The 72,089-nt window shown below is 36.8% G+C and overlaps 1 protein-coding gene and 1 long non-coding RNA gene across 3 annotated transcripts; both read left to right on the top strand.

Moving 5' to 3' along the window:
• The first annotated feature begins 38,518 nt into the window (after positions 1 to 38,518).
• On the top strand, positions 38,519 to 40,918 carry LOC120082030 (putative pectinesterase/pectinesterase inhibitor 45). Its single transcript, XM_039037243.1, has 3 exons — positions 38,519 to 39,605; positions 39,803 to 39,963; positions 40,079 to 40,918. The coding sequence occupies exons 1-3, from the start codon at positions 38,662 to 38,664 to the stop codon at positions 40,765 to 40,767; spliced, it is 1,794 nt and encodes a 597-aa protein (XP_038893171.1). The 5' UTR covers positions 38,519 to 38,661; the 3' UTR covers positions 40,768 to 40,918.
• A 2,557-nt stretch (positions 40,919 to 43,475) lies between these two features.
• LOC120080912 lies at positions 43,476 to 45,416 on the top strand. 2 transcript variants are annotated; one of them, XR_005482679.1, is made up of 4 exons: positions 43,476 to 43,959; positions 44,048 to 44,314; positions 45,007 to 45,130; positions 45,210 to 45,416. It is a non-coding gene; the product is annotated as an uncharacterized LOC120080912 (long non-coding RNA). The 2 variants fall into 2 exon arrangements; XR_005482678.1 differs by having other exon boundaries at positions 44,048 to 45,130.
• The last annotated feature ends 26,673 nt before the right edge of the window (positions 45,417 to 72,089 follow it).

Below are 72,089 nucleotides of genomic sequence, written 5' to 3'. Positions count from 1 at the left end.
CTTTGTCCATCTACTACAGGTTATTACTTAAGGCATGATCCACTTGTATGTCTCCACATACATGCTTAAGTTACATAAAATAACCTTGGATCTTAGTTTATTGGATTGAGTAAATGCTTATAAAATAACACTTATTTTATTAATAACAATATGTTTACAAACTACGAGACTATTAGGAGATTTAGAATATCAATCCAAACAAAAGGATCGATATAAGTGTTAATGTCGAACCCTTAAGCATTGGAATATTGTTTGAAAGGCATGCCTATCTGTAGACAAGCCAAAAGAAGAATAATTTTTCCGAGTAAATGAAAATTAAGTGTTTGTATTGAGAAATACCACATTTTCTAGAAAAATATATGAGATCACCATGTATTATTTGTTTCCATAAAAGCTTACATATATCAATAAAGAGTTATTGATTAAAAACTGACACTATAAACAAATTGGACAGGTCAAAAACATTTGACTTAAAGAGTTGATAGTACCTTGATGTAGTGGGAGGAATGTATGACTTCCTAGCCATTATTGAGAAACAAGAGTTGTGAAAATAAGATGCATTCCCTACATAGTTTAATAAAGAAGTCCATTTGTATACTAACGGGTTTACAACCGATTCTCTCGGCTAAAGTGTTTGAGAATCATCTAGTGAGACTAGAACTACAAGGTATATAACCTAGGGCAAGTGGGAGAAAACCCATGGGTATGTGATACCTAAAGATAAACCATGGGCATGTGATGCCCTACTTTATTGTATTTCTCTATAAAACTCAAAAACTCAACATTATGTGTTACCACTGGAGTTTTAGTCCAAGTGGGAGTTTGTTGGGTTTTATGTCCTAAAACTCGTGGTTTGTAAACATTAAAACTTATTCTGAAAACTCAATAAGTTGTTATTGAATATATGAATTGCTTATTTCATTTTAGAAATAAATCCAATAAACTAAAAGATCCATGACTATTACATGAGTACTTGAACTTTATGTGGAGACATAAAAGTGGACCAGGTTCGAGTAAATAGTCAAAATAGTCTATAGTATATGAATAAGGTTGGGTGCCTTATTTTGGTAACACTATTGGATGCGACCCACTTTGTAGTTATTAGAAGGAGTTGTAAAGTGCTACAAACGAAGTGATCCTAATTTGTACATGTAATGACATGAGGAGTGGGGGTGTCCTGTGCAATGAGTTTGTACAAGATCGAACCACGAAATAAGTCACTCTTACTTTATAATGTTGTTTACTGTTTAAGATTGACTATTTCAAAGCGATGACCTAGGTAACTTGAACTTAATCCTGAGCTAACAATGAATTCCTGTTTATTCGAGATTATCCTTAGATTTGCATAGGTGAGAGTTGGCTCAACAGTGCCGGCTCAATAAACCTTCCATTTCAGGGATAAGACCGGGTAGATAGCTAGGGACATAGGGTGCAAGATGGAATTCACTTCTACCCGCTTTTAGGGATAGTAGAGAGGTTGTTCCCTTAAGTGTTAACTCCGGGTCTTGAACAAGGGGCCCCACCCTCTCATTGGCCCGAGAGGGACTCAGTTTGATGATCGGATCACAAACCAATTGTTCATTAGAGGATATGTTGGACTTAAGGAACAAGAGGTAATCTCAAGGGTAAAACAATCATTTGACCCAACTGTTATTATGAACAACCTGTGAAGGGTTAACTTACTAATATGGTTATATCGAGTGGATACAATATATATATATAGTGATGGGAGTGCAACTCTGGGCTTTAGTGGAGTGACCTAGTAGTTAACGAATGGGGGTTAATCCGGTGTAAAGAGATTAGCCAATTAATCTCGAATCGTTGAAGCCCATGATCTGTAGGTCCACGAGGTCCCCTTACTAGCTCACAAATGGATTGGCCTTAGAGTGGTGTGATAAGTTGATTTGAAACATTCAAATTAGAATTAAGAGAACTAGTAATTATATGTGATATAATACGCGTTTAATTTTGGAATTAAATGAAATTGGAGAATTAATTAATATTTATATATGATTTAAATAAAATCATGAATAGGGATTCATGATGGTGGAATTAGTGTTAAATTAATTTAATATTTGATATTTAATTAATTTAATTAATTATTAATGATTAATTTTATTAGAAAAAATAATTTTGAATTAATTTTTGTAAAATTAATAATATTTATGTTTTGATTTTGAACTAAAACACTAAAATTGAGATTTATTCTGAAAAATTGTTTTTAAAATTAAAGAGAAAATGTTGAATTATCTCAAAGTGGGGTTTTCCCACTTTGAGTCATCTTTCCATTTAAATCCTCCCTTGATCATCAAAATTAGAGGTGTTGAATAATTATGCAATTGATTTGCATGATATTCATGGATAAATACACAATTTATCAACCAAATTCAGGCATGCAAACTCAGAAATTAGGCTGAGATTTGAAGTTGGAAGAAGTGTTCTTCCAAGTGAAAAACCAGAAAACCACTGACCACCTCTTGATTGTGTTGGGTTTTATATCCTAAAAACTCGCAGTTATAAAATGATAAACATCTCCTATTATCAATATACTAGTTATTGATATCATAAATTGTATGAAAGTCAAAATCCAATAAACTAAGACCCATGACTATTGTATAAGTACTTGAACTTTATGTGGAGACATAAGAGTGGATCGGGTTCGAGTAAATAGTCAAAATGATCTATGGTACATGAATGAGGTTGGGTACCTTATTCTGGTAACACCATTGGATGCGGCCTACTCTGTAGTTATTACAAAGAGTTGTAAAGTGCTACATACGATGTGATCCTATGCAATGAGTTTTCATAAGACCAGGACCAAGAAATAAGTCTGTCTCTTATACACATCTAGATGTGTATAAGAGACAGCACTATTGGATGCGGCCTACTCTGTAGTTATTACAAAGAGTTGTAAAGTGCTACATACGATGTGATCCTATGCAATGAGTTTTCATAAGACCAGGACCAAGAAATAAGTCACTCTTACTTTATAACGCTATTTATTGTTAAGACTGACTATTTCACCTAGATGACCTAGGTAACTCGATCTTAATCCTGAGCTAACTATGAACTCTTGTTTATTCAGGATTGCCCTTAGATTTGCATAGTTGAGGGTTGGTTCTGAAGGATCTTATATCTAAGAGTTCCATGAGCATGTTCGGATCGCTCCGATCTCACCGTGACCGAAATACAACAATATACATTCAACATACAGTTATGCAAACAAATCTTAATTAACGGCATGCTTTGAACAAGAAAATAACAAGGGAAAGAGTTCCATACCAGTTGAAGACGTTCTTCACACTTCGGAACTCCAATGCAGCGGAAACCTCCATGCGATCTACCAATACCCAGCAGCAGTGTCGACAATAGCAGCACGAACAATGCAGGAACACGAATGCCGCGGGGACGACACCACCACTAAAGAGCCCCGGGTATTCTCGGAGTAAAAACCCAAAGGGTGGTCTTTGGTGAATTTGGTAGAGGAAGGAGGAAACATGAATCGTGTAGGCAATAAGCAAGTGGGAGGGAAAAAGAAGCTATCGCATAGCAAACTGCTTATCTTTTAGGAGAAGCTACACGATTATGTAGGATTTACTGATCGATCATTTAAGAAAATGTATATGATCATTTAGCAAAATTGGCACACACTACGATCGTTTAGAGAAGCTATACGATCGTGTAGGCGATAGTGTGCGATCGTTTAGGTGCGAGGTAGAAGCTCGTTTAGGCAGAGAGTGCTATCGTATAGGCTCTCGATTCTTTAAGCGATCGTTTAGGATTCTACCAGCGCGCTCTCTCGAATTCTTTGGGCAATTGATTGAACGATTCAAAAATGAAAATATTTTTCATTTTAATTCATTGGTTACAATAACCGACGTTGCCCCACTAACCCATGTCCAAACGTGAATTTTGGATTAATTATCATATAATTAACCAACTAATTAATTAATAAATATAATCATATTATATTTTTATCCTATAGTTTGAAATCACATAATACTATTAGTAGTTTCTCCTCTACTTGTATATAAATCATATTTATATTTAATTTCTTCCAAAATAATGTATCTCATACATTTAGCCAATTATATCATATATAATTAACCAGTCCAATTATATATATATAATCGAACTTCCTCTTGTGAATTTAAACATTTCAAATTAACCTAAACATAGTTCTCGACTTTATCCAAGCTACCCAGAGGACCTAATGGACCTGTGGCTCGAAGCTCCAACAGTCCGGAATAGCTAACTAAACTCTTTAGCCACGAGATCCACCATTTCGTTAACTATCAGACATTCTACTAAAGACCAACAGTTGAACTCTTCCTTACCACAGATATATTTCTGTGTCCATCGGATATATAACCACTCATGAGTACGATGACCTTCACAGAATGCTCGTAAGTATAGCTAGGCCAATTACCATTTTGCCCCTGTAGTTACATCTCACTCCTTAAGTACCACTGATTCCTCTAATGAACAATACAACATAGTCCAACTATGTGTGGAACACCTCTCGGCCAAGAGAAGATGTGTGGCACCACATCATTCAAGCCCCAAAATCAGCCCTTAAGGAGATATCTATCTACTTACCCCTGTCTCGGGGAAGGAGTGAATTCCATCTTGTGTGTAGCTGAGTTCCCAGCTCTCAAATCAGATTGAATCCCCAAAATGGTAGGTTTGAATCGGTGACCTGGCCACTCGCACCCATACAAATCAAAGGACTGCCCTCAATGGCAGGAGTCCCAACTCACTCAGGATTTGAGTCATGTTACCTATGGTCATTCTAGTAAGTGAAGTCTCTGTCATGAACGATGTTATATAACGAGGCGTTAACACTTCGTGGTTAGGTTCTTATACAAACTCTTTATATAGGATGCCCCCGGCTTCGTATGTCTCTAACACGACGATGATCAGGATCAGACCATCTGTGACAAGTTCCAACCACTTGTGACCATTCACAAAGCAGGCCGCATCCGTAGCATTACCAAGATAAGGTTTCCCTCCTATATCCATATACTACAGACCATTTTGGTTATCACTCAAGACATGATCCACTTGTATGTCACCACATACATGCTTGAGTCACATATAGAAAACTAGGGATTTTATGTTTATTGGTTTGTGGTAAAGCAAATAAAACAAGCAACTGAGCAAAAAAGCAAGATGTGAAGTAAATATCATATATTAACAACACAAGCATTCGTACAAACTGTTTACAAACTACAAGACACGAGACTTTAGGGTATCAACCCCAACAATCTCCCACTTATCCTAAAGTGAAGTGGGGTGTACAAAAAAACTTGTACAAAACAATAAACTAGGGCATAAAAGCCCAGTACCAGAAATCTCCCACTCTCCTTAGTCCAGCCACGAACGATTCTATAGATCCATGCTCCGTAGGTGACTCTCAAACACTGTAGCTGGGAGAGTCTTCGTAAACGGGTCAGCAACATTAAAATGGCCTGGGTTAGACTGATCTGTCTCATCTCCTCAACCTCTTGAGGCGTCTTAGGACACATGTCCTTAGACAAAGGGACTCCATGCCTAAACAGCAGTAGGCCCCTCCTGGAGTCCTGCGTCGAGTACTTGAGCAACAACTTGTCAATGTACGATGCCTGAGAGAATGCTAGCACTTTGTTCTTATGATCCCGAAAGATCTATATACCTAGAACAAATTGAGCCTCTCCCAAATCTTTTATTTGGAATTGGGTCGCTAGCCAATTCTTAACTGCAGTCAGTAGACCTACATCATTCCCAATGTGTAGGATAACGTCTACTTACAACACTAAGAAGACTACTGAAGCGTTGATCCATTTACAACCTATAGGGCGAACCCCATCAGGTTGATCTATAAGATCCTATACTGAGTTGAAGTACATTGATTCCATCTTGAGATCCATTGCCTTGACCCATTCATCTCGGTCAACATCCTCCATTTCCTTCTTATAAGACAATGGATCCTCAACATCACCATCTGCTACCATAGCAAGGATTTCCGTGAAACCAAGATAGCGAACGGGTGGGTTCGCAACCCTCCCACTACGTCGAGGTTCCCTCAACTCTTGAGGTGAAACTGTTGGATCGACAACAGTACGCAGCGGAAGAAATTAGGATCCATAAGCATTCTAATTCATTAATTTTGGTTGAAAAGAAACATGCTAAAAACAGAGTATAATGGGTTTCATGAACATACCTTGCCCGAACCAATGAAATCTCCATTTCTAGCTGCAAAATCCTCTGAATCCTTGTGTAGACCACCACAAGATCTTCCCTACTATCCTCTTGGTGCTCTAGATTGAGTTGTGGGACTCAAAATAAGCTGGAATCTAAGAAAATATGGAGAAAGCTCACTGAACAGAACCCATTGAAGAACACCTTCTTCATCCGAATTTTTCAGCAAAAATTCAGTCGGTTCAACATCCTTTTCTTCTCTCCAGTCTCTTCAATATATTGTAGACTATCATGCAAAGGGATGTGCTACATGGGATGCAGCTCATGCTTGGAGTAAACCAAAGGAGAAAGTGGGTTCCTTGTAAGCTACTTTGAAGATGACTTGAAAAAACCCATTTTTTCAAGTTTGTTTGATTTTTCAATTTCCAAAATCTATTTTGATTTTAAAATCATATTTTATTTCTAAAATCAAAATTTATTAATTTTAAAAATTAATTTCATAAATGCATTTTCTAATAAAATTAATAAATAATTATTTAAACAATTTAAATAATTCTAATTAATTTAATATCCAATATTAAATTAATTTTCACACAAATTCATCTTCATATATTTAAATCATATTTAAATATATTTTCTCCAATTCTGTTTGATTCTACTTTGAACGTTTCAAATTAACTTATCACGCTATTCTAGAGCTAATCCATTTTCGAGCTAGTAGGGGGACCTCATACAGATTATGGGCTCCAACGATCCAAGATTAATCGGCTAAACTCATTAGACCGATCTAACCTCTATTCGTTAACTAATGGGTCACTCCACTAAAGCCCATAGTTGAACTCCCCTCACTGTAGATATATTATGTCCACTCAATATAACCATGATTAGTAAGTTATTCCTTCACAGGTTGTTTGCAATAAAGACTGAGTCAAATCTCTGTTTTACCCCCGAAATTATCTTTTGTTCCTTAAGTCCCCATTGATCCCTTAATGAACAATTGTTTTGTGATCCAATCACAAAATCGAGTTCCTCTCATACCAAATGAGAGGGTGGGATCCCTTGTTCAAGCCCTAGAATCAGCACTTAAGGGAATAACCTCTCTACTATCCCTAAAGTGGATAGGAGTGAATTCCCTCTTGCACCCTATGTCTCCAGCTATCTATCCAGTCTTACCCCTGAAATGGCAGTCATATTGAGCCAGCGCTATTGAGCCAACCCTCACCTATGCAAATATAAGGGCAATCCCGAATAAACAGGAGTTCATAGTTAGCTCAAGATTAAGGTCAAGTTACGTAGGTCATCGCTTTAAAATAGTAAGTCTTAAACAGTAAACAACATTATAAAGTAAGAGTGACTCATTTCGTGGTCCGATCTTGTACAAACTATTTTACACAAGGACACCCCCACTCCTCATGTCCAACATGAATGAATTAGGATCACTTCATTTGTAGCACTTTACAACTCCTTGTAACAACTACAGTGCAAGCCGTATCCAATAGTGTTACCAGAATAAGGTACCCAACTTTATCCATATACTATAGATAATTTTGACTATTTACTCGAACCTAATCCACCTTGATGTCTCCACATAAAGTTCAAGTACTCATCCAATAGTCAAGAGACTTTAAGGTTTATTGGATTTCTATTCAAGCAATAGATCTATTCAATAACACCTTTATTGAATTATCAGAATAAGTTCCATTGTTTACATACCACGAGTTTTAGGACATAAAATCCAATAGGAACCGACCTACTGGATGAACTTTCATCAACAACTCTTCTTGATGTAGCAGGTTCTTCAACAACTCTTGTTGAAGTTTCAGTAGTTTCATTGGAAAGCTCACGCAACACGACTTTGCTTCGTGGACTGTGCTCCCTTATATGATCTTCCTCTAGGAAAGTAGCATTTGTTGAAACAAACACCCTATTTTTTCGTCGGATCATAAAAATAACCCCCTCTGTACCTTTGGGGTAGCCTACAAAGAGACATAACCTCGACCGTGGTTCCAACTTCTTGGGATTAGCCTCAAGCACATGTGCAGGGCAACCCCAAATGCGGAAGTGACGTAAACTAGCTTTACGCCCATTCCACAACTTCAGAGGTATTTTGGCAACACTCTTTGAGGGAACACAGTTGAGTATATATCCAAAGTCTCCACTGCAAAACCCCAAAACGAGTTTGGTAAGGAAGTGTAACTCATCATCGAGCGAACCATGTCTAACAAGGTCCTATTTCTCCTCTCCGCTACACCATTCTGCTGAGGTGTACCCAACACTAGGAGTTGGGAAACGATTCCATGTTCTATCAAATAGTCCTGGAATGCCGAGTCCAAAAACTCTCCACTTTGATCCGATCGAAGTGTTTTAATCCGTCTATCCAATGCATTTTCAACTTCAGCCTTGAACTCTTTGAACTTTTCAAAGGATTCAGACTTTTGTTGCATAAGATAAATATACCCGTACCTCGAGTAATCATTAGTAAAATTGATAAAATACTCATAGCCACCTCGAGCTCGCACATTCATAGGACCACAAAGGTCAGAATGTACTAACTCAAGAGGCTCCTTGGCTCCATAACCTTTTCCAGTAAAAGGTCGTTTAGTCATCTTATGCTCAAGGCAAGATTTGCACACTGGTAATGAATTTTCTTCTAAGTCACTTAGAAGTCCATTCTTCACCAATCTCTCAATCCTATTGAGATTAATATGTCCTAAATGAAGATTCCAAAGTTGGGCATTTTCTTTTGGAGAAATTCGTCGACGTTTTGATTAAGTTACGACAGTTTTGAACATTTCGGTATTATAGAGGGAATTAATGTCTAATGGTCTTAACAGATATAAATTCGATTCCAGATTTGCTATGCAAATAAAAATACCATCTTTATGAATAAATGCTTTATCCACATTAAACGAGATAGTATATTTACATTGCAATAAACACTTTACAGAAATGAGGTTCCTCTTTAGGCTGGGAATAATATATACATCATTTAAAATAAGAAACCTATTCTGTAAAGCTAACTGGAGTCCTCCCACTGCCATAGATGAGACGACATGCCCGGTGCCTACTCACATCGTCATCTCACCAGCCTCCAGCTGTCGCCAAGATCTAATCCCATGAAAAGAAGAACAAACATGGTTAGTGGCACCTAAATCAATTATCCAGGCAGGATTACCATTCTCCACTAAACAAGTTTCAAGAACAAGTAAATCACATTTACCTTTATCGACCTTGGCCTTAGCCTTGATTGCTTTCTTCTCTTTCAGATACCTAGGACAGTTCCTCTTCCAATGTCCATCTTGGTTGCAATGGAAACACTTTCCCTTAGCAACCTATGGATGCCTCCTTTGGGCGACAGGCGGTGGGTTAGCAGGTGCCTTCCCTTTTCCCATACCACCCTTCTTCTTCTTCCCCTTTGCAGAGTTATAAGTAGAAGGTGCAGACTTCGTTCCTGAGGTCGAACCTCTATGGAATGTCCTGGAGGATGAAGCAATCTTTACTACAGACCATTTTGGTTATCACTCAAGACATGATCCACTTGTATGTCACCACATACATGCTTGAGTCACATACAGATAACTAGGGATTTTATGTTTATTGGTTTGTGATAAAGCAAATAAAACAAGCAACTGAGCAAAAAAGCAAGATGTGAAGTAAATATCATATATTAACAACACAAGCATTCATATAAACTGTTTACAAACTACAGGACACGAGACTTTAGGGCATCAACCCCAACAGGTTCAACAGCGTCACTCAATAAGACTCCCATTTCAGGGGTAAGACCGGATAGATAGCGGGGGACATAAGATGCAAGACGGAGTTCACGCCTACCCCATTTAGGGATAGGAGAAAGGTTGTTCTCCTTTTGTACTGAATCCAGGTCTTGAACAAGGGGCCTCACCCTCTCACTGGGTTGAGAGAGTTTGGTTTGGTGATTGGATCACAAACCAGTTATTCATTAGAGGATCAGTAGGGACTTGAGGAATAAGACGTAATCTCGGGGGTAAAACAGATATTTGACCCAGTCGTTATTACGAACAACCTGTGAAGGGTCGACTTGCTGATTATGGTTAAATCATGTGGACATAATATATCTATAGTGAGGGGAGTGCAACTATGGGCTTTAGTGGAATGACCCATTAGTTAACGAATGAGGATTAATTTGGTCTAATGAGTTTAACCAATTAATCTCGGATCGTTGGAGCCCGTGATCTGTAGGTCCGCAAGGTCTCCCTACTAGCTCATAACGGACTAGCTCTAGAATAGAATGATAAGTTAATTTGAAACGTTCAAATTGGAATTAAGGGAATTAGTAATTATATGTGATATAATTATGTTTAATTTTAGAATTAAACGAAATAGGAGAATTTATATATTTAAATATGATTTAAATATATAAAGATAGATATGTGTTAAAATTAATTTAATATTTGATATTAAATTAATTAAGTTTTATTTAATAATTAATTTATGAGATTAATTAAATTTTCATTTTTAAAATCAAAATAGATTTTTTAAAATCAAATTTTTGATTTTGAGATAAAATTGAAAAAGGAAAAGAAAACAAAAACACAAAATGGAAAAATGTATTTTTCCATTATCCATCACACTAGCTCACACATATTGCAATGTCTTGCCTTTGTCTTCTCCAAGAGTGAGCTGCAACTCATGTAGCTCTTCTCTTTGCATGTTGATCTGAAATATAATGAAGAGATTGGAGTGAAAATCGAGCAGGCAATCAAAAGAGTTTTGAGAGAAAATTCGGTTTGAAGAATGGTTCTTCAACAAGGTTGCTACAGTGAGCTTTTCTCCTTTATCCCTTGATTTAAGCTTGGTTTGAGTCCCACAACTCAATCTAGAGCACCAAGAGAATAGTGGAGAAGATCTTGAGGTGGTCTACAACAAGATATGGAGAAGATTGCAATTGGAGAAGGAGCTTTGAAGAAGTTCTACAAGAGGTATGTCTTGAAACCCATTTTTCTGTAGAAGCATGCTTTATATTATGCCAAAATTAATGAATTTGAGTGCTTAGATGATTCTTATGCTTCTACTGTTATTGATACAATCCTACAATTGATATCAGAGCATCAAATAAGCATTCCATTCGGTTTAATTTTTGTTTGGTGGGTGTTTTGTATGAGAAATATGAAACTGATGCACTGATATGGTTTTCTGAGTTTTAGCTATTTAAGTCTCTTTAATTTCTCATTTAAATTTTTAATTGGCTCTTGCTTTATTAGCTTTAATGTGTTCCCAAGAGTTTGTAATTTATTTGGAGTCGTTAGAGTTGAAATTAAGCTGTAAATTGAAGAAACAAACGAAGAGGTCGAGTGGTAGTTTCGGAAAATCAGCCTCTGTTCTTATCGTCGCTGAGGTTCCATTTGCTAAACAATCCTCTAGCTCAAGACACTACATGATGTGAAGAAAAGTTAGATGATGTATAGCAATGGGAACTGGTCGTTGTGATGTTGAACGCTAGACGATCATGTACCTGCGAGAGCTAAACGATGCGTTCAATTTGCTATGCGATAACATCAAGTGATTGTTTAGTTTTGGCGTTGGAACTAAGCAAATCGCTTACCTACGATGCTGAACGACACGATGATGTTCTATACGATGGAGCTAAGTGATCGTTTAGCTACGACGAATACTGAACAATGACATGTAGCGCTAGACGATGGTGTTAAGTGATCGTTTGGTTCTATACGATAGAACTACGGCGAATACTGAACAATGACATGCAGCGCTAGACGATGGTGTTAAGCGATCGTTTGGTTCTATACGATAGAACTAAGCGATAGTTATGAAGTATTATACGATAATCCTGAGTGATCGCTTACTACGATCGTTTATCTTTGATTGGGTGCTAAATGATGCGTTGAATTGCTATGCGATAGCACTACGCGATCGTTTACCTCTATACAACAGCTAATCGATGCGTTGAGTTTCTATGCGATAGCACTACGTGATCGCATACCTTTGTGCGGCAGCTGGGCGATGCGTTGAATGCTATGCGATGACATTTGACAATCGTTTACCTTTTTGCACGCTAAACGATTAGGCATTTACTAAAAGATCTGGCAAAATGCAAGACGATGGTCTTCATTGCTAAACGATGAGACTTAGCGAAATGTTGAACATGTGCAAGGGATGTCGGTTTGACCAGTTCTCTTATGGTCTAGTCCGATTCAACTTCGAATAGTTCTTGGCTAGTCCGGTTCAGACTTGACTGGTTCGGTTCAGATGGTTCGTGTCCGATTCAAGCTACTTGAGTTCATTTTGGAGTGGTTCGAGCGGTTCGGAAGCTGTTTTGTAATAGTTAGACTTCTGTTTGCTTGTTTTTTTTTTGCCAAAACTAAAACCATATCAGTCTGTATTTAATTATTTATGCATTTGATGTATGTTATAATTAAATAAATCTTGTATGTGCATATAGTATGCCATTTAGATTTAAAATCCCACCATAGGAAGCATGTAACATGCATTGAAAGTATGTTATAATTGTTATAATATATAGTATGATGTTAGGGTTTCTTGTATTAATATAAATAAAAATTTGAAATTGGGGGGGCCCCCCTTATGTTATGTTATGCCATGAATAGCATGTCTAAAGTTTTATTAAGTTTGTTTTATTAAAATTGGGATTAGACATTTAAATCAATAAACACAGTTGCATTTTGCTCATCGTAGGGTTGCACTGTTTTAATGTTAAAACTTATAAAACCTGGAGTTATCAAACTCAACGGTATATATATCCTGTCTAAGTTGCGCGGTACTTAAGTTGATGGGTTATGGAAACACCTCTACCTGGGGATTATGCTGAATAATTGAGAATGGTAACCGATTTATGATATGATGAGGTAATTAAAATGGTTTATCACCTAGACATCGTAGGTTAAAATCTAATTATAAGAGTTATACTTGGATAAACCACATAGACTTAGGGTTGTTTTATTAGCCGAAAAGAACCTAAGTATAAATCTACCCAACATAGAACACTTCAGTGGCAGTTGAATAACTTCTATATGATAGAGTTATTAGAAAACTTCAATGGGAGATTAATAACATATACGATATGTTATTTTTAGCTCTCACGTCTCTAAGAGTTCACAATCCATATTTAAGCGGTACTTCGTGTCACCCTGGAAGTGACCTCCATTTGGAAAGTATTTTTTAGCTTAAATCTAGATTTTGGTGAATAAGAGGAAGTTGTTCAAATATAATTCTATTATACGATATATAGATTTCAACTGCCACGTCTCCATATAGTTTACACCGTGAGATTCATATGACACTTCGTGTCATCCTGGAAGTGGCCTCCATTCGGAAAGTGTTTCGTATGAGTCAATATCAAGGTAAATGGAGGAAGTAGTTCATAGTAAGTGAGTGAAATATATGTGTCAATATATCCTACAGTCTCCTCCATTAGTCTAAACCATGAGATTCCTATGTTGCGTCTGTTGGTTTGCTTTAAGCGGCCCTTTGCTAGTCGTTTAGCGACGGCTATCCCCTCTGAGGGTTGTAACATAGGATTCAGAACAACATAGGCTTCACTAAAATGAATAGGGTTCTATAGTTCCATTTTGGATATTGTCTTCTATTTCGGAGGCAAATTCATATCGTCCTATAGGATCTGAAATTGGCAAGTCACACTTACAAGAATTACTAAGTTGTTAGTAAAGATCTTGACCGAAAATGATAACTAAACGACTATAGGGATAAGAGTTATTCCTGGGATAGTGTTTGGTCAAAGTTGTTTGTTTTAGCGAAGGAGTATATGACTGCCCCTCGGTAGCACATATTCTGACTCACTAAAATATCGTTGCAAATCAATAATGGTTATGGGTACATTATTACTTTTTGCTAAAACTTGACTTTGGATTTAGTTACAATTTGCTAATTAGAATTTGTTTGAATTTTATCAGCATGTTGAATTCTAGTATACTCACTTCCAATGTACATAACAGTAAAATCAAATTAACAAACAAATTACTAGCGGTTGATTATACCAAAAGAGTTTTAATAGAGGATTGTCCTCTATCTTCTAACTCATCTGAAATTATGAATTATGCAGATGAGAATGCTGAATTCGAACAACAAGATAAATATGATTTACTTGTTATCGAAGCATGTTTAGTGGAAAACGATAAAATCTGGATAATTGATTCAGTTTTCGCTAATCATGTATGTACTATCTCATAGGAAACAAGTTCCTGGAGACAACTGACAGAAGGTGAAACATAAGGTAGGGACCGAGGAGATTGTTTCGGCCAAAGCAGTGGGAGATATGAAGTTATTTATAGGAGATAAGTACATTTATTTGAAAATGTATATTATATTCCTTCTATGAAAAGGGATCTAATTTCTGTCTCCTATTTGCTTGGACAAAATTATAAAGTTTATTTCGAAAATGGTGAAGTGTTCATCAATATGGGAAATAAACAGATTTTCTCTGCAAAATTAGAAAATAACTTGTACATGTTAAAACCAACTGAGGTCAAAGTTGTTTTGAACATAGAGATGTTTAAAACTGTTGGGACTCATAAGAAAAGGAAGATTTCTCCAAATGCCTATCTTTGGCACTTTAGACTCGGTCACATAAATCTCAACAGGATTGAGAGATTGGTTACGAACGGTCTTTTAAACAAGTTGGAAGAAAGTTCATTATCACCATGTGAGTCCTATCTTGAGGGCAAAATGACAAAAAGATGAAAAGGTCTTAGAGCCAAAGAACCCCTAGAGTTGATTCATTTAGACCTTTGTGAGCCTCTAAATATTAGAGCAAGAGGAGGGTATGAATATTTCATTACTTTTATAGATGATTATTCTAGATATGGGCATATTTACCTAATGCACCAGAAGTCTAAAACTTCTGAAAAGTTCAAAGAGTATAAGGCTGAGGTTGAGAACCAATTAGGTAAAAAGATTAAAACACTTCGATCGGATCGAGGTGGTGAGTATATGGATAGAATTCCAGAACTATTTGATAGAACATGGAATTCAGTCTCAACTCATAGCCCCTGGCACACCTCAGTAGAACGGTGTGCTAGAGAGGAGAAACAGAACCTTGTTGGACATGGTTTGTTCCATGATAAGCTACGGTCAGTTACCAAATTCTTTTTGGGGACATGCAGTTGGGACTATAGTGTATATTTTGAACATGGTTCCCTCAAAATGTGTTTCTGAAACACCTTATGAGCTCTGGAGAGGACGTAAAGGAAATTTATATCACTTCAGAATTTGGGGTTGTTCAGCACATGTGTTGGTGCAAAATCCTAAAAAGCTAGAACACCATTCAAAAGTATGCCTATTTGTAGGCTACCTAAAAGAAACTAAAGGTGGTCTCTTTTATGATCCTCAGGAAGATAAAGTATTTGTATCGACAAATGCAACCTTCCTGAAAGAAGATTATATAAAGAACCATCAACCTCGCAGTAAGCTAGTAATAGAAGAAATGTCCAAAGAAACGACAAATGTATCAACAAGATTTGTTGATCGAGCAGGTCATTCAACAAGAGTTGTTGATAGAGCAGGTCCATCAACAAGAGTTGTTGATGAAACTGATATTTCACATCCTTCTCAAGAGTTGAGAATGCCTCATCGTAGTGGGAGGGTTGTGCAACAGCCTGACCGGTACATGGGTTTAATTGAAACTCAAGTCATTATACTAGATGATGGTTTAAAGGATCCATTGTCTTTTAATCAAGCAATGAACAATGTGGACAAAGACCAATGGATTAAAGCCATGGACCTTGAAATGGAATCTATGTATTTCAATTTTTTCTGGGATCTTGTAGATCAACTGGAAGGGGTAAAACCCATCAGTTGCAAATGGATCTACAAGAGAAAACGAGACCAAGTTGGTAAGGTACAAACCTACAAAGCTAGACTTGTGGCAAAAGGATTTACCCAAAGAGAGGGGTTAGATTTTGAAGAAACCTTCTCTCCAGTTGCCATGATAAAGTCTTTTAGAATACTCTTTTCCATAGCCACATTTTATGATTATGAAATATGGTAAATGGATGTCAAGACGGCTTTTCTGAATGGCTATCTTGAAGAGAGTATCTATATGTCTCAACCAGAAGGGTTTATACAGCAGGGTCAAGAGTAAAAGGTTTGCAAGCTTAATCGATCCATTTATGGATTAAAACACGCTTCTAGATCCTGGAATATGAGACTTGACGCTACGATCAAATCTTATGGCTTTGAACAAAATATTGACGAACCCTGTGTATACAAGAAGATCGTCAACAAAACTGTCGCTTTTCTGGTATTCTATGTTGATGATATTCTACTCATTGGGAATGAGGTAGAATATCTAGCTGACGTTAAGAGATGGCTGGCTTCACAATTCCAAGTGAAAGATTTGGGAGAAGCACAATATGTTCTTGGAATCCAAATAGGTCGGAATCGCAAGAGCAGAACATTGGCATTATCTCAAGCATCTTATATAGACAAGATGTTGTCTAGGTATAAAATGCAAAATTCCAAGAAAGGATCTTTACCTTTCAGGCATGGAATTCACTTGTCTAAGGAGCAGAGTCCTAAGACACCTCAAGAAGTTGAGGAGATGAATCGAATTCCATATGCATTCCCAATTGGGAGTTTGATGTATGCAATGTTGTGTACTCGTCTCGATATATGCTATGCCGTAGAAATTGTTAGCAGATTTCAGTCCAATCCTGGTCATGAACATTGGACTATTGTTAAAAACATTCTCAAGTATCTGTAGAGAATGAGAGATTAGATGCTCGTATATGGTCCTAAGGATCTGATCCTTGTTGGATACACTGATTCTGACTTTCAAACCGATATTGATTAGAGGAAATCAACTTCGGGGTCAGTATTCACTTTTAACAGAGGAGCATTAAACAGAGTTGTATTGCGGACTCCACAATGGAAGTCGAGTATGTTGCTGTAAGAGAATCAACAAAAGAAACATAGCTGATCCATTTACGAATTCCCTCTTGACTAAAGTGTTCGAGGGTCACCTAGTAGGACTAGGTTTATGAGTTTTGTATCACTAGGGCAAGTGGGAGAATTGATGAGTACTGCGATGCCCTAGTTTATTGTATTTGTACATTTTATTCTCTCCATGTAAACTCAACATTGTATATATTTGTATATATTAATCCACTGGAGTTTTAGTCCAAGTGGGAGTATTGTTGGGTTTTATGTCCTAAAAACTCGCAGATTGTAAAATGATAAACATTTTCTATTATCAATATACTTGTTATTGATCTTATAAATTGTATGAAAGTCTAAATCCAATAAATTAAGACCCATGACTATAGTATGAGTACTTGAACATTATGTGGAGACATAAGAATGTATCGAGTAAATAGTCAAAATGATCTATGGTACATGAATGAGGTTGGGTACCTTATTCTGGTAACACCATTGGATGTGGCCTACTCTGTAGTTGTTACAAAGAGTTGTAAAGTGCTACATACGATGTGATCCTAATTCGTACATGTTATGACATGAGGAGTAGGGGCGTCCTATGCAATGAGTTTGCATAAGATCAAAACCAAGAAATAAGTCACTTTTACTTTATAACGCTGTTTACTGTTTAAGACTGACTATTTCACCTAAATAACCTAGGTAACTCGATCTTAATCCTGAGCTAACTATGAACTTCTGTTTATTCGAGATTGCCCTTAGATTTACATAGTTGAAGGTTGGCTCAACAGCGTCAGCTCAATAAGACTCCCATTTCAGGGGTAAGACCGAATAGATAGCTGGGGACATAGGGTGCAAGATTGAGTTTACGCCTACCCGATTTAGGGATAGGAGAAAGGTTGTTCTCTCAAGTACTGAATCTAGGTCTTGAACAAGGGGCCCCACCCTCTCACTGGCCTAAGAGAGTTTGGTTTGGTGATTGGATCACAAACCAGTTGTTCATTAGAGGATCAGTAGAGACTTGAGGAATAAGATGTAATCTCGGGAGTAAAACAGATATTTGACCCAGCCGTTATTACGAACAACCTGTGAAGGGTCGACTTACTGATTATGGTTAAATCATGTGGACATAATATATCTACAGTGAGGGGAGTGCAACTATGGGCTTTAGTTGAATGACCCATTAGTTAACGAATGGGGATTAATTTGGTCTAATGAGTTTATCCAATTAATCTCGGATCGTTGGAGCCCATGATCTGTAGGTCCGCAAGATCCCCCTACTAGCTCATAACGGACTAGCTCTAGAATAGCGTGATAAGTTAATTTGAAACATTCAAATTGGAATTAAGGGAATTAGTAATTATATGTGATATAATTATGTTTAATTTTAGAATTAAACGAAATAGGAGAATTTATATATTTAAATATGATTTAAATATATAAAAATGGATATGTGTTAAAATTAATTTAATATTTGATATTAAATTAATTAAGTTTTTTTTAATAATTATTTATGAGATTAATTAAATTTTCAGTTTTAAAATCAAAATAGATTTTTTAAAATCAAATTTTTGATTTTGAGATAAAATTGAAAAAGGAAAAGAAAACAAAAACACAAAATGGAAAAATGTATTTTTCCATTATCCATCACCTAACTAGCTCACACATATTGTAATGTCTTGCCTTTGTCTTCTCCAAGCATGAGCTGCAACTCATATAGCTCTTCTTTTTGCATGTTGATCTGCAATATAATGAAGAGATTGGAGTGAAAATCGGGCAGGCAATCAAAAGAGTTTTGAGAGAAAATTCGATTTGAAGAATGGTTCTTCAACAAGGTTGCTGCAGTGAGCTTTTCTCTTTCATCCCTTTATTCAAGCTTGTTTTGAGTCCCACAATTCAATCTAGAGCACCAAGAGAATAGTGGGGAAGATCTTGAGGTAGTCTACAACAAGATATGGAGAAGATTGCAGCTGGAGAAGGAGCTTTGAAGAAGTTCTACAAGAGGTATGTCTTGAAACCCATTTTTCTGCAGAAGCATGCTTAATATTATGCCAAAATTAGTGAATTTGAGTGCTTAGATGATCCTTGTGCTTCTGCTACTATTGATACAATCCTACAAATTGTTCCCTGAATTCAAGCTTATTTTGAGTCCTACAACTCAATCCAAGGCACTTAGAGGATAGTAGGGAAGGCCTTGTGGTGGTTCACAAGTTGAATTGAAGAAGATTGCAGCTGAGATTCAAGACAAGTGTTTCTTCAAAGGTATGTCTTGAAATCCTCTTCATAGTTTATGGAGCATGCTTAATTCAAAGCCAAAATTAATGAATTAGAATGCTTAATGATCCGTTTTTCTTCCTTTGCATGTTTTCTAACTCTCACATGTTATACTTGGATGAACCACATAGACTTAAGGTTGTTTATTAGTCGAAATAAACCTGATTATATATATACCCGAATAATTAATAGGACACTTCAGTGGGAGTTTAATAACTTATATGATATGTTGTTAGAACACTTCAGTGGGAATTTAATAACGTATATGATATGTTGTTATAACGTTTCACTGGGAGATTAATAACATATACGATATGTAGTTTTTAGCTCTCGCATCCCTAAGAGTTCACATCGAGATTCATGCTTTGCTTGGAGTCAATTATACCTCGACTACTCCATTTGGAAAGTGCTTGCATGAATCAAGATCTAGGTAAATAGGGGAAATGTTAGGTTGTATGTCCTAAAAACTCGTAGTTTGTAAAGTTAAACATTTTCTATTATAATAAAGGTGTTATTCAACATTTATTCGATAAAGTTGTTATTGAATTTGTAAATTGAAATTGTAAAGACTAAATCCAGTAAACTAAGATCCATAGCTATTATATGAATACTTGAATCTTATGTGGATACATAAGATGGATCGAGTTCGAGTAAATAGCCAAATGGTCTATAGTATACGAATAAGGTTGGGTACCTCATTCTAATAAAACTATTGGATGCAGCTCACTCTGTAGTTGTTACAATTTGTTGTAAGGTGCTACCAACGAAGTGATCCTGATGAAGGAACTCTAATGAGAGAACCTTGAGTGCAAGCAGATCGACCAAATTTCATAATTTATAGAATTAAAAGTTTTACATTAACCAAGCAATAAGATATGCATTTAAATCTAAATTACAGCATGCATTAAAAGAAAGGGTTTCAAGAAACATCACCTTTGAAGACTTTTCTTCGTGTTTTTCCCTCGAAGGGATCATGAACAACTTGAAGACCTTCTTCAAGATAAATCTCGAACCAAAACCAGACACTACCATAATGGATACCTTGGTATTCTCAGGATGAGAACCCAGGAGTGGTGGACTCTGACTATTTTGGTTAAGAAGGAAAAGTTTAATGTGGAGGAAGAAGATTGAGAACTTTCACAAAACTCAAGACAAAAAATAGAACTCTTCTGTATTTTTTCTTTCTCACTCAATTGTTCAACCAACAGTAATAGCCAAAGATGAAGAATTTTATTTTTCTTTTATTCTTCTTGCCATAAAAAATAACCACCACTCACTAATGTGGGTGGAGAGAAAAGATGAGGAAGGGGGTTGTAACTCCCTTCCTTATTATCAAAATAATAATAATAATATAAATATAAATATAATAACTAACTTTTCATGATATATATATTAAATTATATGTTATATCAAATATAACATATAACCTATAGTTTTAATATTGTATCACGTACAATATAAACTATAGTTTCTTTTCTCTATTATATGACATTTAATATAAATCATATTTATATTAAATTTAACAACTATGAATCCAATTCATGGAAACTATATTTGAATCTTATTCAAATATTTATTTATTTCCATGAAGCTATAATATATCAAATACATTATGACAATTATATCACATATAATTGAAACAACTTTATTATATCATATATAATTAAATCCCTATATTAATTTGAACAATTCAAATTAATCCAAAAATCGATTCTCCACTAAATCCTATTGAGCTACCAAGGGGACCTCATGGACTTGTAGCTTAAAGCTCTAACGGTACATGAATAATTAATTAAGCTCTTTAATTATATTATTCACCATCCGTTAATTGTTGGGCACTCTACTAAAGATCGACAGCTGCACTCTTTGCACTACAGATATATTTATGTGTCCATTGGATATAACCAATCTATAGTACGATGACCTTTCACAAACTGCTCGTAAGTACAGCTAAGAAAAATTACTGTTTTGCCCCTATAGTTACATCTAACTCCTTAAGCATCACTGATCCCTCTAATAAATAATAGATCATAGTCCAACTATGACTAAACCCCTCTCGGACTAGGAGAGGGTGTGGTGCCATATTGTTCAAGACCTGGAATCAACTCTTGAGGGAGCAATTTATCTACTTACCTTTTCCTTGGGGAAGGAGTAGATTACATCTTGTGTAGATGTGTTCCCAGCTCCCCAATCAGACGAATCCCCAAAATGGTAGGCTTGTTGAGTTGGCGATCTGGCTCTTCTCACCTATACAAATCAAAGGACCGCCCTCATAGGAAGGAGTTCACAACTCAATCAGGATTCAGTTCATGTTACCTATGGTCATTCTGGTGAAATATAAGTCTCTATTATGAACGGTGTTTATAATGAGACTAAACATTTCGTGGTCCGGTCTTATACAAACTCCTTTATATAGAATGTCCCCGCTCGCATGTCAATACATGAATGATTAGGATCAGATTATTTGTAGTACTTTACAACATTTGTAACACCTACAAAGTGGGCCATACTTGTGTCACCAGGATAAGGTCCCCAGCCTTATTCATCTACTACAGACCATTCAGGTTATCACTTAAACATAATCCACCTGTATGTCTCTACATACATGTTTAAGTTACAAAGATAACCTTGGATGTTAGTTTATTGGTTTGTGGTTAATGCAATAGTTTATTGGTTTATGGTTAATGCAACTAAAATATCAAATATTTTATTAAATACATAAAAAGTTTGTTTAACAATGTTTACAAACTATAGGACCCAATGAGATTTATGGCATCAACCCCAAAAATCTCCCACTTGACTTAAAGCTAGTGGGGTGTACAATATAATCAAAATACAAGGTACCCAAATAATAAACTAGGGCATAACACGCCTAGTACAATATCTCCGACTTGCCCTAGTCTAGATATGGTCTATCCCATAGATACATACTCTACAAGTGACCTCAAACACTGTAGCCGTGAGGAGCTTTATAAATGGATCAACAATGTTGTGCTCTAAAGCTATCTGTGTGACAATCACGTCCCCTTGATGCACATTCTCTCGGATGAGATGATACTTCCGCTCTGTATGCTTATCGTGCTTTTGACTCCTAGACTCTCGGGAATTAGCCACAACACCACTATTATCACAATAAAGTGTGATGGGCTTTGACATGTCTGGAACAACTTCCAAATCAGTAAAACAATTCCTAAGCAAAACGGCTTCCTTAGCAGCTTGACAAGTCGCTACGTACTCAGCCTCCATGATGGAGTCAGCAATGCACCCTTGCTTGCTGCTTCGTCATACTACTACTTCTCCGTTAAGAGTGAACAATGACCCTAATGTGAATTTTCTAGAATCCTTATCAGTCTGAAAATAAGAGTTCATGTATCTCGTAATTAGAACCATACACAAGAATGTAGTCCCTCGTTATCGGTAGATACTTGAGGATGTTTTTAACGGCTGTCCAGTGATCTAATCCTAGATTAGATTGATATCTACTGACTATCCCCACTACATAGCAGATGTCGGGTCTAGTACATAACATCGCATACATCAAGGTGCCCACAACAGATGCATAGAGGATTCGTCTCATCTCCTTAACCTCTTGAGGTGTCTTAGGACACTATTCCTTAGACAATGTAACTCCATGCTTGAAAGGAAATAAGCCCCACTTGGAGTTCTGCATCGAATATTTGATAAGCATCTTATCAATATATGACGCCTGAGACAGTGCTAGCATTTTGTTCTTTTGATCTCGAAAGATCTGAATAACCATAACAAACTGAGCCTCCCTCAAATATTTCATTTGGAATTGGGCCGCTAGCCAATTCTTAACTGTAGTTAGTAAACATCTTATCAATATATGACGCCTGAGACAGTGCTAGCATTTTGTTCTTTTGATCTCGAAAGATCTGAATAACCAAAACAAACTGAGCCTCCCTCAAATATTTCATTTGGAATTGGGCCGCTAGCCAATTCTTAACTGTAGTTAGTAAACCTAAATCATCCCCAATGAGTAGGATATCATCTACATACAACACTAGAAAAACTACTGAATTGTTGATGATCTTCTTGTATACACAAGACTCATCAACGTTTTGATCAAAGCCATAAGATTTAATCGCAATATCAAACCTTATGTTCCAAGATCAAAAAGCTTGTTTTAGTCCATAAATGGACCGATTAAGCTTGCAAACCTTTTGCTCTTGACCTTGGGTTATGAATCCTTTGGGCTGCACCATATAAATGGTCTCCTCAAGATTGCCATTCAAAAAAGCAGTCTTGACATCCATTTGCCAAATCTCATAGTTATAATATGAAGCAATGGATAGGAGGATCTGGATAGACTTAAGCATGGCAACAGGCAAGAAAGTCTCCTAGTAGTCAACTTCTTCAACCTGGGTATAACCCTTTGCCACCAGTCTAGCCTTGAAGGTTTGCACCTTCCCATCAACACCCTGTTTCCTCTTGTAGATTCATTTACAACCTATAGGTTTAACCCCATCAGGTCGATCTACCAGGTCCCATTCTGAATTGAAGTACATAGACTCCATTTCGAGATCCACGGCTTTGATCCATTCATCTATGTCAATATCCTTCATTGCCTTCTTGTAAGACAATGGATCCTTAACTTCGCCATCAGCTACCATAGCCAAGATTTCAGTTAAACCCATATAGCGAGTAGGTGGGTTCGCAACCCTCCCATTACGTCGAGGTTCCCTCAACACTTGAGGTGGATTTGACCTACTAGATGAACCTACTTCAAAAACTCTCGTTGAGGTACTAGGTTCTTCAATAACTTTTGTTGAAGATTTAGTAGTTTCTTTGGAAATCTCATTCAACACAATCTTACTTCTAGGTGTGTGCTTCCTTATGTGGTCTTCCTCAAGGAAAGTAGCATTTTTCAATACAAATACTTTGTTTTTCTTTAGGATCAAAGAAGTAACCACCTCTCGTTCCTTAGGGGTAGCCTACAAATAGGCACAACCTTGAATGTGGTTCCAATTTCTTAGGATTAGCCTTACGACCATTCCATAACTCCAAAGGTGTTCTAACAAGACTCTTGGAGGGAACACGGTTCAGGATGTACGCTGCAGTCTCTACTGCATAACCCTAAAACGAGTCAGGTAAGGAAGCGTAACTTATCATAGACTGAACCATGTCTAATAGGGTTCAATTTCTCCTTTTTGATACACCATTTTGCTGAGGTGTAACAAGTGCTAAGAGTTGGGATACAATTCCATGATCTATCATATAGTTCTGGAATGTTAAATCCATAAACTCTCCACCTCGATCAGATCGAAATGTTTTAATCATTCTATTTAATGAATTTTCAACTTTAGCCTTGAATTCTTTGAACTTTTCAAAAGATTCAGACTTATGTTGCATTAAATAAACTTAGATTCAGACTTATGTTGCATTAAATAAACTTACCCATATCTTGAATAATCATCAGTAAAAGTGATGAAATATTCATAACCTCCCCTAGCTTTTACATTCATCGGACCACAGAGGTCTGAATGTACTAGCTCTAGAGGTTCTTTGGCCCTATGACCTTTTCCAGTAAAACGTCTCTTAGTCATCTTGCCTTCAAGGCTTGACTCTCACATAGGTATATTATTCGCTTAGAAGTCCATTCTTCACCAACCTCTCAATCCTAATGAGATTGATGTGTCCTAGTCTTAGGTGCTAAAGTTGGGCATTTTCCTTAGGAGAAATTCTATGTGTTATGGAGGGCATTTGTTGCTAACGACCTTAACACATACAAATTATTTTCTAGTTTTGCAAAACAAATATAAACACCATTCTTTGTAATAAACACTTTATTGAAAGAAAAGTTGATATTATAATAATGTTCTAACAAGCACTTTACAGAAACTAAGTTCCTTTTTAATTCAGGAACTACAAATACATCTTTTAATACAAAAAGTTTGTTCTGTAAAGTCAACCGGAGACCTCCCATTGCCACAGCTGAGACGACGTGTCCAGTTCCAACTTGCATCGTCATCTCACCAACATCTAGTTGCCGTCAGGAACTAATTTCCCGAAATGAAGAACAAACATGGCTAGTGGCCCCAGAGTCAATAATCCAAGTAAAATCATCATTCTCCACTAAAAAAGTTTCCAACACAAGTAAATTATATTTACCTTGTTTGGCCTTCTTCTTTTCTGCCAAATATCTGCGGCAGTTCCTCTTCCAATGGCCATCTTGGTTGCTATGGAAACATTTTCCTTTGTCCGCCTTGACGAATTGTCTACCCCTTGGTGCAACAACTACTAGGTTAGCATCCTTCCCTTTTCCACCCTTCTTCTTCTTCCACTTTTTGGTGTCGGAGGAAAAAGGTACAGACTTAGTTCCAGAGGTCAAATTTTTGTGGAACTTTTTAGAAGATGAAGCAACATTTGCTTCACCCTTCTTCTCCTTGCTTTGCAACAAGGATGGGAAAGTCTATAACTCATTAAGCAGGGTAGTCAGGTTGTAGTCAATCCTGTTCAAAACAACATTTCTACGGAAGTGCAGGAAACTTTCAGGTAAAGATTCCAATATTTTGCTAACCTGGCTGTCATCATCGATGCTTGACCCATTCGTCTCTGCCACATTGAAGTGGATCATCATGTTGAGAACGTGTTCTCGAACAGATGCCCCTTCTTACATATGAGCATTTAAGATGTACTTCAGAGCATTATGCTTGAGCTGTGCAGACGATTGTCTGAACATTCCCCTCAGGGACTCCATGATCCCACGGGCTATGAGCATGGGCTCATGCTTTTTGGCCAAGACTTCATTAAGGTTTGCCAAGATGTACGCTTGGGCTTTTTCATTTGCCCTTGTCCAATGCTCATATGCTTCCCAAACATTTTGAGGAGCATTGGCAGGTGGAAGAGGAGGACACTCCTCCATCAGGACAAAGCCAAGGTCATCGATGATTAGAATAGTATTGATTGTGTTTTTCCAACTAGTGTAGTTTCCACCCATTAATTTATCAACAACTAGTAAACTTAGAGTAACGGTAGCCATTAAATGAAATTACTGAAAAAGAACAAACTATTTTAGTCTACTTGCATTAAAACCACTTTTAGAAAACCAATCAAATTTTAGCAAAATAGTCTAGTGTACCCTAAATGACATCTATTTTGCAATGATGCTTCAATGAGGCAGGACAAAAGACACCGTAGGATGATCAAGTGTCATTTCACTGAAATGAGACATTCTCAACCATTAGATAGAAACAATTCCTTGTCACTGTAACTAATAGTCACATTGTTCGGTCAAGAATTTGTTAACATCCTTAACAATTCTGTGTAAGTGTAGCCCCTCATTTTAGGTTCTAGAGTTCCACCTCAATGAGCCAACCGTAAGGAAAAGCCGATTGGAACATGAAACTAAAGCAACCCTATCTATTTCTGGAGATCAAATAAAGAGTCATGCAATACAACCTTCCTTTAGGGGGACACCCACGATGCCTCAAGGCGATGCTTTATTCAACCTAATGAGAGAGACCGAGGGATGATTTGTCACATGTCCCTCTCCCACTTACTATAAACACTATCTCCAATCACCTTGATATTGACCTACCTAAATTCCACCTGTAGGGGGACACCCATGGTACCTCGAGGCCGAGAGTAGATCTCATGGAGTGAACTTTTAGGGAGAAACGTGTAGAGGCAAAAATGAAGTATCATATACCCTATTTTCCTCCCATTGAGTGTTCTACCTAGGGTTAATTAACTTAGGAAAATCCGGCTACTAATCTTATCTAAGTGTTTGTTTAATTTGCTCAAAAACAACTATTGTCTTTGATGATTAAACAATTTTGATTTAAGTCTCATTAAACTCTTTAATAGACTTTCATCAAACTTGCATGCATGTATCAAATCTATCTAATTCACCTTCCAGGTAGTTCCCAGGTAGGGGTGCGATGTTTCCATCGACTTAAGTACCCCAGCCTAGCCAGAACTCGCCTTAGACAAAAGGTCTCTTATAGATACATTTGTCACAAATTTAATCTTTTATTAAGAATCAATTTAATCCTATTAAACCGATTTAAAAGATTAAACTTAGATTTCTAATCTCATTAGAAATGTGATGTTAGGTCTATCTCAATCATATTTTAAAACAATTTTAAAAAATGATTATAGCCTAAGGTTTGCATGCAACTCTTTATTATTGATTTTAACTCTAATTTCATTTAGTTATAACAATTATAAATAAATGAAACAACTAAAACAACCATTGCATGCTAGACATACTTTAGTTAATTATAACATTTATAAATTAACCTAAGGTAATGTCATGCTTCATACAATATTCATTCATTACTAATATATAACACTTACATAACTAAGTAATGAATCATGCTATAGCATACGTTTCATACATCCATTCAACCATATATTATAACAGTTATAATATAAATGATGCATGGATGTACTATAATGCATGCATACATATATTATAACACTTATACTATATGATGCATGAACATGCTTTATGTAATTTAAATCATGCATATTCATATATTATAACAATTATAATATAAAATGATGCATGAAAATAAATGCATAACTTGTTGAGGTTGATGCCCTAAACTCTCGTTGGGTCCTATAGTTTGTAAACATCTATACTGAACAAACGCATGTGATGTAATAATATGAGATATTTTCGTCACTGTTGTCTATGAAACATGAGATGTTTTATTTGCTTTACCACAAACCAATAAACTAAGATCCTTGGTTTTCGTTGTAACTTAAGCATGTATGTGGAGACATACAAGTAGATCATGCCTTAAGTGATAACCAAAATGGTCTATAGTATATGGATATAGGACGGAAACCTTATCTTGGTGACACTATGGATGCAACCCTCTTTGTAGATAGTTACAAGTGTTGTGATGTTCTACAGATGGTCTGATCCTGATCATTCATGTGGAGACATGCGAGCGTGGGTGTCCTGTACAGAGGAGTTTGTATAAGACTGGACCATGAAGTGTTTAGTCTCATTATATAACGTCGTTCATGACAGAGACTTCACTTCACTAAGATGACCATAGGTAACATGACTTTAATCTTGAGTGAGTTGGGAACTCTTGCCTTTGAGGGCGGCTCTTTGATTTTTATGGGTACGAGTGGCCAGATTGCCAACTCAAACCTACCACTTTGGGGATTCGTCTGATTGGGGAGTTGGGAACTTAGCTACACAAGATGGAATTCACTCCTTCCCCAAAGCAGGGTAAGTAGATAGATTGCTCCTTTAAGGGCTGATTCTAGGGCTTGAACGATGTGGCGTCACACACCTTCTCATGGCTTGAGAGGTGTCCACTTATAGTAGGACTATGATGTATTGTTCATTAGAGGGATCAATGGTACTTAAGAAGTTAGATGTAACTACAGGGGCAAAACGGTAAATTGGTCCAGTTGTACTTACGAGTATCTGTGAAGGGTTATCGTACTATTTATTGATTATATCCGATGGACACAGAAATATATACGTGGTGAGAAGAGCGCAGATGTCGTTCTTTAGTGGGAGTGCCCGACAGTTAACGAATGGTGAATCTTGTGGCTAAAGAGTTTAATCAGCTATTCACGTATCGTTGGAGCTTCAAGCTACAGGTCCATAAGGTCCCCTTAGTAGCTTAATGGATTCAAGTTGAGAATTGGTTTTTGAGTCAGTTTGAAGTGTTCAAATTGACAAAAGGGAGTTTGATTATATATGATATGATTAAACTGGTTCAATTATATATGATATAGTTGACATGATGTATGAGATACATTAATTGGAGGAATTTGATGTAAATATGATTTATATCAAGTAGAGGAGAAAAGAACTATGGTTTAAATGTTGCATATGATGTGACATTAAGACTATAGGTTATAAATATAATATGATAAGTTAGTTATTATACTTATTTATAATTAAAGAATTATGAGATAATTGGTTGTGGTTTCTCCATAACCGTGCATGAAACTGGGAGGTTGTATTCAGTTTTCATAACTAAAGGATAAAATGAAAAATGTTTTCATTTTGGAATAGAATCGCATAATCGCTTCATAGGAGTACACCGCCTATCACTTAGCTCACGAGAGACTACATGACAGCTCAAAGTGTTTGCTAAACGATCGTGTACACGCGTACTTGCCTAAATGATCGTATAGATTTTACTAAGCGATCACGCGCCTGAGTGAGATTCACTAGACGATCGTGTAATGATCAAGCCACAATACCTAAACGATCGTGCACCTTTTCTAAACGATCAAGCACAAGTCTATATGATAGACACAAACCTCTCACACTTGCTTGGTCGTTGAGTGCGATCGTTGTTTCCTCCTTCCCTCTACCAAATCCAACATAGCCCACACCTCTTGGATTCTCACTCCGAGAATACCAAGGTCACTGAGTGGTGGTGTTCGAGAGGCTACTTGTTCATGGAGAAGACTGTTCGTTTGCTGTGCGACAGTGAGAGATTTGGGTAGACGATTGCAACAATAGCGAGAGGTACTGATCCAAACGAGAGCGAGAGAAAAACAAAAGAAGAGTTCTTCAAAGGTGAGTCTCTCGTTCCTTTGTATTTAATTTATTGAAAGCATGTCGTAATTTGTTCTGAAATGCATAACTTGTATAATGCTTGTAATTCTGTCACAATGAATTTGGAACGATCTTGCTTCCGCTCATAGGTTTTCTTTGATAAGAGTTCCTTTATAACCTATGGTGGGTTTTAAAACTATATGACATACATTATGACATATAATATAAACATACATCACATGTATATTTACTCTATAAGTTGATGGAACAGGATAGGACCTCTCTAAAAATAAACAAAAGGCTAACTATTACAAGATTTGAGTCAACCGGTTCAGAATAGGTGAACTGGGTCTTGAACCACTCAAACTGAGCCACCCTTCAAAGAACCACCTTGCAGCTGATCATGTAGCAAAAGAACCATGCATCCAGCATCTAAACAATGAACATGAAAGACTATGCGATCACGTAGCTTATGACTATGCGATAAGCATGAAAGTTTACATGATCTTGTAGCAATCAACCATGCGTTGAGCATCCAAAGAACCGCGCGATCGTTCAGCAAGCTACTGTGCGATCTTGTAGCAAACGCAACATGATCATGTAGCAAACTCTACACGATCACGTAGCATTAGCTATGTGATCGTTTAGCAAATGCTACACAATCGTGTAGCAAAAGTTACCTGATCGCATAACAAAAGCTACCCAACCGTTTAGATGTAGCTACACGATCTAGAACCTCTATTTCATCTTCTCCATTGAAACAACAATCTGTAACCCTTCTTTGAAGCATCCTGGAACATCACGATCGACTCAAAACTTACAAATTATAGTCTCGATTGCAATAATAATGCCAAAAAACGCAGGGGCTCTTACAAACAAAAATTTAGCCGTAAATCGAGATTTCTATCCCGAAACATCCATCAACAAAAACATCCACAACCATTCATCACATAAATAGAATGCAGATAATAAAACCCACCATTGCTATAAAACAATTCAATACAAGAATGGAATTTGGAATAAAAAATCTACAACCTGGCCTAATACCAATTGAAGGATCTCTAATAAGGAGAACCTTGAATGGAAGCAGATCTTCTAAATTCCATAATTTATTGAATACAAAGTTTTACAGTAAACAAGAAATAAGATATGCATTTAAAATAAATTACAACATGCTTTAAAAGAAAAAGGGTTTTAAGAAACCTCACCTTGAAGACCTTTTTCTTCACAATTTCCCCCGAATGGATCACAAACTTCTTGAAGACCTTCTTCAAGAATAATCTCGAACCAAAACCTGGACACTACCACAATCGAAACCTTGGTATTCTCAGGGTGAGAATCCAGGAGTGGTGGGCTCTAACTATTTTGGTTAAGAGGGAAAGTTTTTGGTAGAGGTGGAAGAAGGTTGAGAACTCTATCACCAAACTCAAAAGATACAGAACACTTCTGTCTTTTTCTCTCAATCTTTCAACTCTAATTAACGCCAAGAACAAGAAGAAAACAATTTTCTTTTTATTCTCTTTTGCTAAATAGAATAATCACCCCCGCTAATGTGGGTGGAGAGAAAAGATGGGGAAGGGAGTTGTAACTCCCTTCCTTAATAATAATAATAACAATAATAATAATATAAATATAAATATGATAACTATCTCATCATATTATATATATATATATATATATATAATATATATATATATATATATATATAATTATATGTTATATCAAATATAACATATAACTATAGTTTTAATATTGTATCATATACAATATAAACTATAATTCTTTTCTCTATTATATGACATTTAATATAAATCATATTTATATTAAATTTAACAACTATGAATCCCATTCATAGAAAATATATTTGGATCCCATTCAAATATTTATTTCCTCCTATTAATCTATAATGTATCAAAATACATTATGAACAATTTTAAATCATATATAATTGAAATAATTTAATTATATCATATATAATTAAATCCCTCTATTAATTTGAACAATTCAAATTAATCCAAAAACTGATTCTCAATTAAGTTCTATTGAGCTACCAAGGGAACCTCATGGACCTATAGCTTGAAGCTCTGATGGTACATGAATAATTAATTAAACTCTTTAATTACATTATTCACCATCAGTTAACTGTCGGGCACTCCACTAAAGACCAATAGCTGCACTCTTCTCACTACAGATATATTTATGTGTCTATTGGATATAACCAATCAACAATACAGTGACCCTTTATAAATTGCTCGTAAGTACAACTAGGCCAAATTACCGTTTTTCCCCTGTAGTTACATCTAACTCCTTAAGTACCACTGATCCCTTTAATGAACAATAGATCATAGTTCTACTGTGACTAAACCCCTCTCGGGTCAGGAGAGGGTGTGGCGCCACATTGTTCAAGCCCCGAAATCAGCACTTAAGGGAGCAATTTATCTACTTACCCCTGCCTTGGGGAAGAAGTTAATTCCATCTTGTGTAGTTGTGTTCCCAGCTCCCCAATTAGATGAATCCCCAAAATGGTAGGCTTGTTGAGTCAGCGATTTGGCTACTCTCACCCATACAAATCAAAGGACGAACCTCATAGGCAGGAATTCATAACTCACTCAAGATTCAGGTCATATGATCTATGGTCATCTTGGTGAAATGTAAGCCTCTATTATGAACGGTGTTATATAATGAGACTAAACATTTCGTGGTCCGGTCTTATACAAACTCCTTTGTATAGAATATCCCTGCTCGCATTCTAATACATGAAAGATTAGGATCAGATCATTTGTAGCACTTTACAACAATTGTAACACCTATAAAGCGGGCCATACTCATAGTGTAACCAGGATAAGGTACCCAACCTTATCCATCTACTACAGACCATTTAGGTTATCACTTAAACATGATCCACCCGTATGTCTCCACATACATGTTTAAGTTACAAAGATAATCTTGGATGTTAGTTTATTGGTTTTTAGTTAATGCAACTAAAATATCATATATTTTATTGACAATGAATAAAATATCAAATATTTTATTAAATACATAAAGAGTTTGTTCAACAATGTTTACAAACTATAGGACTCTATGAGATTTAGAACATCAACCCCAACACTTCTGTGTCTATAAAAGGCGAAAGCCTTTAGCTTTTCATCCTGTTGAGAATGTCCTAGAACTCACAGTTCGTTTTAAACATTATATTTATCAATAATAATGACCTGTTGATTTTGCATCTTATTATGAAATCCAATAAACATATCCATGGCTATAGTCTGAATACTGTAACTTTATGTGGTGACATAAACAGGATCAAGTTGACAGTATATAGCCTAAATGGTCTAATAAGTATATGGACGAAATTGGGTATCTCATCCTGGTAACACTATTGGATGCAGCCCACTCTGTAGTTGTTACAAGAAGTTGTAAAGTGCTACAAACAACGTGATCCACAAATTGTTCATGTTGAAACATGTGAGTGGGGGCATCCTATGCAATGAGTTTGCATATAGACTGGACCACGAAAATAGTCACTTTTCTTTATAATGACTATTTACTGTTAAAACTGACTATTTCATTTATCAAATAACCTAGGTTAACTCGATCTTAATCCTGAGCTAGCTATGAACTCCTGTTTGTTCGAGATAATCCTTTGATCTGCAAACGGTGAGAGTAGTCCAACAACACTACTCAATAAGCTTCCCATTTTGGGGATAAGACCAGATGAATTGTTGGGGACATAGCCTTGCAAGATGAAATTCACTCCTACCCGATTTAGGGTTAGCAGATAGGTTATTCTCTTAAGTACTAATTCCAGGTCTTGAAAAATTGGGGCCCTGCCTTCTCATGATAGAGAAAGAACTATGAATCAAAATTGTTCATTAGAGGGTCAGTAGGAACTTAAAGAACAAGATGTATTCACAGGGGTAAAACAATAATTTTGACCTAGCTGTGATTATGAACAACCTGTGAAAGATCGACTTACTGGTCATGGTTATAAAGTGGACATAATGTATCTATAGTGAGGGGAGTTTAACTATGGGCTATAGTGGAGTGTCCCATTAGTTGACAAATAGGGGTTAGATCGATCTAATGAGTTTAGCCGATTAATCTCGAATCGTTGAAGCCCATGATCTGTAGGTCCGCGAGGTCCCCCTACTAGCTCGTAGATGGTTAAGCTTTAGAGCAACTTGAGAAATTAATTTGAAATGTTCAAATTAAAATTAAACGGAATAGGAAAATATATATTTAAATATGATTTAAATATATGAAGATGGTTTTGTGCAAACAATTAATTTAATTTTTTATATTAGATTAATTAATATTTTTTAAATTAATTTATGAAATTAATTTTAGAAAATTAATTTTTTAGTTTTAATATCAAAATTATTTTAAAATCAAGACTTTGGTTTTAAAGATAAAATTGAAAAATGGAATTACATGCACAAAATGGAAATGTGAGATTTTTCATTATCATCTTCTTCATGCTCACACAAAGCTCACTTCCTTTTCTTCATTAAACTCCAAGCATGAGCTGCAAGCCATGCACATTCCTTCTTTGCATGTTCATCTGCAATAAATAAAGAAGAATGGAGTGATTTGAAGGCATGCATTACACATAAATTTTGAGAGAAAATTTCAGCTGGAAGAAAGAGTTCTTCGGTAGTGTGCTGCTGTGAGCTTTTCTCTGTTTACATTGCTTCAAGTTGTTCTTGAGTCCCACAACTTGATCTAAAGCTCCAAGAGGATAGTGGAGAAGATCTTGAGGTAGTTCACAGTGATCTTTGGTGAAGACTGCTGCTGTTTGATCAAGATCTTGAAGAGTTCTTCAAAGGTATGATCTAAAACCCTCTTATTTAGATGAGCATGCTTTAGTTTTTGCCAAAATTAGTGAATTTAAATGCTTATGGATCCTTGATACTCCCGCTGCATGTCATTTTACTCTAAGACATACATATCATGTTTCGTTTCCAATCTTCATAAAATTCTCTCTCGAACCCTTTTCTTTTTATGTTTTTCGAGCAAATTACTCTGAAGAGTGTGAGTTTTTCGGTCGGTTACTGTGCATCTTTGATCGAGATAGTGTTATACTACTGGATTGTTTTATCCTGGGGACGACGTGGCAATAATATTGACCTACTTGCACACTTGGGCAGAGCCTTGAAACATCTTAAACAGAGCAAGATCCATGACTCGGCCTATAACTGTTGGGGTTGATGCCCTAAATCTTTTTAATTATTTAATAAAATATGAGATGCTTTATTTGACATTTAGTAGCATTAAACCCATAAACCAATAAACTAACATCCAAGGTTATTATTTGTAGTTTAAACATATATATAGATACATATAGCTGGATCATGTTTAAGTGATAACCTAAATGGTCTGTAGCAGATGGATATGGTTGGATACCTTATCCTGGTGACACTACGAATATGGCTCGCTTTATAGATGTTATAATTGTTGTAAAGTGCTACAAATTATTTTATCCTGATCATTCATGTGGAGACATGTGAGCGGGGGTATTCTATACAAAGAAGTTTGTATAAGGCCGGACCACGAAATGACTAGTCTCATTATATAATATCGTTCATAATAGAGACTTATATTTCACCAGGATGACCATAGGTGACATAATCTGAATCTTGAGTGAGTTGTGAACTTCTACCTATGTAGGCGGTCCTTTGATTTATATGGGTGAGAGTGGCCAGATTGTCGACTCGATAAGCCTACCATTTTGGGGATTCGTTTAATTATGGAGTTGGAAACACAACTATACAATACAAAATTCACTTATTTCCCAATGTCGGGGTAAGTAGATAAATTGCACCCTAAAGGATTGATTCTAAGGCTTGAACAATGTGTCACCACACCCTCTTCTGGCCCGAGAGGGGTTTGGTCATAGTTGGACTATGACTTATTGTTCATTAGAGGGATTAGTGGTACTTAAGAAATTAGATGTAACTACAGGAGTAAAACGGTAGTTTTGGCCTAGTTGTACTTATGAGCAATTTGTGAAGGGTCATTGCACTTTTGACTAGTTATATCCAACGGACATAGAAATATATATGTAGTGTGAAGAGTGCAGCTGAGGTCTTTTAGTGGAGTGCTTGACAGTTAATGGAAGTTGAATAATTTAATTAAAGGAGTTTAATTAATTATTCAAGTATCATTGGAGCTTCAATCTATAGATCCATGAGGTCCTCTTTGTAGCTCAACAGTGTTTTAATGAGAATCAATTTCAGATTAATTTGAATCGTTCAAATTAAATCAGGGAATTAATTATATGTGATATAATTAATTTAATTTAATTATATATGATATACTTAATATAATGTATTTGATACATTATAATCTAAAGTTTATTTGAGAGGAAACAAATATTCGAATATGATTCAAATATTAATTATGTGAATTGGATTCATATAATTAAATTTAATACAAATGAGATTTATATTAAATTTCATACATTAATTAGAGAATTAAAACTACGGGTTATATTATATTTGATACAATATAAAAGTATAGGTTATGTGTTATATATGATATAACATAAAATTAGAGATATATATATATATAGTAAGTTAGTTATTATATATATAATGTATTTATTTAAATTAGAATTATTTTTATATTTTAATTTAATTTTTATTTTAAATTCAAAGGGAGGGAAATAACTTCCCTCCCTTTAATACTTACTCTTAGAAAAATGTGAGAAGTGGGTGGTTTTTCTTTGATGAATGATCTACTTCACGAAAGATTTTGTTATAGGGGGTGCTATGTATGTGATCATTCTCAAGATCTCTCTGCAAGAAATTTTTCCATAGTCTCTCTCCTCCTCTCAATCTCACTCCCTCACCAAAAAATACTGCAAAGCCCACACCTCTTGCAGATTCTCTTCCCCTATAGACAATATAGAGGTATTTCTTGTGGTGGTGTCCACGGCGTTCTTGGTTCGAGGGTTCTACTTGTTCGTGATCAATTTGGAGAAGAGGATTTGTGAAGAGGGTTGTGAATTCTTCAAGGGTAAGCTTTCCTAAACCCTATTTTCTCCTAATTTATTATTGCATGCTGTAAAATTAATTTGTTTTATGCATAATGTTGTATTTTGTAAAACTTGTATTCTATGAAAAAAATTTTGGGACCGCTTCCGCACTAGACCTTCACCGGTTCCTTCAATAACGAGTTTTTGTTTTACAGATTCCACATTTCTGACGACTGTCGTTCGTAACTGTTTGCTACTGTCAAGTTTCACCGTCGGAGGGTAGCTTGTTCCAACATCTTAACTTTACACTTATTCTAGTGCAGGGGAGAGTTTTTGCCCTAATTTCTTTTAATGCTAAGGGAATTCCTTCCAAGTAATGCTTATTATTCATAATTTTGAGATAAAATAACTTGTATTTTTAAAAGTTATAATTTATATTACTGATATACTCGATATACTTGACTAATATACTTGATGAAGCATTTGACTAATATATTATTGATAAATTTGTCAATCGTGCACTCATTTATATTGATAAACTTGATAATGATGCACTAGTTTTTACTGTTAATGTACTTGAATAATATACTATTTATAAACTTGATAATCGTGCAACCGTTTATACTGCTAATATAGTTGATTGATATACCAATAAAACACTTGATTAATATACTGTTGATATACTTAATAATGATATACTTCATAGATTTAAAAAATCATTGAACTTCTTTGAACACAACAGACCCTGCCCCTTCCCCCCTCACATCTCTCATTCACCAAAAGGGTTACTGTCCACACTATTTGCCGTCAACCATCACTCCACTGCCATTCGATTGTCGATCCCCGTATTTCTCTCTCCATTTTTCTCTCTCTATCAATTCTTCTTAACAAATATGGAATAAAAAATGATCAGAAATTTACATTTGAGGTTCATCATATTTGCAAAAAATAAATATGGGTGACACCTAAAAAATAGCATATTCAAATCGTCACTCATTCCAAATAACCTTAAATTCATCATAAATGAACCATATAGGTGATACCGGCAGAAAGTTTTTATACTTTATTAAATTTACCTCCCTACATTTTCATATAGATATGAGTTCAAGGTAAATAGACATATGTATGCTTCACAGAATAATCTCTTATATATGAAAATCACACAATATGGTTATTGATCCATAAGTTGATAGGCTCTCTCATCTCGCTCATTTTGATATATCAAAACACAAAGTTTATTTATACTGCAGTCAGTGAATAAATATAATGGGTTTCAGTCAACTTGGAAAGAGGAGAAATATATATATATATATTTAAAGAAAAAAGGGGGAAAAAGGAAACGAAAAGAAAAGGGATGGTTAATTGAGAGAGAGTAAGAATAGGGAAGAAGAGGTGGAGAAAAGAAAGATGAAAAAAGGGCCATAGCCTTTAAATCGGTTGATTGGCCAAGAGTCGTTTTCTGAAGGCGCGATTATTGCGGTTAGAATTGTCTTAATTCTCAACACATTTTTAACTAACTTTTTCCTTTTTTAAAGATATGCATAACACAGACCTCAAAACTCTCCCCTCCAGACTTGTTCTCCCAATTATCTCATGATAATAAGACTCTCCAACCCAACACCACCTAGAAGGGAAAAAAAATAATAACTTTTTTATTAAAAAACCAACCAAAAAAAACGAGTCATAACAAAAAAAATAAAATAAAATAAACGTCTTCCCACTATTTCCCATTAATTTGTGTTGTGGCCTCTGGCTTGAACTAACCTAAGGCAGAGTTGTCTCTGCCTTAGCCATTAGCCATTAAGCAAATTCATCCATCATGGTGTTCCAAGATTTTGACCAAATCTCTGAACGCCGACGTGCCGAGAGGGCTCGTAAGTTTCGAAAAAGAGTTACCATTGCTGTGGTCTCGGTTTCTGTGATCCTCCTTGTCATTGCTGCGGCCGTGTTCGTCCAGGTTTCCTCCTCCTCCAAATCCACCACCAAAAATGGCAATAGCAAGAGCAGTAGCAGCAACGAAAACTCCAAAGAAACCGTGCCAGACGACGTGAAACAGGTGTCGCGCGTCGAGAAAATGATAACCATGATATGCAACTCGACAGACTACAAAGGCAAATGCGAAAGCACTCTGAAGGATGGCATCCACACGGATTCTAATTCCTCGGACCCGAAAGACTTGATCAAGCTGTCGATCTCAGCAGCGGCAGACGAGGTGAAATCTGCAGTGAAAAAGGCAACGGGGTTCAACTTCGCAACGGCGGAGGAAAAGGGTGCATTCGAGGACTGCAAGGTGCTGTTGGAAGACGCGGTGGAGGAATTGGAGATGTCTATGAGCCAAGTGAGCATTAAGAATATGGGAAAGCTGACGGCGAAAACGACACCAGATCTGAACAACTGGCTAAGCGCGGTGATGTCATATCATGAAACTTGTGTTGATGGGTTCCCAGAGGGGAAGATAAAAACCGAAATGGAGAAGGTGGTGAAGAATGGAAAGGAACTCACCAGTAATTCCTTGGCCATGATATCACAGGTGGCTTCTTTCTTCTCGACGTTCGAGATGCCCGAGGGAGCTGCGACACGACGTCGTCTTATGGCCAGCAATGGGTTCCCAACTTGGATGAACAGCAATGAGCGGAGGATGTTGAAGGGCGCTACCGCTGGGGATAAGCCAAAGCCTAACGTTGTGGTTGCCAAAGATGGCTCTGGAGATTTCAAAACTATTAATGAAGCCTTGGCTGCCATGCCTGCCAAATATGATGGACGGTAACGCTATATTTCCTCCGATCAGTAATTCATTTATTCATTATATATTTTAAATCGCAATATTTATCTTTTGAAAGAAAAAAACCAAAATTGCACCTAATTCATGCATCCATTTCTTTCACTCACTAAGAAAAATTAAAACATCGTATTCGAAACCTATATTGCATTTGACTTTAAAAAAAAAAAAAAAAAAGCAGGTACGTGATCTATGTGAAGGAAGGAATCTACGAGGAGACCGTGGTGATTACTAAAAAGATGGTTAATGTTACAATGTACGGAGATGGATCTCAAAAGAGCATGATCAGTGGGAACAAGAACTTTGTGGATGGAGTTAGAACCTTCCAAACCGCAACATTTGGTAATTATTAAGCATTCATTTATAGCATTAACCTTAAAGAAAAATGAAAGAAGAATTGGGTAATTAGCTAGGAGAATTTAATTTCTACATATATATATATATATATGGAATGCAGTGGCACTTGGAGAAGGGTTCTTCGCGCAGGCCATAGGATTCAGAAACACAGCAGGTCCAGAAAAGCACCAAGCCGTCGCGGCTCGAGTCCAAGCAGACCGAGCCATATTCTTGAACTGCCGGTTCGAGGGGTACCAGGACACATTATACGTCCAAGCCCATCGCCAATTCTACAGAAGCTGTCTCATAACAGGCACCATCGACTTCATCTTCGGCGACGCGGCCGCCTTTTTCCAAAACTGTAACATGATGGTCAGGAAGCCATTAGACAACCAACAGAACATAGTGACAGCACAGGGCAGAACCGACAAGCATGAAACCACAGGCATTGTCCTTCAAAACTGCAAGATTTTGCCTGACAAGACACTTGAGCCAGTGAAGTCCCAATTCAAAAGCTACTTGGGAAGGCCTTGGAAAGAATTCTCAAGAACCATTGTAATGGAGTCCACAATTGAAGATATCATTCATCCTGATGGGTGGATGCCTTGGGAAGGGGATTTTGCACTGAAAACCTTGTACTATGCTGAATTTAACAACCAAGGGCCTGGGGCTAAGACTGATGGTAGAGTCAAATGGCCTGGCTACAAGGTGATTGATAAGGACGAGGCTGCAAAGTTTACAATAGGAACTTTTCTAGAGCTGGATTGGATCGAGAGCACCTCCGCTCCTGTTCATGTCGGCCTATTTTGATATAACACAAAGAACACAAATCCTTTTTTCTCATTCTGTCCCTTGCCATTCATGCATGCATGCCTCTTCAATTTCTCTATATCCATTTTTTTTATTTCTAATTCTACTTGTACTTATACCTATACCACACCCATATACTCTTAACACAAAACTACACATCATTCCTTGGTAATTATTCAAAAAACTAAAACTTTTTCTTCTATATTTTCCATTTTTTTTCTTTAATTACAAATAATATGCGCACGACACACTATAATATCGGGTGGTTGGAATAAAAAAATTATTTAATGAGGCCACCCTAATAATTTATATTTAATTATTTATCTCTTAATAGCCATTCGGTGTGGATATATACGAAAAACCATTACAAGAATTTGTAAATTTAGCCATAATTTTCTGCAATTTACAAACATACTAAAAAATATTATTAGACCTGATTTCCATTTTTTATTATTTCAATTTTACCATTTTTGGTGTATACATGTATATTTAATATACTTTATGTTTGTTGTATTAATTGATTGATATATTTTATATTTAATAGTTTGGTTGGTTATATAATTGATATATCAAATTTATCAAAAATAAGTGTTAATGCACTTGTTATTATTTATGGATTTAATTTCAATCCTTATTGATTTATTTTTAAGTATTAATTTTCTAGTACATTATCATTAACTTACAATTGTTCAATTTGTTCTGTGGGCAACCATTCTAAATGTATGTTAACAAATTATTAATACATCAATGTTACACTTAATTAAAATTGAATTTTAAATGGGTGGTTATCTTCTATATTGATATATTAGAACCACGGTTCAAAATATCGATGCCGATAGAAATATCGATGAAAATTTCGAGAAACTTTATGAAAATTGATGCAAATTGTTATAATTAATTAATGAAACTTTGATTGTGGCTTAACTAAACTATAATTGACCATTTTAACCATCATTTCTTTAAAATAAGATAACATTTCGATATATATTATAAAGTCAAAGTCAAAGGATCAAAGTCAATTAAAAAGTCAACATTTTAAAATATGTTAAATTTTGGAAATTTCAATGATAAATTGGAGATGCTAGTGGCTTGTTGGGAAAAAATTAGACAGGAATTAAAGAAGAATTGAATGAAAAAAAAGGGTCGACTCGAGGGAGAAGGAGAAAATGGGAAATTTAGGGGTTTTTAGATAAAATTGTGTTTGTTCTTATCAAATTTGTGATTGAATTAGCCAGAGGTGGAAGATTTATCAGCTGGGAACGTGGACAACCGAAAACTGATGCTGGAAATCGACAAGGAAACTGAGTTTTTGAGGTTGAAGTTTTCACTGGCTTTAAAAAGGGGAGAAGAAAAGAATGGAATTAAGAGTTTTTGGTGGAGGGAAATTGGGCAAAACGGAGCTAAAACATCGAGGGAGATGAGAGGAAGGTCGTGAAGTATCTTGGGTAAAGAAATTTGGCCCAAAAAGTAAGGAAAACAAAGAAAAACAGTGGTGGCAAAAAATGGGAAAAAACAAAGGGACTCGGGTTTGAAGCAAAATTATGAAGTTAAAGGTCATTTCGAAGCTAGCGTTATATGGCAGTTAATTTGATTATTATTGGCAAAAATTTCTTAATTTGGAATCTAAAACTTCTCGCCAGAAAAACAGAGTATCGAGAAGAAAGTGGTCAATTCAGGGAGTTCTAGAGCAAATAGGACGTCCAAACTTTGAGATAAGATAGTTTAGATGACGGGTTATATAAATTAATTCTGGAAATTCTAGAATTTTGGAGGTTGGAGGTTGAAGAAAGAGTTGACATTCATAGGTTTGATTTCTATCTAACATCTATTGCCCGTCATTAAAAGCTGAAAAAATCAATTTTATGTTAATTAAGGTATTTTTAAGCTTGATTAGGGGTCCAATTGGTATTTTTATGATATTTTAAACCTAAAATTAGAAGAAATTGGGATCTAGTCAATTTTAAAGTTGATTAAAGGATTAATTTAATGTAAACCCTAATTAGGGTTGAAAATTAGGTAAAATTGGACAAACTTAAGATCAATTAAGGTGTTCTTAACCTTAATTTAAGTTCTAATAGATATCAATAGATGCTTTGACCTTGTGATTGAATTAATTTGGAATCTTAAGTTAATTGTAAAGTAATTTAAGGATTTAAGTTGAAACCCTAAAATTGGATGATATTAGGGTTTGGGAAAAATTAAGTGTACTCAAGCTTGATTTAAATTTATTGGTATCATTAAGTTACTTTGAGCTTAAATTGGATTAATTTAAAGAAATTAAAAGTAATTTAAGTAATTAAAGGGGTTTAATTGTGAGTAAAACCCTAAATTTTATGAAATTAGGGTTAAATTTTGATAGGAAAAACCTTAAAAATTGTTAAGATTTCAACCACCCAAATTTGGAGGTAAGTTTCTTTTTTAATTTAGTTATCTAAAATTAGAGCGTTGAGCTAAAATTGAATTATTGAGATTAAGATAATTTAATTTAAATTAAGTGTTAAAGGCTTAAAATTTGGATTTAATTCAATTGGTGGAGATTGAGAAATTTAAAATCCAGTTTAAGGAAGATTTGATAAGTTGTGGATTTGAAATTTAAAGTTGGTGGATTTATTTTGGGTTTAACTAAATTAATTAGATAAGATGCGAAAGATTTGAGTTTGATATGATATATATATTAACTAAACGAAAAAAATATTTATATATATATATGGNCGTTTAAAGAATCCTAGGGGAAGTATGCACTGAAACCCTCCCTTATCTTCTTCTTCTTCCTCACGCACGAGGACCCCCACACCAAGCCTCCCGTCGCCGAGCCGTCTAGTCGTCCGTCAGTTGTCGTCCCTGCTTCTTTGTGTCCATGGTCCGAGCCTCATGCACCAGATCTCTCCCAACCGTTCGTCATTGCAATCGGAGCGCCGCTCGTTCGCGCGTGGATCGCTGCTGCTCAGATCGAAGTCGTCAAACTTGAGCGAGCCATCGTTCGTCCGCTTGGTCACGCCTCTATTGTTTTTGCCGCTCGGTTTCAGGGGTCTGCCACCATCCAGCCACGCGTCACCATCTCCTCAGCGTTGTTGCTGTGGGTTTGCCGTCGCCGGAATCGACCAAATCTGCCGGTTTGGGTTAGATTGGAATCATTGGAGGGTTTTGGGGTGCTGTCCAGCAAAGTTCGTGACAGATTTCAACAGGATTTTGGTGAGGACTTGGGGTTTTTTTGGGTCAATAGGGATGTGGAGGACGCTGTAATTTAAGTTTCTAATTATTGGTTGTGGCCTATGTTCAGGTTGGGTTGCTTGTTTGAAGTTTTGGAGTGACTTTGGAACTAAAATCCAATTTAATAGAGCTTTTGGAGACCGAAATTTTGGAATGATTGTTGATCAAGCTTCACTTTGAGTGTTATTTGGAGTGTGTGCGAGAATTGATGAATGAAATTTGGGACTCTTTTGGATTGGTTTAGATTTTGGATTTTGTATTGTAGGTTCTATTTTGAATTCTTTGGTCGGTTACCGATTGTTTGTTTGGAGAATAATATTTGGACTTGCAATTTAAGGTAAGTGTTTTTCTACGTCCCTACTCCTTGGATTGTTTACTTAAGACGAACTAGTAGGCGAACCAATCATCCCTACTCCTTGGATTGTTTACTTAAGATTACTTAGATTGTTTGCTTAAGATTTCTTGGGCTGATAATTTATGATTGATTGAACTCCATGACTATGGCGTTGACTAACTAGATTGGAATGTTTATTTAGATTGATGGGATCGTCTATTTTAGACTGATTGGACTATCCGGTTGGACTTTATTTTAGTCTAATTAGACTATCTATTTTAGATTGATTGGACTATTTTGACCATGATGAATACTAAAATATAACACATGAATTATATGAAACCTGATACATGTTAAGTTATAGGGTTTCTATTAGCTTTTCTCATATGGGCAAGTGTACACTCAAGACCGTATATGTGCACATTATGTTTGATTTGTGGGCTTTCAGGTTACACACTATGGTTGATTCATGTTCCTTCGGGTTCATGTCTATGATTAATTTGTGGACCTTCAGGTTACACACTATGACTAATTTATGTTCTTTTGGGTTCATGTTTATGATTGATTTGTGGACCTTCGGGTTACACACTATGATTGATTTACACACTATGACTAATTTATGTTCTTTTGGGTTCATGTTTATGACCTTCGGGTTACACACTATGATTGATTTATATTCTTTTGTGGACCTTCAGGTCACATACTATGACTGATGCGTGTTCCTTCGAGATCATGTTTACGACTAGTATGTGACTCCTTCGGGATCACAATGATTGATATGATGGATGTACACTGATGCTTGGATAAATTAGCTAACAGGTAACCTAAAGGGATTAGTAGCGGGTCACTTATTGAGTATTGTTATACTCACCCTTCCCTTTTTTATGTCTTCTTTTAGGTAATGACAAGAATGGATCGGGGAGGGATAGACAGGATCTGTGATAGAGCCATATGGGGACATTAGAAATTGCTTCCACTCAGTCTATGGTTTTTCTTAAGTTAATAGAAAACAACAGAAAATTTTATTTTATTATTTTGATTAATTTCTTTGTAAATGATTTCAGGGACTCCAAATAAAGGTTTTATTTATTTGTTATTTATTAAATTTATAATTTTTTTTAAAGTTGTCTTTATTGTCTTATTGCATTTTACATGAATGGTCAAAATATTTTGAATGTAAATGTGCATTATGTCGTAACGACCCTTGTTAGAGTACTTGAAAGGTTTGGTCGTTACCGTGGGTATCAGAGCCTAAATTTTAGGTTGTATAGACTGACTTACGATGCAAGTTTTGGTTTTATGTTCATTATGGCTAACTACAGATCCTTCATTAAATGTTTTATGGAAAATGTTTTTAAAAGCCTTCATGTTTAAGCTTTATGTACTGACTGATTGTCATTGTTAGTTAACGACTTGAAAGAAGTTAATATGATAACTATTTGTTTTGATATTATGGAAAGGAAGAATGATCATAATAAAGGTCATTTGGCGTCAATTTAATTCATGGAATGATGGTTATAAGTGGACATATATTTCTGTTAAAAAATATTGAAACTTGATAGAACTATGAAGTGTTATAGAGTTATGACTGAAAAGAAAATAAAAAGATGTATTTAGTTAAGTCATAGAATAAGGTAAGTGAATTGAAAATTCACTGAGGAATAATATTAAGTTTTGTATTAAGAGAATAAAATTTGTGGTGCTATAAGAAACTTTATCATGAGGCACACATTCTTAGGTGTTAGATTAAAGTTGTTTTATAAGATAAGAAATAGGTGAAGAAGTGACTTCAGTTTTAATAAGGATTACTAGATGTTAGAGACAAAATGTTTCAAGAGAAATTTCGGAAGGATAAAAAGGTCATGATCACTTTCACGGTGTCGAAGTTGGTGGACCAAGGTAAGGTGTTTGGTTCTTCATATTACATGTCTAAAAGGAAGAAGGATTGCTAGTTGGGACATAAAGCGATAGTATGGGGAACTCTCTCCAGGATCTAAGTAAGATGAATTGGTCAAGGAAGACCAAGATGGTTGAAGTTACAGTTGACTTTAGATAGGAGAAAATGAGTTGTTGGATTGAATTATTCTTAAGGAACTTGATCTTGTTTATGTTTTGTTGTGACGGAAAGACTTAAGTTTAATTAACCATACCAAGAGGAAGGATAAACTTTTTGAAGTTTAAAAGCAATGTTATCTTGTGGGGATACTCTACTAAAGTTCCAAGTTTGGAATGGAATTTTTAAAATTTTGGAGAAGGTTATAAAGGGTCACATGTCTTGGTTTAGGGATTATGTTTTACTTGGAAAGTGAAAAGTGCACCTTGAAGTTGGTTTAAACAAGGATAAATGTGAAGAAAAATAAAAGTATTTAAGGAAAGATTTATTTAATTTGGAGAGAGAAATGAAAATAAATGTATTCAAGATTCTCAAATAGTTAAGAATGGTTTGGACTTTAAGACATGATATGGGTGGATTAAGGAACTCTTATCAAAGAGTACCTCTGAGCGGAAGCAAGATCGTTCCAAACTCATTGTGACAAAAATACCGTATTGACAATCAAACATACAAGTTATGCATTTAACAACAAATTATAGCATGCTTTGAATTTTAAACAACAAAGGAACGAGATACATACCAGTTGAAGAACTTTTCTTTGCTTTAAATCTCGCTTTTGTCAATCTATCCAATCTCGCTATTGCTGAGATCGTCAAGCCTATCATCCACCAAATCTCGTTGTCGTCCACCATAGAATGGACTCCTCACGAACAAGGCAACAATGGAGGATACAACCACTCGGAAACCTCGATATTCTCGGAGTGAGAATCCAGGAGGTTTGGGCTCTGTTGGATTTGGTAGAGGGAAGGAGGAAGGAACAATCGTTTACCACGACTAAGAAAGTGGGAGATATCGGAAGTCTATCTTATAGACGACTGCTTGATCGTTTAGTAAAAGGACACGATCGTGTAGTAAACTAGGGCTGATTGTTTAGATGATCATTTAGTAAAACGCTCGGGCATGCGATCTCTTAGAAAAAGCTCGAAGATCGTTTAGGAAAGATTATGCGATTGTTTAGGAAAAGCACGTGTGTACACGATTGTTTAGTAAAATTTAAGCTGTCGTGTATGCTCTCGGTTTGCTAGGCAATAGGCAGTGTACTAATCGGTGAGCGAGTATCTGATCTCTTGCAGAAATGAAAACCATTTTCATTTTATCCCCCAGTTACGAAAACTAAATGCAACCTCTCACTATCTCATTTGGTTACGGAGAAAAAACCGCCAACAATTATCTAATAATTGTTTAATTAAAAAATAAATATAACCATGTGATATTTATAACCTATAGTTTAATATCACATCAAATGCAACATATAAACCATAGTTCTTTTCTCCTCCACTAGATATAAATCATATTTATATCATTTTCCTTCGATTAATGTATTTCATACATCATGTCAACGATATCATATATAATCGAACTCTCTCTTGTCAATTTGAACATTTCAAATTGACCCAAAAACTGATTCTCAACTTGAATCCATTGAGCTACCAAGGGGACCTTATGGACCTATGCCTAAACTTTGCTTCCATACTTAGCCAATTTTTACTTGTTATATTATCTAAAACTCACCCTTGACTAAGTATTTCTAACACTTAGAATTTTCTTCCTCCATCTGCCGACTTTCTTTACCTCCTTTCATAATTTTACTTAACACGCTTGTTACTCACTTATGTAGGAAAAATGGAGTACGGGGTTTACAGAACCCGTCTTAGACAAAAGGTTCCTTTTAGATACACTTGTTACATATTTAATCTTTTATTAACAATCAATTTAATCTTATTAAACCAATTAAAAGATTAAACTAAGATTTCTAATTTTATTAGAAATGTGATCTTAGGTCTATCTTAATCATGTTTTAAAACCAATTTTAAAAGATGATTATTACCTAAGGTTTGCATGCAACTCTTAATTATTGATTTTAATTCTAATTTCATTTTGTTATAATAATTATAAATAAATCAAACAATTAAAACATTCATTGCATGCTTGACATACTTTAGTTAATCATAATATTTATAAATTAAGCTAAGGTAGTATCATGCTTCATGCAAGCACAATTCATTACTAACATATATAACAATTATATAATAAAGTAATGAATCAAACTATCGCATACATCCATACATTCATTCAACCATATATTATAACAATTATAATATGATGCATGAATATGCTATAAATGCATGCATACATATACTATAACATTTATAGTATATGATGCATGAGCATGCTATATAATTTAAATCATACATATACATATATTATAATACTTATAATATAAAATGATGCATGAATATAAATGTATAACCTATGGTGGGTTTTAATTCTATATGACGTACAATATGACATATAAGAAAAAAACATACATCAAATGTATATTTAAAACTAACAATTAATGGACTAGGATATGACACCTAAAAGGAATTTAAAAGCTAATTATTACAAGAATAAGAGTCAACTAGTTCAAATACAAGCGAACCAGACCTTGAACTGCTCGAACCGGACCAACCAGCTACCGATTGAACCCAAACCGCCCGAAATGACAAAATTGCGGTCAAACCAGGTGAACCACGAGTCGAACTGCACCAGAATTGGTTGGGTTTTTTTCGCATTATAGTGTTGCAATGCTACGGAAAGAACACAACGTTGTTCTTTGTCGCAGCATTGCAACGCTAAGGCACAGTGTTGCAACACTGCGAGACATTTCTATCTGGGCAGCGTCAAATTCCATTGAAATTTTGTCAGAAAAGGTCCCATTTTCTCCAGATCCACATCGAAAAAGCCATGAACGACACAAAGACACTCAAATACAGACCCTATTCCACATAATTATGCCCAAAACAGGGGCCTTTACAAACCAATTGTAAAAGAATAAAGCCTTAAAACTAAGTATCCTATCCTGAAACATCCATCAACAAAACCACATTCATCACATGAATCATGAACAAATTTAGAAAGGAAAAACCCAATAGCACTGTAAAATTTAATTAAAAAAATTTGAATTTGGGATCATAACAAATGCATCTGATACCAATTAAAGTATCCTATATTGAATGACCCTTGAGCGGAAGCGGGATCGTCCCAAATCTTAATTTTACAAAGAAAGAAATTTTACAGAATAAACAAACAAATTATGCAATTATAAAATTAACTACAACATGCTGAACAAAAAAATGTTTAGGGTTTCATGAAACTTTACCTTTGAAGACTGTCTTCAAGAAATTCAAGAAATCCCTCGATCTGCAAAACACGAACAAAGCCAAAATGTCCAATTGGGACACCACCAATTGGAGACCTTGGTATTCTCAGGTAGAGAACCCAGGAGTGATGTGCTCTGACTAATTTGGATTGAGGGAAGGAAGGAAAATAAGAGTTTTAGATGAAGAGAGAGGAGAGGAATTCAGAGAACCTTTCTTTATAAAACAACGTTCTACTTCTATCTCTTTTCCCTCATAGGTTAAAGATAATTAAAAACCAACAAACCACCCACTTACATGGGTGGAGAGAAAAGAGGGGGAAAGAGTTTCATTTAATTTCAATTAATTTTAAAAAAAAATAAAATCAATTTGTTTAAATTATCATTTAATATATATATATATATATATATATATATACGATTACTAACTTATCATATAATATATATATTAAACTATATATTATATCGAATATAACATATAACCTATAGTTTTAATATTGTATCATATACAATATAACCTATAGTTTCTTTTCTCTCACATATGGCATTTAATATAAATCACATTTATGTTAAATTTAATAATTATGAATCCAATTCATATAATCAACATTTGAATCATATTCAAATATTTGTTTCCTCTCATAAATAATATAATGTATCAAATACATTATAATAAATATATCACATATAAAAAAAAATAACTTAATTATATCGTATATAATCAATTCCCTCAATTAATTTGAAAATTCAAATTAATCCAAATACTGATTCTCATTTAGTTCTATTGAGCTACCAAGAGGACCTCATGGACCTGTAGCTTGAAGCTCCAAGGGTACGTGAATAATTAATCAAATTCTTTAATTAAATTATTCACCATTCGTCAACTGTCGAGCACTCTACTAAAGACCGACAATTGCACTCTTCATATTATAGATATATTTTTGTGTCCATTAGATATAATCAATCAACAATATGATGACCCTTCACAAATTCCTCGTAAGTAGAGCTAGACCAAAATTATCGTTTTGCCCCTGTAGTTACATCTAACTCCTTAAGTGAACGATAGATCATAGTCCAACTATGACTAAACCTCTCTCGGGCCAAGAGAGGATGTGGCCCTACATTGTTCAAGCCTTGGAATCAGCCCTTAAGGGAGCAATTTATCTACTTACCCCGACCTTGGGAAAGGAGTGAATTTCTTCTTGTGTAGTTGTGTTCCCAGCTCCTCAAATAGACGAATCCCCAAAATGGTAAGCTTATTGAGTGGATGATCTGGCCACTCTCACCCATTAAAATCAAAGAACTGCCCTCATAGATAAGAGTTCTGGTCCGGTCTTATACAAACTACTTTGTATATAATGACAAACTACTTTGTATAGAATATCCCCGCGCACATGTCTCCACATGAATGATCAGGATCAGATCGTTTGTAGCACTTTATAACAATTGTAACACGTAAAAAGTAGGCCATACTCGTAGTGTCACAAGGATAAGGTATCCAACCTTATCCATCTACTACAGACCATTTAGGTTCTCAATTAAACATGATCCACCCGTATGTCTCTACATACATGTTTAAGCTACAAGATAACCTTGGATGCTAGTTTATTGGTTTGTGGTTAATGCAACTAATTTTGAAATAAAAAATCATATATTTTATTAAATAAATAATAAGTTTGTACAATACAATTACAAACTATAGAACCCTACGAGATTTAGGGCATGAACCTTAAAACTCTCCCACTCAACCTAAAGCTAGTGAGGTGTACAATGTAAAAGTCAAACTATAATACAAGGTACACAAAACAATAAACTAGGGTACAAACTCCCATTACAAATCTCCCACTTGCCCTAACCAAATGTGGCTTGTCCTGTAGACATTTACTCTGCAGGTGACCCTCAAACACCTTAGTCGTGAGGGCCTTTGTAAATGGATCAGCAACATTATGCTTCAAAGCTATCTGTATGACGATCATGTCCCCTCAATGCACAATCTCTTGGATGAGATGATACTTTCGCTATGTGTTTTCTGCACTTGTGACTCCTATGCTCTTGGGAATTAGCCACAACACCACTATTGTGATGGGCTTTGACATGTCTAGAACAATTTCCAGATCTATCAAGAATTTTCTGAGCCAAATAACTACCTTAGCAGCTTTATAAGCCACTACATACTCCACCTCCACAGTGGAGTTAGCAATGCACCCTTGTTTGGTGCTTCTCTAGACTATTGCCCATCCGTTAAGAATGAACACTAATCTTGATGTGGATTTCCTAGAATTCTTATCAGTCTGAAAATCAGAGTCTATGTATCAAGTAAGGATTAAATCCTTAGAACCATACATGAGCATGTAGTCCCTCGTTCTCCATAGACACTTGAGGATATTCTTACTGGCGGTGCAATGATCAAATCCTAGATTAGATTGATATCTACTGACTATCCCCACTGCATAGTACATTTCAGATCCCATACATAACATCACATATATCAGGCCGCCAACAGCTGATGCGTAGGGAATTCGTCTCATTTCCTCAACCTGTTGAGGTGTCTTAGGACATAGCCGATTGGGGTTAGATTGGAATCATTGAAGGGTTTTGGGGTACTTTCCAGCAATGTTCATGAAAAATTTCAATAATATTTTGGTAAGGATGATAACGGGTAGAAATGCACGTTATTACAGTGCTATGTTATTAAACAATGAAGGTTTGCATTGATAAAATATGTCAGATTGCGTGCAAAAAGCATTAAGTTCATAACATTGCAGTCGCATGCGTTCATCGCATAGAAACAGTTAATATTTGTATTTTTATGCAAAATATGCGTTGTTGCAAGGCGGAAAGCACGATCACAAGAAATCAACAGACGAACACAACATTATCGCAAGGCTTTGCGGTGATTTGTGCTCGCAAACATCTACTCAAGAAGGATTGCCGCATAGAGCCGACGCAACTTAGTGGGCGCATCTGGGTGAAAGGCATAATTAATCATGATGGGATAGAAAGATGATGACAGTTGAATCCGAATTAAGTTGACAAGCCGCTAACGATAACAAGTACAATCAGCTTTTCGATGACAAATATTCGGCGCATCAGTCAGAGAATTAAAGTCATCCCATCTGTGCAATCATAAGAGAGAAGCCGCCTTTCACCCCGAAGCTATATAAATATCGAAGGCATCCTTCAGAAAAGGGGTTTGGTTCAACTAGTTCAGCAAGTTTTTGTTCATAGTTTACCCTTGTCCATAGTTTTCCTTTTTATTTAGAAGGTGGAGCGAGAGAAGGGAAGAGACGCCGGAAGATCACTCATGGAAACTCGAAAGAGAACCCGGAGGCATAGAAAGCAGAGAGTGGGCCGACTCTCGCGAGAGCGAGACTATCTTTTGAACAAGAGTAGAAAAGACAGTGTAAAAGCCTGGGAAGCAAGAGATTGCTACCAGGCTCTTTATTCTCTTTTTGCATTGTTATTTTGTATTTCAACTTTATATTTACAATGGAAGTTCTTATTCTACATCTGTTCACTCTGTTAGCACGCATGAGTAGCTAAACTAATCGAATGGGTTGAGAAGAACTAAGCTAACATGACCTAGGATCTTTATTGCATGCGATCATCTTGTTTTATGTTGTGCCCAACACCCCTTTAGAGCTACTCGAGAGAGAGTCTGAAGAAAGAACCTAAAACTTGAGAGAGCTAGGTCAGAATCTAGACTCGAAAGAGCAAGATTAGATCTACATAAGCAAGAGATAGGGACTTAAAGTTAAGCTCTGTTTGTCAACCTGCATCGCATGCACCCTAGAGATAGAAATGATATTATGTGGTCGCCTTATTTGTATGTTTGTCATTTTTTCATCGCATAAATATGAATAAGGCTTATGTGTAGGTCCTATAGACTCATCGCATATATCACATGCGTTCTAGCATTAAAAGCTGTAGCATTCGCGTCGAGAGATGGTTTACTATTGTATGTGTGTTGCATGGTCGCATAACACAACTCATTCGATCCTAGGTCATGTTAGCTTAGTTCTTCTCAACTCATTCGATTAGTTTAGCTACTCATGCATGTTAAGATAATGAACAGATGCAGAATAAGAACTTCCAGTGTATAAATATAAAGTTGAAATACAAAATAACAATACAAGAAGAGAATAAAGAGCCTAGTACCAATCTCTTGCTTTCCAGTCTTTTACACTATCTTTTCTACTCTTGTTCAAAAGATAGTCTCGCTCTCGCGAGAGTCGGCCCACTCTCTGCTTTCTACGCCTTCGGGTTCTCTCTCGAGTTGCCCTGAGCGATCTTTCGACGTCTCTTCCCTTATCTCACTCCGTCTTCTAAATAAAAAGGAAACCTATGGACAAGGCTAAACTATGAACAAAAACTTGCTAAACTAGCTGAACAGAACCCCTTTTCTGAAGGATGCCTTCGGTATTTATAGAGCTTCGAGGTGAAATGCGGCTTCTTTCTTATGATTGCACAGATGGGATGGCTTTAATTCTCTGACTGATGTGCCAAATATTTTTCACCGAAAGGCTAATTGTACTTGTTATCATTAGCAGCTTTTCAACTTAATTCGGATTCAACCGTCATCAGCTTTCTATCCCATCGTGATTAATTATGCCTTTCACCCAAATATGCCCACCAAGTTGCGTCGGCTCTATGCGGCAATCCTTCTTGAGCAGATGTTTGCAAGCACAAATCACCGCAAAGCCTTGCGGTAATGCTGTGCTTGTCCGTTGATTTCTTATGATCGCACTTTCCGCCTTGCATCAATGCATATTCTACATAAAAATACAAAAATTAACTGTTCTATGCGATGAACGCATGCAACCGCAATGTTATGAACTTAATGCTTTTTGGACACAGTCTAACATATTTTATCAATGCAAACCTTCATTGTTTAATAACTTAGCACTGTAATAATGTGCATTTCAAAAACTTGATGACGGGAAAATAGATGTCAATTACTCGACAACTAAAATTCCGTGGACGCAATATGCGATGCATGTTCTTAAGGTATTCGTTGATTATCATGCGTCGTTGTCATGCGTTGGAATGACTTTGCGTTAACAAATGTATGCAATGTTCATGTGTTCCTGTCACAAGTTTTCTTGCGCTCACGCTAAGTATAACATGAACGCAAGTTTCTCGGGTGATCCGAGGTCGAACTCAGGGACTTGTAGCAAGATGTTTGTGGTAATGTGCATTGGAGGGGTTGTTAAGCTAACACTACTCCTAACTAACAGACAACATAATGAGAATGAGAATGAGAGGTAGAGACACGACAACTATTGACAGGAAGTAAATGGATGGAAAAATAGATAAAGTGTGGAGATGTCTTCATTGCAACCCTTAAGAGTGACCGCAAGGGCAACCTTAGTCAACGCAAGCCATGCAATCATACTACACACACTTGAGCCTTACTCTAGGACGTATGCGATGTATCTGTGATATTGTCGAGAAGCCTATGCCTGCCTAAACCTCCATAACCCGCTCACGTGCTTTCGCCGCATGAGCGTGCTAGCCTCATACCACCGTATCCTACTTCCTGAATGCATGCAATATCTTATCCGTAGGGTGCATATGCTGTGTGATAGAAAATGGAGCTTATCTCTAAGTTCCTCATTCTTGCTTATGCGTTCGAATCTGCTCTCTCGAGTCTTAGATTTGGATTTTAGACTACTATCTCAAGTATGCCTAAATGATGAATGAAGCGCTCATAAGATAAGGTAAATGCATGAACTTTGCTGACATAAGATTATTCCTATCTCTAGTGAACAATAACTTACATTGCTTATTGCAACCAACCACTTACCCTCTCGGGCAGTTAGTTGTTGCTGACTTTACTCATAGACAAGCATTGCATCCGCCTATAGAAAGGCGTTGCTAAAGCTTCACATTAAGCAAATAAGGTTTACTCACACACTCACGCAACGCACACCTCTCAGTGGTTTCCTACATGCTTTATATCCCTAATCCATATGACTAAGTATGCGATACTCTAGCAATCTCACTAAGTGATGCAAAGAAGTTATGGACGCTAAGTAAAGAAAGGTGGAGATGGAATCGAAGGAAACACAGAAATGCATTGAACACATAATGTATTAATTCCTTAATCACAAAATGTAATACAATACAATATAAGAAAAGAAGAGAAAATGAAATGACCAGCTGGAAGCAAAGACTTACTTCCAGCGGATGTGCGTCAAGGCTGCCGGTGGTGCCATGGATGGGCGGAGGAGCTGACTCTCTCGAAATCTAGCTCCGGTCGAAGGCTTCAGTAAGTTATTTGGAGTGTTCGTAGGAATTGATGAATTAAATTTAGGGCTCTTTTGGATTAGTTTAGATTTTTGGTTTTGTATTGTTGGTTCTATTCAACATTCTTTAGTCAGTTACCGATTGTTTGCTTGGAGAATAATATTTGGACTTGCAATTTGATGTAAGTGTCCTTCTACTGGTTTTCCTTCAGACAAGTCGTCCCTACCCCTTGGATTGTTTAGTTGATTACTTGGACTACTTGCTTAAGATTTCTTGGGCTGATAACTTATGATTGATTGAACTGCATGATTTATAGCATTGACTGACTGGATTGGACTTTTTATTTAAACTGATGAGACCGTTTATTTTAGACTAATTTGATTGTTTAATTTGGATTGATTGGACTATTTAAACTAGACTGATTGAACTGTTAATTTTAGACTGATTGGACTATCTATTTTAGATTGATTGGACTATTTTGACCATGATGAATACACTATTGACTTAGGATATACTGGAAATTTTACCCCTAAGATAAACGACTGTAAAATATAACACATGAGTTATATGGAAATTGATGCATGCTAAGTTATAGGGTTTCGGTTAGCTTTTCTCATCAGGGCAGGTGTACACACAAGACTGTATATGTGTACATTATGACTAATTTGTGGGCCTTGGGGTTACACACTATGACTGATTCATGTTCCTTCGGATTCATGTCTATGACTGATTTGTGGTGTTCGAGTGTATCAGCAAGAAGCGTGTCACACCCCGCCCCAGACTAACCTCTAAGCCTAAGAAAGGGCGTGAGTGCAGCAGTTATCAACCCTTTGGCGACACTTAATGCCTAATAACTCTTGTGGAATACCTCTAATACCAAAATATAAACAATATACAGCGAAATGTCTATGCCAAAATTTATTAATTCAAAAACATTACATATTTAGAGTCATTGCAACACTAGATTCACAAGTCCCAAAACCCACAAACCCCAATCCCTATATGAACAACAGTAACATGTGTACAATATTAACAATAGCCACCTAGACAGACGGGTTACAAATCTCTTTATCCTTTAGTGGCAGAGCAGATGCAGAGCTATCTTCAAAGGATTTGACTGCTACCTGTGGGGGGGGAACATTTGAAAACGAGGTGAGCTTGCACCTAGTGAGTGACTTAATAAAGGTAATTGATTCTCATGCAAAATCTCAATAAAGAGTTTAACTGAAATATAAGCTTCTACAGTACTTGTAATGTAGTATAAACATTTTCCAAGCATAAAACAAATAAAGTTGTTTTAATCATAAAACAGTATAAATATTTCTCAGTTGAGAATAATACTTACTGTGGATAAAACAATCCCAACACCAACTACTAGTCAAGAGAGAACCCTTTTTGCTCAATCTCTGACTCTAAATACCTACGTGCACGTGGCCATACTAAGTACTGTCATACCTTAGGTACTTCTGTTCAGATACCTTCTCAAACGTCCTTCAGTACCAATAGATACCTTCTCAAATGTCCTTCAGTATCTAGTTGGGCGGATACCTTCTCAAATGTCCTTCGGTATCGCGTTTTAAGTAAAACTAGTCATAAATGACTTTCTCTTTAAAGCATGTAAAGTATAAGACATATAAATACATGGCTTTAAAGGTAGTAATGCATTCTGAGTATATTTAACATATATAAATCGCTTTTCAACAATTTCTCACACATGCATGCGTTTAAATCATAACTCATGGTTTGCTTGGAAATTACTTTGTAAACTAGCTGGCATGAGAATAATCTTCTTTAAAACATGCTTTCTATAACACGTTGTAATAAAAAATTTTAAGAAAATGTTTTGGTCTAAACGTTTTAGCCACTCACCTTGATTACTTAGGAGCATTTCACTCTAGTAGCTCCCTTTTCTACCACGGGCTCCCTTTTCACCTTAAAATCCAGATTCAACCTGCAGCTTAGATTTCTAGTAATTCAGGACCTTATTTTGAGATACTTCCTTCTACAAACATATTCTAAAATGTCTCAGGAAGCTTACCCTAAAAGTTGAACTCATAAATCTTCATGGTTTGGCCGAAATCACAGAATCTTCAAATGGGCCCAAGCTTATCTGATAGCCTGACCTTTTTGTGTTCTTCTCAGTTTCCAGCCCAATCCCTTTGAGCTTTTCTTCCAGAAGCCCTACTCTGAAAACTAGACTCTCAGAGATTTCAAGTGGTTTTGGAATCACTCCAAACACACAAGTAAATTAGGAGAACTTCTCATCCCAAGTTGATGCATCCTCTTCAGACCTCACTGTCCAATGCGTCCTCTATGACTAACGCATGGATTTGGCTCCAACTTAAGGTTTGCTCAACTCTCCCACTCTTTTTACGATATTTCTGAATTTTGATCTAAAAATGAAGTCTTTTGGCCCTATTTATAGGCGTCCAAACCTTCTTCAGAGCTGACACCACCTACTTGGTTGCATGGCCAAGTGTCTCCTTCTCACCCCATCAACGCAATGCTGTGATCATCGCAAGCTAAGTGTCTTCCTCCCACATTGCCAAACTCATGGAGCCTCCAATCCTGATACACCAACCTTCAAATTCTTTAAGGCTTAAGCGTTTCCTCCCAAGAAAGACACGATGTTTTGATAATGTTCTCCTGATTATCTCATTCTTTGTATTACATCACTCTTGGCATGTTCAACGCATGGTCCATACTCAATGCCCTAGCCTATCGTCAAACGCATACGCAGCCAAATCACTACCATCAAATTCAAACTTAGACATACGCAAGAGCTAACCATCACTAAACACCATATGGTGACACATCCATCCTCGATGGCATGGCTCACTAGGTAGCATCGTACGGCTTGCTTTGGCATGGGCGCTGGTGCTGGCCACCAACGCATAGGCGCGCTGCATAGGCTGGTCGCTCGATGCATGGGCGTGCTAGGCGTCGATGCATTGGGGCGTGCTAGCCGCTCGATGCATTGGGCGTGCTTGGCTGCTTTAGGCTGCCGCGGCACCTTGATGCTTGGTTGGGTGCTTCGGCGCATAGCATGCAATTTTGACGCATGGGCGGTGGCGTATGCTGGGCCATCGCTTGCCACATGGGCATTGCTTGGCCGCATGGGCTGCGCGCTTGGCTGCATGGCAGGGCACCTCGACACAACGACATGGCTACTCGCAAGGCGTTCAACGCATGGGCATTGCCCGCTAGACGCATTGGAAGCGGCGTCTGGTCGAGCTACTCGATGGCATGGGCAGGCATCTGGGTCAGAGGCTTGCCCAATGCATGCTATGGGCGCTGGGCCAAGGCTGCTCGACGCATGGCAGGGTGCTGGCCGAGGCTGCTCAACACATGGCGTTGTCTTCCAATGCATCACCTCCATCTTTCTTCCTTCAGCCGCATACCATCCCCAACCACTCTTTCAATGCATCAACACCACCCTTCCAACGCATCAACACACAAAATTTATACTTAGCCAAATTTCCAAATTTTGCCCCAAAAGTTAAGCTTCCAAATTTCCTCTTTTCTTCAAATCCCCACTCTTTCCTATACCATTCCACACTAGTTTGCACATCAACCTACTCATCACACTAGTCTTAGTAGGGAACAAACTCAAGTAGAGAAATTAGGATTTGGGGTTCACATTTTCCTCCCTCTTATGAAAATTTCGTCCTCGAAATTTCGCTACAAGTCTGAAATTAAACAACTGCGGATACTTGTTTTTTATTTGCTCTTCGGCTTCCCACGTTGCTTCTTCCATGCTATGGTTTTGCCATAGTACCTTTACCAACGGGATTGTATTATTCCTTAAAACTTGTTCCTTCCTGTCAAAAATCTTCACTAGTTCCTCTTCATAAGACAAATTCTCTTTCAACTGTTATGGTTGCTCAGGTAACACATGGGTAGGATCTGGCACATACTTTCTAAGCATTGCCACATGAAACACATCATGAATACAAGATAATTCTGGAGGTAAATCCAATCGATATGCCATCGGGCCAACTCTTTCTACTATCTCGTAAGGTCCAATATATCTTGGGCTTAATTTCCCTTTCCTACCAAACCTGAGTATTCCTTTCCATGGAGATAACTTAAGAAATACTTTATCACCAACTTCAAAGTCTAATTCTCTTCTCTGCTTATCAGCGTAACTCTTTTGCCAATCTCGAGTCGTCTTAAGATTATCTCTTATAATCTTAACGCTGTCTTATGTCTGTTGCACAAGTTCTGGGCCTAGTAATTTCCTTTCACCAACTTCATTCCAGCATATTGGAGTCCTACATGGCCTACTGTATAGTGCCTCATACGGTGCCATCCCGATACTCGAATGGTAACTGTTGTTATACGCACATTCGATTAATGACAGATGCGTATCCCAACTGCCTTTAAATTGCAATATACATGCTCTCAGCATGTCCTCTAATGTTTGGATTGTCCGCTCAGACTGACCATCCGTCTGTGGATGAAAAGCGATACTAAAATTTAACTTAATTTCCATAGCTTTCTGGAAACTAGGCCAAAATTTCGATGTAAATCTAGAGTCTCGATCTGATACAATTGAAACTAGAGCTCCAAACTGACTCACAACTCGATCAACATACAGCTTAGCTAATTGGTCTAGGGTATAAGTAACTTTAACAGGTAAAAACTTAACTGTTTTTGTCAATCTATCCACAGTTACCCATATACCATCATAGCTCGCTGATGTCTTAGGTAATCCAAATAGGAAATCCATCGTAATATGCCCCCATTTCCACTCTGGTACTGGGAGTGGATTAAGTAATCCTGTTGACCTCTGTCTTTCTGGTTTAACTTGTTGACATATTAGGCACCTGTCAACATACTCTGCTATTTCTCTTTTCATACCAGGCCACCAGTACGATCTCTTTAATGCTCTGTACATCTTCATACTGCCTGAATGCATAGCATAGGCCAAACTATGTGCCTCTTCTAGAATAGCTTGTTTAAGTGTTAAGTTCTTAGGTACGCATATCCTACCTTCTTTCAATAACACTCTGTCAGCTCTTAATTGGTAGTCCGTCCTCAATCCTTTATCTACTTCTTCAGTTAACTTCTGAAAATCAGAATCCTTTAATTGCTCACGTAGAATATCTTCTATGAGCGTAGGACGCACTTGAAATGAAGCTACTAATCCTCCTTTTTGACTGATTGATAATGCTGCCCAAGCATTATACAACTCATGAATCAGTGTACCCTTCACTGAAATGATACTAGCTCTAGTTGATCTGGTTTTTCGACTTAAAGCATCAGCTACTACATTTGCTTTACCTGGGTGATAGTCAATGGTACAGTCATAGTCTTTGATCAACTCGAGCCATCTTCTCTGTCTCAAGTTTAGTTCCTTCTGATCAAAGATATGCTTTAGACTTTTATGATCCATAAATATATGACACCGCTCACCAAACAGGTAATATCTCCACAACTTTAGAGCTAACACAACTGCCGCTAACTCCAAATCATGTGTATGGTAGTTACATTCATGCTTCTTTAATTGTCGAGAAGCATAAGCTACTACCTTTCCCTCTTGCATCAGCATACATCCTAACCCTTGTCGAGATGCATCACAATAAACCTCAAACTCTTAACCTGGTGTAGGTAGAGTTAATATGGTGCTGACACTACCCTTTGTTTCAATACCTGAAAACTATGCTTGCATTCTGGCGGCCATTCAAACTTCGCATCTTTTCTGGTCAAGTTTGTCAATGGTAGAGCTATCTTAGAAAAACCCTCCACGAATCTCCTATAATAACCTGCTAAACCCAAAAAACTCCGTACTTCAGTTACATTCAGGGGTCGTTCCCAGTTAACTATTGTTTCTATCTTCTGGGAATCAACGCTAACCCCATCAGCTAAAACTATATACCCAAGGAATATGACTTGATTTAACCAAAAATCACACTTACTAAATTTGGCATATAACACCTTTTCCCTTATAATTTGTAAGATGTTCTTTGTGCTTCTCTACGCTACTAGAATACACTAGTATATCATCTATGAAAACTATCATAAAAAAATCAAAATAATGATGAAATATCCTATTCATTAAGTCCATAAATACCGCAGGAGCATTTGTCAATCCAAACGGCATTACTAGGAACTCATAATGTCCATACCTAGTTCTGAATGCAGTCTTTGGAACATCAGTGTCTTTCACCTTCAACTGGTGATAACCCGATCTCAAATCTATCTTAGAGAACACTGTGGCTCCCTTTAACTGATTGAAAAGATCATCTATACGAGGTAATGGGTACTTATTCTTAATGGTCACCTTATTTAACTGTCTATAGTCTATGCATAATCTAAGAGTACTGTCTGTCTTCTTAACAAACAAGACTGGCGCTCCCCAAGGCAATACACTGGGTCTAATGTACCCCTTATCTACAAGTTCCTGTAACTGAACTTTTAACTCCTTCAGTTCTATTGGTGTCATCCTATATGGTGCCTGGGATATAGGTGTTGTACCCAGAACTAACTCAATAGTAAACTCTATTTCCCTGTCAGGTGGTAAGCCTGGTAACTCTTCAATGAATACATCTAAGAGTTCTTGTACCACAGGTACATCCTCAGGTCTCAGTTTCTTATCCTGTGAAACTGTTACATATGCTAAATAGGCTTCACATCCTTTACTCAACAATTTCCTAGCCTTTACTGCTGATATTAAACTCCCTGGAAGTATTCTTTTACTTCCCACCAGGGTTATTTCTTTTTCACCTCGTTTCCTAAACACTATTTCTCTTTTAAAACAATCCATAGCAGCATAGTGTTTACTTAGAAAATCCATACCTAAGATAACATCAAACTCTAGTAATTCTAATGGAATTAAGTCAACCCAAAAACTCTGATTTCCAAGAATTACTTCACAATTCTTGTAATACTCATGTACAACTAGAGTATCTCCTACAGGCATAGAGATAAACAAATCCCCATTCATATGCTCAGGCACCCTATCTATATGTAATGCACACATGCTAGATATGAATGAATACGTAGCACCAGGATCAGATAATGCATAAGTGGATTGATTACATTATGTTATCGTACCAGTTACGACATCTGGAACCTCTTCCGCTTCCTAGTGTGTCATAGCGTATACTCTACCCTGTTGCTGCTACTGTTGCTATTGCTGTTCGGATCGTCCAGCTACCCCTTTCTGCTTAGCTACACCAGATCCCTCACCTCTAGTTCCAATCACTCTAGGATGCGTAACTCATCTTTGCTCACTCTGTGCTCAATGACCTAGTTGAGGACAATCTCTCTTGAAATGCCCCATTTGTCCGCACTAGAAGCACACATTCCTGTTTCCCTAACATACTCCTGTATGGGGTCTACCACAGTTTACACAAAGTGGTTTCCTCCCTATACTAGCTATTGACTCGCTAGCACGACCTGATACCGATCTACCACTTGTTCAAGCTGCAGGTTTTGACCTCTTTCAACCTGAACTTTGTTGGCTCGTGCCTCCAAAATTCCTCATACCTGACTATCTAGAGAACGAGGGTCTAAATCTCTTACTTCTCGTTTCTCCAGGCATCTTAAACTATCTTTCACCTGGCTGGATTACATCTTCCATCGCTACACTCTGCTCTACTCAGATAGCGGTCTCAACTAACTGAGTGAAATTCACCCAATTGGATGTAGAGGTAATAGGTGTACGTATTTTTCTTCTTAGGCCATTCTCAAATCTTCTACACCTCTCCTTCTCTTCCACGATGATTGGAAGGGCATACTGAGATAACTTAGTAAATCTTTGCTCATACTCAGCAACCATATTACTCCCTGAGTTAGCCTAAGGAATTCCACCCTCTTTGCTTCTTTAAAAGAACGGGTAGTATTTATCCTCAAATACTTGTCTGAACTCAGACCAAGTCATAGTTTCCGAACTATTCCTTCTAGCCTCTATTACTTTCCACCACTTCTCAGCCCCTTTCTGCAGTAAGAATGCCGCTAACTCGACCTTACGATCCTCAGGGCACCTCATAACCTTAAAATTTCTCAATCAAATCCAACCAGATCTCAGTAACTACTGGATCTGTGGCTCCATCGCACGTCGTGGCTCCTAAAGCTTTCAGCCTCTTGATGCCGAATTTCTTTTCTTGATCATTCTAAATTTATCCTACACTCGCCGCCAATCTTTGAGTGATTCTATCAAATACTCGATCCTCCATCTCGGGTTCTATATCTACCCTTGGTGTACTCGACTCATTTGCAGAAGTCACTTCCTACTCTACTGAGTCTCTAACTTTTTTCCCCTTCGGATCTGGGTCTCGTCTAACTTCAGGACCTCTGCTGGTAAGGTCAACATTCCTCTCCTCAGTCTGCTTGCTCCGCTTGCCACTTCTCCTCAGCATCTTTGCCTAATTATTAAGTACACATGTTAGGGACTTATCTATGGGACTTAATCTAATGCATGAACTCTCTCTTTCACCCAATACCTTTATGCTTTAATACTAAACTATCTAAAACATTTCCCAAGTTTACGTATACCTTTGCTTTGATACCAAGTTGGTATCAACCCAAACTTTATACTCAACCTTCTCCCAGGTTTTACGTAAACATTTACTTTGATACCAAGCTGTCACACCCCACCCTAAACTAACCTCTAAGCCTGAGAAAAGGCGTGACAGTAGTAGTTATCAACCCTTTAGCTGACACTTACTGCCTAATAACACTTGTGGAATAACTCTGATACCAAAATATAAACTATATACAGCGGAATGTCTTTAGACAAAAATTTATTAATTCAGAAACATAACATATTTAGAGTCATTACAACACTAGATAGCTGACAGCACGTGGGTTAGCCCTGTGCAATGCGTGCCGAAGAAAGGAGGGATGACGGTAGTCCCTAATGCAAATAATGAACTAATACCACAAAGGACCATCACCGGATGGCGGATTTGTATGGACTACCGCAAATTAAATGTGGCAACAAAGAAGGATCATTTCCCTTTACCTTTTATTGACTAAATGCTGGATCGCCTAGCTAGAAATGACTTCTACTACTTCTTGGATAGGTATGCCAGTTATAACTAGATCATGATCGCTCCTGAAGATCAAGAAAAAACCACATTCACCTGCCCGTATGGAACATTTGCGTTTCAGTGCATGCCGTTCGGCCTCTGCAATGTGCCGAGCACTTTCCAAAGGTGTATGATGGCCATCTTTTCGGAATATCTCGAAAACTCTGTAGAAATATTAATGGACGACTTCTCTGTGTATGGGCAAACGTACGAAGTCTATCTTAACAACTTTGAGAAGATATTGAAAATATGTGAGGAGACGAACCTCGTGCTTAATTGGAGAAATACCATTTCATGGTGAAGGAAGGCATTGTGCTTGGGCACAAGGTCTCCAGGGACGAGTTGGAGGTGGACAAGGCAAAAATTGAAACGATTGAAAAGTTCCCACCTCCAATGAATGTAAAGGTTGTCAGGAGCTTCTTGGGACATGCTGGCTTTTATAGATGTTTTGTCAAAGACTTTTTAAAGATTGCACGACCACTGAGTGCGTTGATGGAGGTAGATAGAAAGTTTGACTTCAATGACCAATGCCTTAACGCATTCATAATTTTGAAGTAGGCATTAACGACCGCACCTGTGTTGATTGCACCAGACTGGACACTGCCCTTTGAATTAATGTGCGATGCAAGCGGTTATGCAATGGGACAAATGCTGGCACAGAAGAGAAAAACAATTCTACATCCCATCGCATATGCGAGTAAAACCTTGAATCCTGATCAAACAAACTACAGCACCACAGAAAAAGAATTGCTTGCGGTGATATTTGTGTTGGAGAAATTCAAAGCTTATTTGCTGGGAACTAAAGTGCTCATCCACACTGATCACTCAACGATAAAATATTTGATGACAAAGAAAGATGCAAAGCCAAGATTGATTAGATGGGTTCTCCTCCTCTAGGAATTCAATATGGAAATAATTGATCGTAAAGGGACGGAGAACCAAGTTGCGAACCATTTATCTAGATTAGAAAATCCAGAGGTTCACCGCAATCAATCAAAAGTGAGCGCAACGTTCCCAAACAAGCAGCTATTTAAGATTGAAGAATTTCCATGGTATGCATACGTGGTAAATTATCTAGTTTGCGAGCAATTTCCCAAATATTATACCGACCACCAAAAGAGGCAGCTCAGACATGAATACAGATCATATTATTGGGATGAGCCAAATCTTTATAAGAGGGGGTCAGACAAGATTCTGCGCCTGTGTGTTCCAAATGCTGCTCACCAACGCATATTATCACAGTGTCATGACTCGCCTTATGGAGGGCACTTTGGAGGCCAGTGCACAGCAGCAAAAGTATTACAAAGTGGGTATTATTGGCCAACACTATTCAAGGAAGAGACTACGCGATGAAGTGTAACCGATGCCAACGCACAGGTAATATTTCATTGAAACATGCGATGCCCATGAACATCATTTTAGAACTGGAATTGTTCGACTTCTGGGGCATTGATTTCATGGGACCATTCCCACCATCGAATGTCATAAATATATTTTGTTAGCCGTCGACTATGTTTCCAAGTGGATAGAAGTGATAGCATGCGCTGCAAGCAATGCAGCGGTAGTCTCCAAATTCCTAAAGAAAAATATTTTCACTCATTTTGGCACCCCACATGCCATCATAAGTGACGAAGGCTCCCACTTTATCAATCACACTGTCAAAGAATTGCTGCGCAAATATAATATTCTCCATAAAGTGGTCACCGCATACCATCCACAGACAAATGGTCAAGTTGAAGTGTCAAATCGGGAGATCAAGTTGATACTAGAGAAGGTGGGGAAGCCTTCACGAAAAGATTGAGCAAAAAGCTGGACGATGTAGAATGGACAAAGCTGGACAAAGCTGGACGCGCCTATAAGACACCTATAGGCATATCCCCGTATGCGTTGGTATTGGAAAGCATGTCATTTACCACTCGAGCTGGAGCATAAAAGCACTGTGGCGAGTGAAAAAGCTAAACTTTGACTTTATGCGCCGCAGAGGAAGCAAGGAAACTTCAATTGGTCGAGTTGGAGGAATAAAAGAACTCACGCATACGAGAAACACAAATATCTACAAAGAGCGCGCAAAACAATTATGCGGAAAAGAATCTCCAAGTCAGGCAAAAGGTCTTACTATTTAATTCATGGCTATGACTTTCCTTGAGAAATTAAAGTCACATTAATCTGGACCCTTCATAGTCAGAGTAGGTATTCTCGTTATGGCGGGTCGGAGTTATCCAATGACGACAGAACAAACCATATTCAAAAGTTCATGCGCAACAAGTGAAAATATATCGTGGAGAAGACTGGCAATCGCAAAGTCACCTCCGTACACTTGAGAAACTCTGAATGAAAAAGAAGTAGGTGGTCCCTACGCAATCATGGCTATTCAAATTCATCAGGGACGCAAGTTTTGTGAAGTATCCGTTGAAATCCTAAATTCATGAACTTATCTTCTATCCTCTTTTAGTATTGTCATTCGCTATCTGTTGTTTAAAAAAAACAAAAAAATGGAGTTTGTTAATTTTGTTTATTATTATTTTGACCATCTCAATGTTTTCCTTGCAATGAATCAGAGGTGAACGATTGCGGAGGCGCTACACAGAACGAAGACAGCAACTACTTTATTTCGTCACTGCAATCAAAGAAAGCAGTTCGCCGCAAAGCAGGATGCGTCCACAAATAATGCGGGCGACAGTGCAAATTTGGTCTTTCCTTGACTTCGTTATTTCCAAATTTTGCACTATCGCATCGAATTTTAACTCTAAAAATTTTATCATCGCATCCTCTTTAGTCGGTGCAATCATTTAATATTGATTAATTTAGTAAGTCATCGCATGATTTCTCTTTGCCAATTATGATTTCAATGATGAAACACATGCTTCTATTTTTTCGTATATACTAGAGTCAACTTAATTTTAGTACAGTCACCTCATGAAATATTTCTAGAAGTTAGTGGTCTGCTAGCTTTCTTTCAAACTGACCATTTACTAAACTTCTTAAGAGCATCACATGACTTCTTTCAATCTTTTAGTAATGAGAACATTGCCGCATTTTAAATTTGAGGGTGCAGTATTCATTTTCGACCTTGCTATTTTTAGCTTACAAAAAAAATCATCATAACGTTGCGATCGGATTCTACTCGTAGTTGGATGTCCGCATGACACCTATGGGGGCAAGCCAAAACAAAGGTAGGAATCTTGATCAATGCATAAATAAATAATCGAAACTCCACTACCAAATAGGCATGAGTTTAGACTGAGAAAGAGTGCCTTGCTCGTAGTTGGATGTACGCATGACACACATGGGGGCAAGCCAAAATGAAGGCTAGGCACTTGGATCAGCGCAAGGTCATAGAAAAAAAAATATGTCTAAAATACGCAAGGATAAAAATCATTTGACAATACCCCAGTGAAAAAGTTTTTTTTTATGAAATAAATCATGCGATGCCCTGGAATTTGGTAAAGTATTTTTGAAGGTTAAAGTTGCGGTACCTAAATTTTAGAAATAGTTTAAAAAGAGACCTAGATAAAAATTAAGGAGATTTTGGTGCATAGGATTTGAATAAGGTATCCTTGAGAAATCTAGGAAAGAGAAGGTGGTCGACTTTCTAAAGGAAATCTTTAGTTTATGCTTGAGGACAAGCATTGTTTAAATTTGGGGGTGTGATAAAGGGCAGAAATGCACGTTATTACAGTGCAAAGTTATAAAACAATGCAGGATTGTGATGGTAAAAATATACAATATTGCGTCCAAAAGCATCAAGTTCACAACATTGCGATCGCATACGTCCATCGCATTAAAACGGCTAACTTATGTATTCTCATGCAGAAAATGCATTGACGCAAGGCGAAAATGCGATCCGAAGAAATTAACGTCTGAGTGCATTAAGAGATTGTGACCGCAAGGCTATGCGATCATTTGCGCTCGCGAATATCTACTCAAGAAGGTGGCTGCGTAGAGCCGGCACATCAAGGTGGGTGCATCTGGGTGAAAGCTTAACAAATCATGATGGGACAAAAAGCTGATGATGGTCGATTCCAAATTAAGTTGACAAGTCGTTAACAACCTACTGTAGCAAGTACACTCAACTTTTCGGTGACAATTATTCGGCGCATCAGATAGAGAATTAATGTCATCCCATCAGTACAATCATAAGAGAGAAGAAGCTTTTCACCCTAAAGCTCTATAAATACCAAAGGCCAGCTTCAGTGAAAGAGTTCGTTCAATTCGCCCAGTTTCTAGAGTTCACCATTTAGACGATACTTAGCCTTGTTCTTAGTTTCTTATACTTAGAAGGTGGAAGCGAGAGAAGGGAAGAGACGCCGGAAGATCATCCTGGTCAACTCGAGAGAGTGCTAGGGAGCGTGGAAAAATAGAGAGAGGGTCGACTCTTGCGATAGCAAGATTATCTTTTGAGCAGAGTAGCGAAGAATAGTGTAAAAGCCTTGGGAAGCAAGAAATTGCCACCAGGCTCTTTATTCTTATTCCGCATTGTCATTCTGTACTTCGATTATATATTTATAAAATGGAATTTTCTTATCTACATTTTTTCACTCTCTTTAAAACACGTATGAGTAGCTAAATCTACCGAATGGGTTGAGAAGTACTTAGCTAATATGACCTAGGATCTTCATTGCATGCAATCATCTTGTCTTATGTTGCGCCCAACACCCTTTAGAGCTACTTGAGAGAGAGTCTAAAGAAAGAACCTAAGTCTTGAGAGAGCTAGGTTAGAATGTAGACTCAAGAAAGCAAGATTAGATCTGCATAAGCAAGAGATAGGGACTTAGAGATAAGCTATGTTTGCCAACATGCATCGCATGCACCCTAGAGATAGATTATGGTAATATGCGGTTGGCTTGTATGTGTGTATGTCATTCATCATCGCATAGACAAGAATAGAGGCTTAGATGTAAGTCCTATAGACATCATCACATGCGTTCTAAAACTAGAAGTCGTAGCATTTGCATTGAGAGATGATTTGTTGTTGTATGTGTGTAGCATGATCGCATAACATGAACAAAATCCTAGGAAGTGTTAGCTAAACCCCTTCTCAACCCATTCCCCCACATATTCATCGCATCTTTCGTAATATTAACTCTTTTCTTAACTCTGCCGCATACATTTTATACTGTAAACAACAAACCAACCAACTCTTTGATTTATTTGTTACTGCACAGTGATCTATAAATTACCATCGCATAGTGTTTTCCTTAGTCCTTGAGTTCAACCCTGGGCTTACCAGGAAACTCAGTAGGATTTATACTTGGATCTTACTGAGAAAACTTGCATGCTCAATGCATTTTCCACCAACGCAATCCTTACCATTATTTCATCGCATAAAATAATGCATCAAGTACCGCTTAAATCCTTATTGTGAACTCTTAGGGATGTGAGAGCTAAAAATAATGTATCATATATGTAATTACTCTCCCACTAAAGTGTTCTATTAACTTTATCATATATAAGTTATTTAAACTCCCATTGAAGTGTTCTATTAATTAGGGTAATACTATACTTCGGTTCATTTTGGCTAAATAAACTACCCTAAGTCTATGTGGTTTATCCAAATATAACGCTTATAAATGGATTTTAACCTATAATGCCTAGGTGATAAACCATTTTATTACCTCACACCGCTCATGTACGCTTATAAAACCGGTTAACAACACTCATTTATTCAACCATAATCCCCAGTTAGGAGGTGTTCCGTAGACTGTCAACTTAAGTACCCCTAGTCTTAGACAGGATTATATATCGGTTGAGTTTTTAACCGCGTTTTACAAGATGTCGACCTATTTTTAACTTATTTAAAATGGGTGATTAACTTACATGAGCATGTAGCTTATCTTTGTTATATACATCCATAACATGATCAATGGTATTTAATTTAATATAACAATTATAAAAAAAAAACAGAAACCCTAAACATGCATTCTACACATTATAACAATTTATAACATATACTCAATGCATGTAACATGCTTCCTATGGTGGGTTTTTAAATCTAAATGGCATACTATATGCACAAACATGTTTAAATTTAAACACAACATACATCACATGCATAATTGTTTAAATAAACACTGATATGGTTCAACTTTGGCATCCTAAGCAAGCATAATAACTAAATTATTAAAAAAAAAAAAAAAGGTCCAAAATAGCTTCAATTTGGTATAGAACTGCCTAAATCGAACCCGAACCGCTTGAACCAGACCTCAAAATCATCAAAATGTGTTGACCGATCCAAATAGGGTTGAACCAAGACGAACCGATCAAACCAGAAGTCTCCCGCACAAACAAGCTTGAACCATGCATTGCACAGCTGGGATGAGTAGCGTCGCAACGCTCATCCCAGCGTTCCAACGTTGCGGTCTTCACCAAGAACAGCATTGCAACACTTGGACGCAATGTTGCAACGCTGCTTGGGCAGTGGGTAATTCTGCAGCAGATTTCTCACGACCTTACTTGCTTCAATCTCCAAATAATAGCTTAAAACAGACCCTAATGACTCTGAATAAATTACAGACTCTAGAGCACACAATAAGCTCATCAATCAAGAGCCAATTACATATTTAACTTGGAATTCATAGAGGAATCTAATGCCAAAACTGAAAAAACCACACATATCAGTTCAAACATGCATCTTCAGAAATTCACCCACCAAAACTCAAATTAACATTAATTGAGTGCTTAAATAGAGCTCTGATACCAATTAAAAGGATACACAAGCATGCAACGAAAGCAAACAGAATCAATAAGCAGTCTAATTACATTTAATTTGAGTTCCAAAGCATGCAAAACACAATTTCAAAAATGGGTTTCAAGATAAATACATTTTGCTGAATTCTTCAAATTCCAAGCTGTCCTTCACTCCAATTCAGCTCCAAATCAACCGTGAACCACCAAGAGATCTTCTCAACAGGCCTTTATACGTCTCCGGATACATTCAGGAACAAAAACTCGATCGAATTCTCATGGATAATGGATCTGCTATCAATATAATGCCTGAAGCAACTATGAAACAATTAGGCATCCTCGTGGAAGAGCTGTCAAATAACAAGTTGGTGATTCAGGGGTTCAATCAAGGCAACCAAAGGGCAATAGGCATGATACGCTTAGAGCTTCTCATCTACGACCTGAAGGCTGATGCGTTGTTTCACATTATAGACTCAAAGACCACCTATAGGCTACTACTGGGGCACCTTTGGATTCATGGGAATTGTGTGATTACGTCCACGCTACATCAATGTT

This window comes from Benincasa hispida, chromosome 7, assembly GCF_009727055.1.
Source record: "Benincasa hispida cultivar B227 chromosome 7, ASM972705v1, whole genome shotgun sequence".
Classification (NCBI taxonomy): domain Eukaryota; kingdom Viridiplantae; phylum Streptophyta; class Magnoliopsida; order Cucurbitales; family Cucurbitaceae; genus Benincasa; species Benincasa hispida.
This window is presented reverse-complemented; position numbering and strand designations above follow the sequence as displayed.

Bases quoted from the DNA above. Each gene is read 5' to 3' on its own strand.
- LOC120082030 (XM_039037243.1), top strand. From the start codon at position 38,662: ATGGTGTTCCAAGATTTTGACCAAATCTCTGAACGCCGACGTGCCGAG. The intron at 39,606-39,802 runs GTAACGCTATAT...AAAAAAAAGCAG, and splicing joins CCTGCCAAATATGATGGACG to GTACGTGATCTATGTGAAGG. The intron at 39,964-40,078 runs GTAATTATTAAG...TATGGAATGCAG, and splicing joins CTTCCAAACCGCAACATTTG to TGGCACTTGGAGAAGGGTTC.